The sequence below is a fragment of the Mustela nivalis genome, assembly GCF_964662115.1.
Source record: "Mustela nivalis genome assembly, contig: HAP1_SCAFFOLD_692, whole genome shotgun sequence".
Classification (NCBI taxonomy): domain Eukaryota; kingdom Metazoa; phylum Chordata; class Mammalia; order Carnivora; family Mustelidae; genus Mustela; species Mustela nivalis.
In genome coordinates this window covers 191034-261315 of record NW_028135971.1, presented here as the reverse complement: position 1 = coordinate 261315, position 70282 = coordinate 191034, and the positions used below count along the sequence as shown (strand labels likewise).

Here is a 70282-nt window from a genome sequence, read left to right as displayed (position 1 = left end):
AACAACCATACTAACTTCCTCTTTCTCCATAAAACGTTTCTCTCCTTTGTTGGTTACACTTGCCTATGGTTCTTCTGTTTTGCTATTCCCTGCTGTTCCCAGAAAAAAACCATTTTGCTGGTAAAAGAACTTCTATATTTTCAAGTTAACAGATGTTGCCGTGCCTCAGTTTCCTTAAAGAATGATCCCTAGATTATGGGGTCGCTATGAGGGTTAAATGAGTACACAGTTCTTAGAGCAGAGCCTGCTTTACAGAAAGTACTTGATAAACAGTAACCCATGAGCCTGGCATATGGAAAATATTCCAAAAATAGTAACTCTCCTGGATACTGACTGCTTTTCTCCATCCGTCTAGTCCAAGCGTTTAAGAATTGCAGATGTGAAGGAGGACAGGTCCGGCCTGACATCTCTGATTACTCTGAGTCATATGGCAAATGATTCCAGTTTCCCATCTGTAAGATAGGAATAATTGTAGGAGCCCCTTCATGGAGTTGTCCTGAGGATTAAGTGAGTCCGAGAATGGAAACTGGAGCAGCACAGTGGCTGGTACACAGGAAGCCCATGATACTTTTGTTGTTGTTGTTGTTGTTGTTACACGTTATTTTTTCTGGAATGACTCAGCGATCCACATTCAGTCATCAAACACTTTTGTTGCAGACATCAGCTCTCTGAGAAGAATCAAACATGCAATGAGCCTCCACAGGCTCATTAATTCTAAGGATCTGTGTGTCCCCTTGAAAAAAGGGATTTGTTTCCAGAAGAGAGAGGAGAATGGGCAGGCAGAAGGAACCATGTCCACTCAGGCTCCCGGATCATCAGGTACAAGTGTGGGGATGAGCTGTGTACTTAAAATGGGCATATTAACGATGCCAGGAAGCAGGGCTCAAACCCATTCTTTCTGATCCTGAGTCCCTACTGTGCTGCCTGGGAAGCCAGAGGCAGCTGCACATTCTACAGAGAGGCAGAGCCTACTTCCCTTCTTGTCATTGTGGGCTGGGTTTTCCGGACCCTCCCTGCAGTACTAACTGGGACAAGCAGCACCCCACAAGCGAATGGTGGACGGCGATCTACGAGACCATCCAGGAAAACAGGTGCACTCTGATTAAGTAAACTTGGGAAACCTGCCACCTCGTGTCACCCCCCAAAGGAGCTGGTTTTTGAAGGTCCTGAGAAATCCCCCATAAGGAAGACTCTCCTCTGAATTTAACCCCTAGTTACTTATAACACAGTTGGAATATCTGCCCCTGTAACTTACTAACACTTCCGGGAATGACCTCACAGATCAGTGCATCGGAGATCTTTGGGGGGGGGGGGGTAGAGGCATTGCACAGCTTGGAGAAAAAGCCCTCCTTTCCACCCAAAGCCTTTCGGAAACCCCCTTGCCTTGGTCTCTGCGTGGGCAGGTGAAGCCTTGCAAAGCAGCTCCTGCAGCTGGTTCGCCTGAATAAAGTGGCAACATTCAAGAAAAGTCCTGCTGTTGGTCTTTGCAAATTATGGGACTCTCAGGAGAAACCAGCTGGGGAGAAGGGGGCAGGAGGGGGCGGTGATGAGGCCCAGAAATTGGGGGAATGCAATGCATCACAATGACAACTGGGGGAAAAATAAAACAACGGAGAAAAATAATTTGGAGAATTATTGAATGCCAGAACCCCAGAGCTATAAACAGGATGTTTGAAAAGATTTCAAGCATAAAGGTCACAATCTGCAATATAAATGGATAGTTTGTTGCCTTTTTTCTTGGTTCTTGTTGGTTGCCACCAATTAGTTGAAGTGTGTATGTGTGTGTGTGTGTGCGCGCGCGCGTGCCCTGCCGCACACAGGTTTTTCAAAGAGTGCTTCTCAATCAGGCTGGGATGGTTGAGAGCCCCTAAGCCCACACAGGGGTGGGCACATCCTTTACAGCATGAGAACGAGCAGAACTCATGCCACACAGCAAGGGCCTTCTTCCTCTTTCTGGGGAAAAAAATAAAACTAATAACACAGCATAAATGCCTGCTCACTCCCAGCTCTCTGCAGTGGTTTTACCCTGAAGAAAATCATCCCTAGGGTGGTATTTCCCCTAGGGTCCCACCTCGTCCAGGGGTCCTAGTTTACCGGAATCCTATTTACCAACTAGGTGGGTGCCCAACTGTCCACTTTGTGAGAGCTGAATTTGTGGCTGGCGGGGAGGTCAGTCGGCTGAAAGACAGATTGGGACCCTCCTCTGCTGCTCACGGGAGGGTGTGTGTGACAGCGTCAGGCAGAGGGGCTAAACTCAGAGCGGCTCTTAGGATGGCGTTTCTTTGGATAATGCACATGTGAATCGCCTGGGCATCTGTGTTGAGCACTTCTCTCAACTACTCCACAGTTTTTGGCTCTCAGCATCTGCTCTGTGTGGCCCAGCAGCCTTCAGGGGCCTTGAACTGATGCCGACTCTTCCATGGCCACATGTCCTAAATGAACAACCTGTGGTCATAAGTAAATGTAAGTTCCTCACATGGACCAACCAAGGGCCCTTGTGATGAGCGTTCTCTCCTGCCACCCAGGGCCACGAGGCTTACAAGAATCCCACCCTTTTTGTTTAGAACTGACCAATCTAGCCTCAGACTGGGAACCCATGGACCATAATGAAGGCCTGGGCCCCCAGCACTCTGCCTGGCCCTTCCTGCTCAGACCCCTTCAGGCAGCTGAGTACCCCTTGCCTGCCTGACAGGTGAGTAACCAATGAACTCTATTTCACACCACTGCTGTCTTGGGTAACTGTGGCTCAACACCCTCCTCCCCCATGCTCCATTAACAAATGTTAATTTAACGAAGTCACAACAATCTCTTTGAAATGCAGATTCCAACTCACTAAATCTGTGATGGTATTTGAGATTCTGCATTTCCAGTGAGCCTGATGGGGCTGGTTTCAAGAACACTTTGGATGGGCAGGGCTCTAGACCAGCTTGGGCCAGTGAAAAGTTCTGTGCTGAGGGTGAGGTTTTGTGTCCATGCTGCCTAATATGGTAGCCACCAGCACCATGGGACTGCTGAGTACCTGAAAGGTAGTACATGAGTCTAATGAACTGAACTTCAAATTTTATTTAATTTTAACTATTTTAAATTTCAATAACTAAGTGAGGGTAATGGGACTGAGCTCTGTGTGGTCAGGGACCATACTTTTCTCTCCCTCTGGGATCCCCCTTAGCAGAGTGCCTAGTCAATACCGGGTCTTTAATAAATATTTATTGACTGTATTATCACCTAATGTAATTGAAGAATGAGTTTTAATTGTTTGTTAGAACCCTGTAGTTGTTAAGTGACCAAAATTCACCCTATGGTTTTAAGATCAGAACCCATCTTGAACTTGAACTCCTACTAAAGACTTCATGGGCCCCCGAGACCCATTTGCAGAAAGATCAGGGGTGAAAGCAATCTCCAGGAGTGTTGGAAGCCAGAAACTAATTCAGCAACATCCTCTCTGTGTAGTCTGGTTCATTCCCTCAAGCTAGTCATCCTCACTGGTCTCATACCAGTATCACCGGTGGCTCTGGACATCTAAACATTAGAACCTTCCGACCACACAAAATAGCATTGTTCCCCACCAACTAGTCAGAAAACTCCCAGGGAAGTTCGTTGATTGGCTGGGCTTGGGTCATGTGCCAATTCTTGGACCAATCACTGTGGTCGGGGCCTTGGGATTCTGAGATTGGCCAAGTTACATTCCAAGGTGTCCCTACCACATTCAGGGATGGCTTCCTCCAAGACAGACAAGATTGGAATGGAAAGAAACAGTTTTCCCCAAGATGGATTATGCTATTTCTGGGCAAACAAAACAATCAGTGGGGGGAAAAGGGGATGGAGGGAGGCTTCCAGCTTCTGTAAATGGTTTTGGGGAGCCATTTCTTTTTTTGGGGAGGCTCGATCAAGGGTATGGAATTGCCTTCTCTGATTGTGTCCTAAGGCATAAAGAGAAGAAGATTCCATTGGCCCAACTGGTTTCACTCTACTCTCCCATCCTTGATATGTTAGTGAAGTCACAGGTTTCTAGAAACCAAGACCTCTCAAAAGAAGGTACCATTTGAAATCGAACGACGAGCAGGAGTTCACTGGGTGGAGAATTAGAAGGAGAGAAAGAACACTCCAGGGAGGAGAGAGAGCGTCTTCGAAGGCAAGGTGGAGAACAAGCATGCGGTGTGGGGGAGCAGGGGAGCGTCTGCTACAGAGGGTAGGCTGGAACTGTGGGAAAGGAGGCAGGAAGTGGATTTCAGGCCCGGTTGCAGAAGGCCTTGGGTGCCAAGTGAAGGAGTCTGGGTTTCAGCTGTGGGAAACAGGAAGCCATTTGGAGGTCTTGAGCAGGGGGTGGTGTAGTCAGAGCTGTGTATGTTCTAAGAGATTGCTGTGGATGACTTTGGAGTGGTGATGGGAGGCAGGGTGCCAAGGACAAGGCTGTCCCAATATGTCTTTAAGGAATGGCTGCCTCCAGGGCTCTCCCAGTTCAGGCTGCTGGTGTCCTTTCTCCCTGTCTTATGCTCAGACCTTGACCTGGCTGTATCCAGGTCTTCTCTGTGCCACTTTCCAGCAGTGGGCAGGTTACTTCATTTCCCTGAGCCTGTTTGCTCACCTCAAAAATGGAAGTAGGAATACCCACGGTGCACGGCGGCTGTGGGTTTGCAAGGCCGACGTGGATGTGATGGGTCCCAGACCAGCAGACCCCAGACTCACCCCTAGTAGGAGATCAGCAAAAATTGCTGTTGTGATTCGCACAGTTGTGGCTCCTGAGTTTATTTACATGGAAAAAGGTTGAACACGGAAGACACGGGAAAGAAATAACATTCAAAACACAAGCTTCTTGGACCAGCTCTGTAACCAGGACGGGCTGACATCCCCTGACCTTCATGGTAAAAACCTTTCAGCCCACAAGCCCCGGGCTCTCTCTCTTCCTAGGATACTCATGGGTTTCAATTGGAACACGCCAGAAGAGGTTGGTTTCCAAGAGTATTTCCCTGGAGGCTGGGCGGGCATCTCCAGGGAGAATGAGGACATCAGGCTGCATCTTGGACTGACCTGTTTGCCGGGCCTGACAGCCACATGTCCCGCCGGAAAAACCCCAGCATGGAGCCTGGACGACCCCAGCCTGAAACCTCCCAGTGCATGATTTCCGGAAGGTTGTCTCACCCTGGTGGGCCTCAGTTTCTCCATTGGGAAGATGGCAACAGTACTGTCCACATGGGGCTGTGGTGGGGACTGATGGAGGAAAAGCGTTAAGGTTCAAAGCCCATGGCCAAAAACAAATTCTTTCTTTCTTTTTTTTTTTTTTCTTTCCTTTTCTCTTCTCCTTTTTTAAAAGTTTCTTCTCAGTGTACCAAAAAGAATTCTTGAGACATCTTTAGTACAAAAAGGTGGTTTCATTAAAGCACAGAGACAGGACCTCTTGGGAGTAAGAGCTGCCCTGGGGTCGTGAGGAGTGGCCCATTATGCACTTTCAAGTTGGGAAGGGGATAGGTTAGAGTAAACCTTTTAAGGAATTTGGGAACAAGGTTTCTAGGACCTTGAAGAGGCTAGCTATTGTTGGAAAAGGTCATTTATTATTGTCTAATAAAACCTTAGCCATGAGACCATGTTTATCAGTCGACCACAGGCTTGTGGGGTGATTGCCAAGACCTATCTTGGGGGGGTTAAGAGATACAGGAAACTTCCAAAGGAATTTTTATATGTTAAAGTTGACTTACAGGATCCTAGGCAGTGTGTGTGTGGGGGGGGGGGGTGGAGCTAGGATTGCCTTTTGCCCTTAGCAAAGTGTCAACATCAAGGCAGTTGAGTTCCTAGAGGAAGTTCTTGTTTCAAGGGCTTGTCAATGGGCTGTAGGTAGTAAGGAAAATTAATAATTTTTCCTCTGCCTTTGTTTCCCACATCAGGAATTAAATCAACTAATGCATGTGGCACGTGGTCCCACAGCTATGCCTCCAGTTCAGGCTCAGAAATGTGCATTTATTAGTCCTTATAATATGTGAACGCCTTGCTCTGTGCTGGTGAAGGACCCCAGGTCAGAACTATAGTATAGCCTATAAGTTTTAACATTCTTTTTATAACCAGCTTATGCTAACTAAGAAACTGTGGCCAGCTGACCATAGATAAAGGAGTCAGCAAGCAGCATAACAGGATAACGAATAGCAAAAATCTGTGTTTAACCCAGCTGTTTCTGGCTTCTGTATAATAATGCTTCTAATGCTTTGCTAAGAAATGAAAAATTGCTTAAACCCTCGTTCGCTGTGTAATCAAATAAAGTTATACCCTTCCCCTGTTAAGAATTTCCCCTACTACTAAGTAAAATTGATAAGGGTTGCCTCCCGTACCAAGGCCGGAGACGTACGGTTCAGCACGTACGCTAGCTGGAGATGTGCGGTTCAGCACGTATACAGATAAAGGTTAGAAACGTGCAATTCAACACGTACCCTCTACTGTACACTACCTGAACGGTGACTGGCCAGAATGTATGGTTGGTTTTAAAGGATTGGCTACCTATGTGTAGGCCTTACTGTAATGCTCTGAAATTACTGGCTAGAAAAGTGAGGGCTCTGATGTAATGGACTGTAAAATTCTATATTAAGGGACTCCCGAAACAGATCGGGGCTCTCGGACACTGACCCATCCCTCGCGGATTTCGTGGTCAAGTGTCCCTGGGAGTCCGAGCATGCCCGAATAAAATCCTCTTGCTTATTGCATCCAGTGGTCTGTGAGTGCGTCCTTGGGTGTGGGTCCTCTAGGGTCTTTCACTGGTACCACCTGACAAATAAGGCAGGGCTTTTGGCTCCATGGGTAGGCTTGGGGCACAGATAACTGGATACATAAGCAACAGTGTTTTAAGACAGTCTTTACTCTGGGCACCTGGTTGGCTCAGTTGGTAGAATGTGCAACTCTTGATCTCGGGGTTATGGGTTCAAGTCCCACATTAGATATAGAGATTACTTCAAATAATATCTTTAAAAAAAAAATCCATCCAGGGGCACCTGGGTGGCCCAGTTGATTAAGAGTCTGCCTTCGGCTCAGATCATGATTCCAGGTCCTAGCATCGAGCCCCACATTGGGCTCTCTGCTGAACGGGGATTCTGATTCTCTCTCCCTCTGCCCCTTCTCCCTACTCATGCATGTGTGCGCTCTCGATCTCGCTCTCTCTCTCTCATAAATAAAATCAAAAAAATAAAAGTCTCTGCTCGGTACTGCTCCTGTCGGTGAGAGGTGTGTCAGTATATAATTGAATATGACTTTCCCATGGAAGTCAAGGTACACACAGGATAATGTTCTTGCCTCTGAGCTGAGCTGTGGTATGGGGATCCCCCGGCACAGACCGCCTTCCTTCCCGTGGCCTTTCCCAGAGGGCAGACCTGTATTCAGTTTGAAGGCTCTTCCTGTCCGACCTTGCTTTCTCTGTCTTTTACCTCTGCAGCAGTTTCCGCCATGGAACCCCTGCACTTTGAATTGCACCTGTGAGCCTGCATGGCGGGGGACCTGAACTCCTTGAGCATCCAGTGGAAGTGAAGCTCATAGGGATGCCAGATGGGCCAGTAACTTGGATAAGAAATGGGGAATAGCGCCCCTGGTGTTCACTCCTGGGAGACTCATTCAACCTCTCACAGCTTGTTTCCTCCACCCAAAATGGGAGTTGTGATGCTACTTCTTTCCTAGGGCTGCTAGATTGAATGAGATCATCTTTGCCCAAAGGCTCAGAGCTGGGTCCTTGGAGGGGACAGGCCTGGAGCGCCGCTGGGACCAGATCGGCCTTACCTTTCTGGCGCCTCTGCAGATTCTGGAAGAGCTCCTTTGGCTCCTCTTGCAGAAAGGAAACCCCGGGGTGGCACAGGCCTCTCTCTGCGCTCCGCCCACAATTAGGGCTCCAGGAGAAGGGTCCACCTGGTGGGTATTTTGGCTGGGATGTGTGGTGTCTCCATGGCAGTTTGACCATTATCTGGGGCATCTGATCCCAGGAAACTGCCAAATCAGATAATTTTCCTGTCTCTCTGGACCAGATGTCCTGAGTAATGGCCCTTGTCTCCACCTGGCTGGGTCCTCAGTAGACAATCCCCCCTTTCAGTGAGCCTGAAACGAAAGCTGGTTTCAGCTGGTACCGTTCAAGGTCAAGGCTTCGGAGAAGTTGCTAACTGAGAGGCCCACAATTGCCCTCTATATCATATGACTCCATCCGTGATGTCGCATAAACAATCAGTAACTAATAGTGGTTAAAATACTGCAATTGGCAAGTTTTTTTTATATTAAACAATATTTTAATTGAAGTGTAATATATGGCCATAAGTGTACAAGCAATAAGAGTATAGCTTATGCATTCTCACGAAGAACACACCCTGGGAACCAAGACCCAGACCAACCAACGCAACACTATCCATTCCCGGATGGTCCCCCAGCCCACTTCCAACCTCTCACTGAAGCACAACCACTACTCTGACATCTAGCCTCCTGGTTAGTTTTGCCAGTGCTGAACTTCATGTAAATATCAGCAAGTAAAAGCTTTGGGTCTGGTTTGTTTCATCCACACTGTTTGGGACATTCGTCTGTGTGGTCCTGATAGCAGTAGTGTGTTCATTCTCTGCCGGAGAGTATTATCCTGCAGAAAGAGTGCAACGCTGTCCATTCTCCCACGGATAGACATTTGTGTTGTCTCCAGTTTGGGGCTATTAACAAACTGCATTTGAATTTGTGTATTTTTGTGAAGATATATGCCTCTGTGTGTTAGGCATCAGATTTTTACTAAAAAAATACAAAATAGGGGGCAACTGGGTGGCTCAGTGGGTTGGGCCTCTGCCTTTGGCTTGGGTCGTGATCTCAGGATCCTGGGGTGGAGCCCCGAATCAGGCTCTCTGCTCAGTGGGGAGCCTGCTTCCCCCTTTCTTTCTGCCTGCCTCTCTGCCTACTTGTGATATCTCTGTGACAAATAAATAATTAAAATATTAAAAAATATAGTTATATAAAATACAAAGGGATGCCCTTGTGACATTATTCTTCTCCATCTCTTTCATGGTGACATAAATAGGCCTTGGGATTAGGAAGCCACATTAGAACCTGTCCAGGTACCTGTTTTAGTAGGTCCTACTGTTTTAGTAGGTCCCCATGTGACCATTGTTGGTTCCCTAGAAGGAAGTGAGGTTTTGAGGGAAGCACTTTGGAACAGACACCTGCTCAGCACCTTACCCAGAGGGGGGTCCTCTGCACACCTCCCATCCTCAATGCTGCCTCCCATGCCCCCCATGACCTCAGACAACTTCCCAACCTCTCAAGACTTAGGGTGTCATCTGTGAAGACAGGTTAGAAGTGGTTGATCTTGGATGTACATGGCTGGCTCAGTCGGTGCAGCATGTGACTCTTGATCTCAGGGTTTTAAGTTCAAGCCCCATGTTGGGTGTAGAGATTACTCAACAATAAAATCTTTTTTAAAATGGCTGATCTTCTTGGATGTCTCCAGTTTTCAAATAATTTGAAAATAACTGCTGTTGATAATTAATTATGATATGAATAGTTACCATTTGTTGAATACTTCACTGCTTTAAGCAATTTACACCCATGATGTCACTTAATTCTTCCAAGATTTATTATCCCTATTGTAATGTTGAGGAAACCGAAGCTCAGAGATTAAATCCCTTGTTCGAGACACATAGCGAATATCTGAATGGAGATAGGAATTAGGCCTTCACTCTCAACAGCTAGCTTGGGTTTTTTTTCTTTAATAAAATATTTCAGGCATACAGGGGCACCTAGGTGACTCAGTGGGTTAAGGCTCTGCCTTCAGCTCAGGTCATGATCTCAGGGTCCTGGGATCGAGCCCCGCATGGGCCTCTCTTCTCGGCAGGGAGCCTGCTCCTTCCCCCCACCCCCTGCCTGCCTCCTCACCTACTTGTGATCTCTCCATCAAATAAATAAATAAAATCTTAAAAAATAATAAAAATAAAAAATAAAATAAAATATTTCAGGCATACAATAGAAAATCCAAAAAAACAATAAAACTTCTACGTATCCACCAAACGGCATCAGAAGTAGAACATTAAAGACACAATGAAAGTGCTCTGGGATTTTTGCTGCCCCCTTTCTCCCCCCACAGCCATAAACTCTCTCCTGAACTTGGTATTCACAGTTTCTCTGCTTTTACTGTACATGTAGGTGCTCATAAAAATATACTGAATTGTTTTCCATAGTTCTGAATTTTATTAACTAGTATTATGTATGTGTCCTTTTGCAATTAGCTTATTTATTATCTTGCAGCCAGCTTTTTGGCTTTTTTACTCAATGCTCTAATTTCTGAGATTTATCCAAGCTGATGCATAGAGTTCTAGTTCATTACTTTTCACGGCCGTGTGGTACCTTCCCTTTAAGAATATACTGGAATTGGTCCCTCTGTTCTCTCGCTTGTTGGGCATTTGGATTCTTTCTGGCGTTCTGCCATTAAAAGGTACTGCAGTACACATTCTTCTACTTTTACATAGCTTTGCCTCTTTTACTGAATTTTTAATGAGTGAACTCTCCGGATCACACCAGATATTCTTTTCATCTGTATATATCTGTGGCAATACTGGACGGTTTTATTAATTCATTCATTTCTTTCAGAGCACCTGTGCTCTAGACCGAATGTGTCCCTCCAGAATTCGTACATTAAAACCTCACCCCTAAGGTGATAGTAGGAGGAGGTGAGGCCTTTGTAAGGTGAATAGGTTACCTGGGTGGAAGTCCTATGAATAGGATCCTTGCCCTTACAAATGAGACCTGAAGAGAAATCCCTCAGCTCCGTCCACCCTAAGAGGACACAGAAAGAAAATGGCTGTCTGGAAACCAGGAGGTGCGCTCTCACCAGACACCGAATCCATTGGCACCTTGGTCTTGCACTTCCCGGCCCCCTATACTGTGGGAAATAAATTTCCGTTGCTTATAGGCCACCCAGTCTTCAGTGTTTTTGTTACAGAAGCCCAAGCAAACTAACACAGCCTACTGTGTGCAGAGCACTGTGTTCAGTGAGTGCCAGGGACAGAGGAATGGTTGAAAGACACAGCCCTTGGACTCTGGGATTCTGCATGGCAGACCAGCCCCCATCAGAAGGGTGGGGCTGGGGCGGGGGAGGGGGGACATGGCGGAAATCATAGGAGGATTCTGAATGGAGGGGCTGGGGAGCAGAGAGAGATTCCTGGCAGACTCCTTTGGCTCAGGTCATGAGCCAAGACTCCCCACACCAAGCCCCAGTGTTGGGCTTCCGGCTTCTCAGGGAGCCTGCTTTTCCCTCTCACTCTGATGCTCCCCCTGCTTGTGTTCTCTCTGTGTCAAATAAAAAAAATAAACGACATCCTAAAAAAGAAAAAGAAAACTACCATCAAAGGGGAGTTAGTTACCACCCAACACAGCTCACTCACTACTCTAACACTCTTTCCATTTATACCAGCTACTCAGGAAATTACAGCAAATACTATTTTAGGACGCTGTGGTTCAAAGACAGGGATGTATTGGTTAGTGACTTGTTCTATGAACGTAGCTTGGAGGTGTTACATCATTTTACTCACAGAAGCTCTCTTACATCATTGTTTTGGTCTTTATAATTGATTTCAAAGATGGCTTTGTTTCTTCACTCTCCTCCATGAGTCCTGCAGCAGACTTGGGCCAAGAAACAGTAAGATTCTGTGCTGAAGTAGCAAGAGCAGAGAGAGGAAGAGGCTCAGAAACCTGATACCCAAAAGAGGGCCAGGCCAAGGACCCGCTCAGAGCAGGACCTTAGCAAAAATTAGTTTGTCCAATGTCTCATTCTGCCCGAACTGACTGTGTGTGCGGTTTAGACAAAAATCCTAAAACTTTACTCCTTACTTTTTTTTTTTTTTAAGATTTTATGTATTTATTTCAGGACACCTATGTGTCTCAGTTGGTTAAGCCACTGCCTTCGGCTCAGGTCATGATCCCAAGGTCCTGGGATCGAGTCCCGCATCGGGCTCCTTGCTCGGCAGGGAGCCTGCTTCTCTCTCTGCCTCTGCCTGCTTGTGTGCTCTCCCTCTCTCTCTGACAAATAAATAAATAAAATCTTTAAAAAAATTTATTTATTTGACAGACAGATCACAAGAAGGCAGAGAGGCAGGCAGAGAGAGGGGGAAGCAGGCTCCCTGGCCAGCAGTGAGCCCAATCCCAGGACCTTGAGATCATGACATGAGCTGAAGGCAGAGGCTTAACCCACTGAGCCACCCAGGAGCCCCTACTCCTTACTCTCTATAGCGAATCTCAATCTCTTGGTTTCAGAGACCAGCAAGGGGGTTACACAGTGTTTGGATGGTGCCCTGGCAACCCCAAGAATTAGGCAAGGGAAGAAAAGGCAGAATCAGCCCCCTCCCTCCACATGGTGGATATTATATGGGGGAAAACAATTCTGTCTCCAGAGCCCCCAGTTTCCACGGCTACAGAATGTCATGATGCTCTGTTGTACTGCTTGTATGGTGATGCCTGTGATGACTCTAAGATCACAGCTGTGTATTTATACATGGTTCTACCCTCAAGGTGTTTTCCAATCCATAATTTTCCCAACAACCCTAGGAAGTAGGCAGGGAAAACATTATTCGTCCTTTTGTGGCTGATGAAAATGGGGAGTGACCAATCCAGGACACTTGCCTAACATTTGAACTTCACCTGCTTGAGTCCCAGCCTGGGGCTTTTTCCATTTCTCCATGAGCCCAGTGCCTATGCCTGAGGGGGCGCTGGGGATTGGCGTTGGCTGCTGGAGATTAATAGCTCTGTTCTCAGATCCCCAGCACCTTGCAGGGGGCTCCATAGCCAGGTGTCAGTCCCTAGATCACTCAGATCACTCCCAGGAGGAGGTTTGTCCCCCAGACAGAGCAAGAGGGTTCTGAGCTGGGGAGGGACAAGGAGGACATGGGAAAGGTACCAAGTCTGCCATTTGGAATTGTGCTGGTGATTGGGCCGCAGGGGCCAGAAAAGCTGGGATCTAACCCAACCTCTACTGTGAGCTTACTATGTACCCTCTGACAGAGGATTTCATCTCTCTGAGCCTCAGTTTCCCCATCTCTCAATGGACTAAGTCCTAATACCGATCACCTGAAGTTGTTGTTAGGAATTAATGGGAATTGTGCCTGCACTTTGCAAGGACTCAACAGTTGTTGACAATCAGTATTAGTGTTATTCAGATCACTTCTCCTCGCTAATGAAAAGCAATAGCTGCTATGAGTTGAGTATTTACTGGTCTTCGTCTTGTGTAAATCTTAAAAAAAAAAAAAAAAAGAGAGAGAGAGAAAGAGAGCAAGCTATACTTCATTTAGTATTTATTTATTTATTTTAAATTTTTAAATTTTTTTTAAAAAAGATTTTATTTATTTATTTGACAGACAGAGATCACAAGTAGGCAGAGAGGCAGGCAGAGAGAGAGGAGGAAGCAGAGCAGGGAGGAAGCTCCCTGCTGAGCAGAGAGACCGATTCGGGGCTTGATCCCAGGACTCTGGGATCATGACCTGAGCCGAAAGCAGAGGCTTTAACCCACTGAACCACCCAAGTGCCCCTTATTTATCCTTTTTAAAAGATTTTATTTTTAAGTCCTCTCCATACCCAACATGGGGCTCGAACTCACAATCCTGAGATCAAGAGTCACACATTCCACTGACCTAGTCAGCCAGACGTCCCACCTCAGTTTATATCTATTGAGTATCTACTATTTACCATTTTTGTTGAACAAAAAAACCCACAACTTTTTAAAGCTGTGATGATCATTTATATAACTTATTTTTTAAAACGATGATATTGGTAGGGGTACCTGGGTGGTTCAGGTGGTTAAGCATCTGACTCTTGACTTTGGCTCAGGTCACGATCTAGAGGTCACGAGATTGAGCCCCTTGTCAGGCTCCGCACTGGGCGTGGGACCTACTTAACATCCTTTTTTTCTCCCTCTGCCCAACCCTCCCCAAACTATGATATTGGTTTTATCAAGGGGCTGATTAAAACATTTAAGTTAGTTGGGGTGTCAGGGTGGATCAGTCAGTTAAGTGTCTGACTCATGTTTTCAGCTCAGATCCTGATCTCAGGGTCCTGGGATCAAGCCCCAGTGAGAAGTCTGCTTGGGATTTCCCCGTGCCCCTCCCCCTGCTTGCACACGCTCTCTCCCTCTCTCTCTAAAATAAATAAATGAATAAAATCTTAAACTGAAAATACCAAAAAGTTAGGTTAATTAGGTTAAGTAACATTAGGTTACTTTACATTAGGTTATTGAACATTTACTGAGCAACCACTATGGTAAAATTTTAATATATCCTTACAAAAATGATCACTGATTCCTTATTCATGCAGAAATAGCAACACATACTGATGCCCTAGGACCCAGTGTTCCTGACACCTGTACCCAACAGGGGCATCCTTTGGGTCTCAGGTGGCTGGAATTGTATATGACGTACTTTGAAGGCACTATCACTAAGTGTTTTTAGAAAACAAGCATGGCTTTAATTTACCCTTCTTAGCAGGTAAAACTTTAACATAACAAACTATTTTTTTAAAAAATATTTTATTTATTTATTTGATAGAGACACAGTGCGAGAGGGAGCACAGGCAGGGGGAGTGGGAGAGGGAGAAGCAGGCTTCCCACCTAGCAGGGAGCCTGATGCAGGGCTCGAACCCAGGACCCCGGGATCATGACCTGAGCTGAAGGCAGACAGATGCTTAACGACTGAGCCACCTAGGCCCCCACACATAACAAACTATTAATTTAGGACAAGTGTAGACCTTCTGGGCAGGCAGTACAGAGGAATCTAGTTTACCCCAGACCCAGTTTTCCCTATTATTAACACGAGTAGGGGACATTTGGGGCGATTAACAAACCAGCACTGTCACACTATCGTTAAAGTCCATACTTACTTTATTGTTCAGAGTGCCTCAGCTGTCCCCTAATGTCTTTCTCATCCAGGGTCCCATCCACTTGGATGGTGAAGGCACAGCGTCTGCCCTCCCTGACTCACTCTCCCTGCCTCCCCTCCCCCAAAGATGGCTTTGCATTTATCCATTCTAGTCTCTTGGTTCCTTGCTCAGGGAGAATCTAAGCATTTCCATTAAGTTGGAACCAGCTGATGAGGGCTGGCTGGGTCTCCCCTTTCCTGGCTAACACTTGCATGTTAAGTGTGATTTCCAGATCTGAGGAGTTTAAAATAGCTCTGAATCTACTGTGCAAGGGTTGATTAGTGATGTCTGCCTGGGGCACGGGTTGAGACAGGTGGCACGCGTGCTGTTTGTTATCACTGGATTGGATTTTTACGTTCTAGATGTACGCTCCCTTGGTTCAAGATCTTAGGAATGAGAAAGAATCAGAAGTGTGGTTGGAGGAATTGAGGTGGCCAGGTGGGAGTGGCCAGCACCCTGCTTATGGCTGTGTGTGTGCCTACAGAGTTCACCCACGCAGGGCAAGGTGGGCTGATTGAAGAGCCCATAGGTGACGAGCTGCCAACCAAGAAGGGGCGGAGGAACCGTTTCAAGTGGGGTCTGGCCTCCCAGCAGATCCTGTTCCAGGCCTACGAGAGGCAAAAGAACCCCAGCAAGGAGGAGAGAGAGGCATTGGTGGAGGAGTGCAACAGGTAGGATGTCTGGTGGGTCGGCAGGGCTGGCTCGGTTTGGGCTGGGGCAGGGCGGGGAGAGATTGGGGGAGGGTGGCTCTGAGTTCTGAGGCTCCCCAGTCCTTGAGCGCTCTTGCTGTTGGCCCAGGAGCACTCAGATCCCGCTCAGTGTCTGGAACCTAGCTCCATTCCTAGCACCCACTCCCCACCCATCCTAGCAGTCCTTGAGGGGCTGCTATTTCATTCACCCTCATTATGACCCTATGGCTATTTTGCTCACTTATGAATGGAGATACTAAGAGAGGTTAAGACCCTTGCTCAGGGTCACATAGCAGCCCTGGGATTAGAACCCAGATCTGCCAGCTCTCAATACTAAGGGAGAAGCCTACATCTTGGGACTCTCTCCCCTACCTCCAGCCTCAGGAGAGGAGGGTTCCTCTGAGCCTAGCCTGGAGGCTCACGAGTGGCCATTTCTGCAGGGCGGAGTGCATCCAGAGGGGGGTGTCCCCGTCGCAGGCCCAGGGACTGGGCTCCAACCTCGTCACGGAGGTGCGCGTCTACAACTGGTTTGCCAATCGGCGCAAGGAAGAAGCTTTCCGTCACAAGCTGGCCATGGACACATACAGTGGGCCGCCCCCAGGGCCAGGCCCGGGCCCCACACTGCCTGCCCACAGTTCCCCGGGCTTGCCCCCACCTGCCCTCTCCCCCAGTAAGGTCCACGGTGAGTGCTTTGTGTGCGGGGGCATGAAATAGTGGGTAGAGGGGACAGATGGCAGGCTGGTGAGCTAGGGAGCACCACACCAGCGGCAATAGCCACCCAAACCCCTTCGCACTTCAACTTGGTTCCTTATCACCCCCCTCTACTCGTTACCCTCCATCCTCTATCTGGTCCCCTCCTACCCACCCCAGTGACCAGACCATGCCATTCGATCTGGCTGAACTTGACTCGGATCACTTTCATTCAGGTCATTCATTTAAGATCAACTCAACTCAATTCCTTTCAGTTCAGTTCAATTCGATTCAATTCCGTTCTGTTTAACTCCCTATAATCCAACTGAGTTCCCTTCTATTCCACTCCGTCCAGCTAAATATAATCCAGGGAAATTAAGTTAATTTTGTACAGCTCAGTTCAGTTCAATCCAATTTGATTTGATCTGGTTCGGTTCAACTCCAACATACTCAATCTACTTCAATTCATTTTGGGTTCAGTTCAACCAGATTCCAGTTCATTGAACTAATTCCAGTTCCTTCTATTAAACTCCATTCACCACAGTTTCAGTTCATCAATTTCCGTTCATTTTGACCCAAATGTCTTTCATTGCACACCTCCTGCCTATCACGCATAGCTCCGGCCCACAGGGGCCATAGAGCTAGTGAGATGCAGGTCTTGCCTTCGGGGAGTTGGAAGCAGCCAGCCCAGGACCTGGCAGGGGGAGGTTCAAGTGAGGTTTGTTGGCCGCACACAGAAAGATGGGGGGAGTCAGTAATTAGGGCAGTTTGGAGCAATGAAGGCCACGGAGGTGGGGTGCTGATGCTGGCTGCGGCTCCAGTTCCAGGTGTGCGCTATGGACAGCCAGCAACCAGCGAGGGGGCGGAAGTGCCCTCAAGCAGCGGTGGTCCCTTGGTGACAGTGTCTGCTTCCCTGCACCAAGTGTCCCCCACGGGCCTGGAGCCCAGCCACAGCCTGCTGAGCACCGATGCCAAACTGGTGAGTGTCCCCACACCCCACGGGGAGGAAGACCCGTCCAGACCCATCTTCCACCTTCCCCTGGCTGGGAGATTCTGCAGTGGTCCCCAGGGAGACAGTGTGGGGCCTCACTCAGGCTCAGCTTGGTTTCCCCTCTAAGGTCTCAGCTACTGGGGGTCCCCTGCCCCCTGTCAGCACCCTGACAGCCCTGCACAGCTTGGAGCAGACCTCCCCAGGCCTCAACCAACAGCCCCAGAATCTCATCATGGCGTCACTTCCTGGGGTCATGGCCATTGGGCCTGGTGAGCCTGCCTCCCTGGCCCCCACATTCACCAACACGGGTGCCTCCACCCTGGTTATTGGTAAGTTGGTGGGCATGGGGGGGCACCTGGGTGGGAGGGCTCACAGGGACCCCACAGGATCCAGAAGATGGAGGAGCCACTGGGACTCATTCATTCATTCATAGACTTACTGAGTACATGTGCTGGGCCAGGCACAGTGCCACCTGAGTGACACATAAGGGAGCCAAACAGACCAAAATCGCAATGACTCCGGGTGGGGAGGCAGACAGCACACTCAGTACAACATTATATAGTGTCTCGGAAAGCAAAATGTCTTTGGGAAAACTGGGCACAGAAAAGGAGATCAAAATCTTGTAGGTTTTGGGGTGTTTTTTGTTTGGTTAGTTTTCTTAAGCCCAGAAAGACTTTCTTTGCAAGAACCATAATACAGAGGCTGAATATATTTGACAGATAGGGAGCTACCGGGAGAGGGGGACAGAGTTAAGCTGCAGGGCCTATGCACTGCTGTGGAACCCCAGGTCTCCGGGGAACCTAACTGGTCACACCCCCTGCCCATAAGATGAATTAGAGGCTCAGAGGCAGGGAGTAGCTTGCTAAGACCATGTAATTTCGTGCCAGGTCCTAGTGAAGCTGTCTCCTGGTCGCCTTTCCCCTTCCTCCCCCCGCCCCACTGGCTCTGGAGGGAGGGGCAGTGTCCGGGGGTCAGTGCTGGGCCAGTGGAGGCAGTGAAGGCCATGGAGGCAGTAGGAGGCCAGGCTAACTCCTGTTCCTCCCGCTGCAGGCCTGGCCTCCACTCAGGCACAGAGTGTACCAGTCATCAACAGCATGGGCAGCAGTCTCACCACCCTGCAGCCCGTCCAGTTCTCCCAGCCGCTGCACCCTTCCTACCAGCAGCCACTCATGCCCCCCATGCAGAGCCACGTGGCCCAGAGCCCCTTCATGGCCACTATGGCCCAGCTGCAGAGCCCCCACGGTAAGCACCCCGAGACCCATGCTGGGGGAAGTGGTGGGAGAGGCCAGGTGTCTACGAGCAGATGAGGCGACAGGGCAGCTTAGCAGCTTGTGTGTGTGTGTATGTTGGGGGGCACATGCTTTGGTGTGTGTTTTGGTAACGAGGCGGTCTGCCGGGGTTCAGATGCGTGTCTGGGGGCCTGAATATATGTCAGGGTGTGAATGAGCATTGGTCGTGTGTGCACACGAGTTTCTGTGAGTGGGTATGCATGTGGGTGTCTATTGGTGTTTGTGGATGCACACCCATGTGTAGGAGAAAGGTCTGAGTCCTCTCTCTGAAACGCGCAGGGCCACATGTATCTCAGAACTCAGTACTTCTCTGACTTTAGAAAGGAGACACAGAGTGTCCACCATACATACCACCACACTCCCGGGAGGCCTTGGGGCAATGTCCTGTCTTCTAAGCCCTGTGACTTCTGCAGAAGGGAGAAAGCCACCAACGGGTTAACAAAGACTTAACAGAACCTCCCATTGGATTCCAGTCAGAGTTTGCCACCAGATGAGCTCAACTGATGGCTTTACAAAAACCTGTTGGTTTTCAGAACTTTCTGGAATTTGGAACTAGGGATAAGGGCCTGTGGGCCTGTGTCTCTGTGTGGGTTTGGTTGAGGGCACATACTCGTGTGTGTATGGTTTCATCTGAGTCAATGTGAGAATATGTAGTTCAAGTGCTTTTCTGCTGGTGTCTGTGTGCCTAGTCATGGGGCCAGGCTGTAGGCGGAACTCTGGGTTACATTTTGGAGAGGTGTCCTGGAGGTGGAGTGATGCTGCCCCCCGCTCTGCTGACCCCCTAAGGGGGCTGCCAGCCTTCCCCACCACGGCCTGTACTTAGTACAGCTGCACTGTGCCTCCTACTGCCCTTCACACTTGTCGTCCCTGGGTGGTGGGTGTGGGTTGAGGGTTCTGAGCCTCCCCAGCCTTCCACCAAGCCAGTCTCTGCAGGGTCTTGTAGTTGGGGAAAGGATCTAGCCCCTCAGTTTTGGAAATCTTTCCTGAGTCCTTAACCACTGCTCCATTGGGCCATTTACCAGGCCCCGTGCCCCACTTCCCCCAGAGCTCCCAGCTTTGAGGCCCCCTTCAGAGGGGTCTAGTGTGGCCCAGGGTGCCACGTATTTATCCTCCTCTCTCTTCTCCCTCCTGGCCAGCACTCTACAGCCACAAGCCTGAGGTGGCCCAGTACACCCACACAGGCCTGCTTCCGCAGACCATGCTCATCACCGACACCACCAACCTAAGCGCCCTGGCCAGCCTCACGCCCACCAAGCAGGTAAGGCTCAGGCCCTCCTGGCCCCTTGCTCAGGCCCCTCCCAGAGGGCACCTCTGCGGGGCTCAGGAGGCTGCTGTGTTCCCCCAGGTCTTCGCCTCGGACACCGAGGCCTCCAGTGAGTCCGGGCTGCATACGCCAGCGTCTCAGACCACCACCATCCACATCCCCAGCCAGGACCCCGCTGGCATCCAGCACCTGCAGCCAGCCCACCGGCTCAGTGCCAGCCCCACCGGTGAGCAGCCTTTCCCTGCTCCCTCAGCTGGGGAGGAAGGTGTATGCAGCAAAGGGGAGGGCACCCTGTGCTCCCCTGAAGTGAGCCAAGAGGGGTATGAAACCACAGGAAAATGGGCGTATCTTACGTGACTATCACACTGACTCAGTTGAGGAAAGAGATTAAGTAATCGCAAGAGACAGTAGAGGGTACTAAGGAGCAGAACGCTGGGCGTGCCGTGGACCAGAAGCAGCTCATGGGCGTGCTGGTTGGGCTCAGGGGTTGGCACTGTTTGAGTATGTTGCCCACTTTTTAAAAATTAGCTTTCACAAAGAAATCGTGGTTTCTGGCTTTTCTTGGAAAATTGGGAGACTCGTGTTCCCACGTAGCAACGATAGAGTGTGGGCTCTCCAGGTCATCACATCCCCCTTGACCCATTCACTTCCATCTCCGATGCCTGACGTCTGCAATAATGAACAGTGGGCACTTGGGAGTCAGGCTGCTGGGCTCTGGGGCCATGGGTCATCACTTGCTAAGTGTGTGACTGTGGGCAGCCGCTCCTCCTCGGGGGGCCTCAGGTTCCCCCATCCAGTCCTTGTGGCTGCACTGACAGGTACTCAGGGCTCCATGGGTCAGGCTCCATGCTTTATCCACCGGACACGAGTCGTCATCCCCATTTTACAAATGAGAAGCACCGCTCAGGAGGTGAAGGACTTGGCCTTGCCTCTGACACTGCCTAGGTGGTAGGGCCAGGATTTGCATCCGGGTCCAAAATCAAAGCCCATTCTCTTAGCCACCGGATTTAGTCAGGGTTCTGGTGAGACACAACCAAGAGGAATACAGCTGGGCCCTGAACGACCCGGGGTTTGAACAGCACGGGTCCACTTATATACCAGTTTTTTTCAGTATAGCACAGGATGGTAAATGTCCAATGTTCTTGATAACTTTTTCTTTTCTCTAGTTTACTTTAAGAATACGGTATATAATATCTAGAGGGTACAAGATATGTGCTGATGGTTGTTCAGGTTATTGGTACAGCTCTGGGTCAACAGTAGGCTGTCAGTAATTCAGTTTTTGGGGAGTCAAAGGTCAGTTGCATATCTATGACTGTGCAGGTGGTCAGTGGCCCTAGCTCCCTCCACACTATTTGAGGGTCAAAGACATATGTACACATATATTTAAGTAACTGGTTCACATGCCTGTGGGACTGGCAGTTGGGAAGCTGTAGGGCAGGCCAGCAGGCTGGCAAGAGAGACAGGAGTCCGTGCTGCAGTCTTGAGGCAGGATTCCTTTTTCTCTAGGAAACCTCAGCTTTGGCTCCTAAAGCTTTCAACTGATTACATGAGACCCACTCATGTCATCAAGAGAAATCTCCGTCACTTCCACGCAATGGATCATAGGTGTTAGCCACAGTTACAGAACATCACCACTGCAACACTTCAATGTTTGGCTCGGTGACTGTATCGTAGCCTAGCAACTAACCACACCATCTCACCAGGGCTTCTCAAATGTTTCCACTAAAATGTCCTGAGGTGGCCACTCCCTGGGGGGCCCCAGAGACTGGCTGGGGGTTGATGAGACCCAAGCACAGAGGTTTAGTTTTGGGGTCTGGTTATCTGCAGCAGTTCAGAAGGTGGTGAGGCCCCATGTCCTCTGTGCCAAGTGCCCCTTGGGATGGGGAATGGGTGGGTGAGGTGGGTTCAGGAAGGGCTTGGCCGGCAGCCAGCTGTCTCACTTGCCCCTGCAGTGTCCTCCAGCAGCCTGGTGCTGTACCAGAGCTCCGACTCCAACAATGGCCACAGCCACCTGCTGCCATCCAACCACAGTGTCATCGAGACCTTCATTTCCACGCAGATGGCTCCGTCCTCCCAGTAACCATGGCGACCGCCTCCCAAGGGGCTGGGCCCTGCCTGGAGCCTGCAAGGCCTGCTTGGGGGGTGATAGGGACATCTGTGCCTGTGAAACTTTCACTGCCACAGGACAGCAGTGTGCCCTGGAAAACTGTGCCTTGGTCCCTACTTTGCTCTGTCAGCGTCAGAAGGGGTTCCAGGGTTCCCTGACCCCAGGAGGGCTAATTCTGTCCACAAGAGGGGACTGTGGAGAGCTGGGAAGCAGAGCAAGACACAGGAGGGACTGTTCCTGATGCTCAGGGTCAAATCTGTCAGTTGGAACAGAAGGGGGCAGCCTTTGGACTCTGGTGCCCCCGGCCTGTACCTGTGGAGAGCCCTGGAACTCCCAAGGGAACCACACTTCTCAGAACATGAGGCTGTGCAGCTGTGACTCACTGAGCTCCGAGAAGCTTAGGGTCAATGTGGCCCCACTCTGTCTTCTGTGTCCCGATCAGTCCCCTCACCCTGCTCCCCTTCCAGCTGTAGGCTCACATGCCCATTTGTACCAACCCAGTCCCCCAATCACATGAGCTTTCCCCAAGTGGCTACTCTGATGTCCACCGCCGGGAGAGCTCAAGCTAGCAGTGAAAGCATGCACAGCTCTCCAGCTTCTCTTCTCCTGGACCATCCCTCTCCCTGGCCTCCAAGATAGCCAGTTTTCTTGGCTGTTCTTTCCCTTGGGTATTACACCTTCTAATGCCAGCCTGGCATCTTGCCTCTATGGGAAAGTCCCCCTCTGGGTTGGGAAGTCATCCCTGCCCCATGGGAGCCTTGCGATTGCGCCTGGTGCTGTCAGGATTCTGGTCTGTGGGGCCCTGCAGCACCTCCCTGGTTTGCGGGAGAAGCCGCTAAGCTCGGAGGGCACCAACGCCTGAGCACATGGCAGAGCTGAGGTGCCCAGAGGGAGGAGGGGAAGGTCTAGGCAGTTCACAGCCACACTCAGGAGCCTGAGGTCCCGAGTGCCACCAGGAGAGGCAAGGCAGCTGTGTAAACACAGGGTCCCATGGCCCCCTCCCCCTGGGGCTGCCACCCCTCACCTGGCCTTGCAGATAGCTCCCACCCTGGGACTGAGGACAGGGCCAGGGAAGAACCAGTGCCCCCTGCAGCTTGCAGCTAGCTAAGGGCAAACCTGTACATTTATTTAACTTTTAGTAAAGGAAATGAGGAACGGAGTAGAGGAAATGAGTACCGGAAACTTCTTGCTTGTCCACACATTGCCCACATGGGGTTGGGCGGGCAGAGGGAGGTGGAGGTGGGCCAGGGGCCTGAGGGGAGATGGGTCAGCGCACACACTCTCATGTCCCACCTCTGTCTCGCTCTGCGGAAGCTTAAAGGCAAGGCCAGAATTTCACCTTAACCCTGGGCTGCTCCTCTTCCCTGTGGAACACTCCTGGTGTGTGAAATCCCACTTGCGAGTGCTGTGATACTTCCTGAAGTCTTGAGGCTAGGGTGCGGGGACACATCTTGGGGTATAGGCAGGAGGATTCTACCTGAGTGATGTTTATTGAAACTGTCTCATCAAGATTCAGCATCAATACACAGGCAGAACCCCAACTATTTTGTTAAGTTTGGGGGTCTCTTGACAATTTATTTTCAATCATCTGGTTGGCTCAGACACATGATCATGCATGGTACATTCACAAACGTGGAGTAAAAAAATTCTGGAAGCCTAGTGGGGGAGAAAATCCCTCAGACAATGTTGTATAAAGTCTGTGTGGCCTGGAGGCAGAAAAAACTCCTTCTGGGCCGAGCCGCCCTTCCCTCAGTTTCTTATGGTTTTCTGCCACACCAGGTTGAGAAGGTGGAAGGAAAGGAAAAGCTCTCCCTTCACTCACTCTCCTCAGACAGTACAGGGAAGACAAGCTTTACCACCTGGTCAACAATCTTGAATAGGTGGATGGCTCCTTTTTCCTGAAGCCATGGAATGTTCTGGTACCACAGGTCTGCCCCAGCCCCCAGGGCGAGCACCAATGGGCAGGCCTTAATTAGGCTTCTCACTCTACAGCTGTCTTTGTCCCGACCCTTGGGCAAGCCCCAATCATGGTCCAGGTATGGACTTCCTATCCAAGTTCTTGGACTTGGAAAGGGAGATGGGGCTTGGAAATGACTTGTCCCCAAAGGGCACCTTGTCCTCCAGACTGGCTGAGCCTTGGGTCCATATGCCAAGGTCAGTTTGCAGGCGTGGCCACTGTACTCTTTGTTGATGGGAATGGGGAAGCCTCACTGGTCTTCTTGGCTTTTTTCTTCCTTCTCTTCTTTTTGGTCCCAAGTGATGGCTGGTCTCCATTGAGCTTGGGTAACTGCTTTTCCTGCTTCCTAACTGCAGTTCCGCTTATGACGGTGGCAGCAGCGTCCAAGTTGGCACTGGCCTCCTTCTTGGCTTTCTTTTTAAACTTCTTTTTCTTTTTCTTTGCCTCTCCGTCCACTCTTATAGGGCTATGGAAGCAGATTCCTGGAGGATGTCGGAGGCCGACACAGCTGCCTCCCGGCACCGCTGCCATTCCTCCTCGCTGTCCTCACTGCTACAAGGGAAGAGCACAGAGTGGGCACAGGGCCCGGAGCTGCCCCTTACAGCCCTCCGTTTCAGCCACAGGGAAGAGGTCACAGTGGGAGGTGGCTAGAGAGCTCCGGCCTCAGAGTGAGGCTTACCTAGGTTCCAGCCCTGGCTTTTCTGCTTCCCAGCTGTGTAACCTCAATAAGTGACTTCACCTCTCCGACCCTCAGTGTCTTCATCTACAAAATGAGGATCTTACCAGAGCCCAGGCCTCACAGGGATGCCCCAGGAGTGAGGTGTCTGGCAGTTGATGATGCCCAAGAAGCAGTAAAACTCCAAAGCCAATGCCCAACAGAACCTCTTCCCCCTCGCCCTGGGAGGGGGGCACCATTTCTCTAGCTACCTGACAGGTTCCTTCTTGGCCTGGATCTGATCAGATTCTGCTTGGCTATTCTAGAGGACTGGCAAACACAGACAATGGGCAGAAAGAGGGGAACACGAGGAGAGGGTATGAGACCTCACCTGGAGCCGGAATGTAATCGCTTTCGGCCAGGCTGGGGAGCAGCTTTCTTCTCGGAGCCTCCCGGGATGGATGTGAAGAAGAGGCGGAAGCCTAAAATCCAAAGGGGTGGGGTCAGCACTGCCAGGGGCCCTCCTCCTAGGGGCCAACGCTGCCCCGCCCAGCCCTCAGGGAGCTCCGAGTCCAGAGGCAGAGACCCAGGAATCAGTGTTGGTTGGTGACAAAAAGGTGTCTTGTGTGTGGAGAGGCACGCATGATGCCTGCCAGAGTCAGGGGACGCCAGCTGCCCCAACAGGTCAGCAAGCCCTAAGGGGAACTGGAAACCTGCAGGTGAACCTTCTGCGTCAGGAAGCTTCCGCAGTGGCAAGTGGGCTGGGCACAGGACAGACAGACTCGGCCAGGGACAGCTGGGGAGTGCGGTTGGTAAGAGGCCCCCGCTTGGGCTTTGACACCTTCATCTCTCAGAACCTCAGCTTCCCCTATGGCTTCCCCTGTAAGCAGGGAAAGCATCAACGAGCCTATTTCAGAGAGGGCTGTGTGGATCAGAGAGTGTATGGAAACAGTTTGCCAGCTGGGACACACATCGGGGGTGTGTAAGGAAACAACACCAGGTGCTAACAGTATGACTACTCACCGTCGTCCTCTGCGGGGACTTGCTGCACCTTAGGCTTTGCTGGCTCCTCCACTACTTCTGAGATGGTAATCGAACTATGGAAGGAGGAAATGGTTGATTTAGGATGAGGTCTGGAGTAATAGGGAAAAAATTAAAAAAAAAAAAACTAAAACAATTTTTTTTTTTAAGTAGAAGGGACAGGGGAATATGATGTTAAATGCTACAGCAGCAAGCATGCGGGCCTGATTAAGGGCAGTAACACCTATAGACGTAACATGATGAACGCTCCCCTTTCGGGGCAAATGGCAGCCCTTCCTTTGTTTGAATCCCACTCTATTCCAGAAAGTGCTGAAGAAGTTTTAAAGATACCCACAGTATAACAAAATTCAATTTCAAATAGAACAAAGCTAAAACAGGCCAGGAGGGACAGACAATGCTGGAGAGAGGGGGCATGGTTTGTTTTGAGCTTCCTGGAAGCAAGCATGAAAAGGGAAATAAGACCAATCTGGAGAATGGTTCAGAGGTCAGCCTCTAGAACAGGGCAGCCCTGTTTTTTCTTTTCTTAATTTTTAATTTTTTAAAAAAATTTGAGTTAATCATGGGTTGACATACAGCTGTTGAAATAAAACAGAGATCCCATATACCCTTCCCTTTCCTCCCTATGGTAACATGTGCATAACTAGAATACAGGTTCCAACCAGGAAACGGACACTGATACAACCCACTGACTCTATTTACACTTCAGAGACCTGGCTTTGAATCCTGGCTTCGTTGCTTTCCTGTGGTGTCCCCTCCGGCAACTGACTTCATCTCTCTGAGCCTCTGTTACTTACCTGCCACACGGAGAATAGTAACCCTACATCTTAGAGTTGTCATGGGATGAAATAATAGTGGATATCAAGCACTTAGCATAGAGCTTGGCCACAAGTAGGTGCTCAGTAAATAGTAGCTCTGATGATGATGAAGATGGTCCCTGACATCAAGATGAGCAGGAAGAAGTACTGAGATCAGGAAGCATCGATCTGGTGAGTGCTGATGAGGTCACCGTGCACGGCAGAGAACAACGCTCGCACAATGTCTTGGCGGCGAACACAGGAACGTACTGGGTACATTCTCCTGACTGTTTCTTCCCTATATGCCAAAGGCATCCCTTGGAGCACCATGCAGGAAAGCAGGGAGCAGGCACAGAGCCGCTGCTGCCCAGGTGCCTAACTCTGACCCAAGCATCTGACACAGTGGTTCAATGTCAGTCTGCAGGGGACATGAGAATGCTACTAGGACATAGTAGGTCAAGGCCAGGGATGCTGCTCACTGCTCTACGAGGCACAGGGTGGCTCCCCACAGGCAAGAAAGATCCAGTCCAGGAGTCTAAAATGTCAGGAGTGACAAGGCTGAGGAACCTCGATCTAACACAAGGAACCAATTAGAGTATCATTCAAGTCTCTTTTCAGAGAGACGCAGAAACACCACAGGGAGCATGTTGACTGTGGTTGACCTGTATCCTGCGTGATTTCCACCTGGGGAAACATCCGATGTGAATCACCATAATGCCAGCCAGGCCTTGTTCACCCCAAAGCCAAAGGGTCATGAAGAAAAACTGCTCCCATGTGTTGAAATGCCACTGGACCTCCCCACACGTGTTCACCACATTCTCGAGTTGTGGGACTGGTACTGACGCTGCGGTGGCTCAGGCTGCGAAGGTCTGGCCCAACATTCTGTCAGTCTCAGAAGAGCAGCTGGTTTATACTTTGGGAGGACACATTTGTCTTTTTGATAAATTGAAGGACGATGGCCTGAACATCTTCATCTCCCTTTGAAAAATCTGGTGGGGCTCTGCCAATCAGGAACAGATGTAGACCAGCTTATCCGGAAATGTGTTCCATGCTACACTTATCAGTCTTCCCTGAAACAAAGTCACTGTGGCCAGATGAGTTTGGGGAAACTGCCAGGCCAAGCAAAACCACACAAGTCTCTTGACTGCAGGATTCTCAAAGCCTTGAATATCCCATTATGAATCTTAAGTCTCCAAGGGCATAAGGAGGTACACAGATTGCAGTGTTTCCCAACTTCTTTGCTGTTGGACCCCTTCTTTTGAGAGCCATGCTTTGGACCTGGCACTGACTTGAGGAACACTGACTGGGATCTGTATAGATCATATTCTCAAATGCAAGACAGAGAACCAGCACGGCACAGGGCATAAAGAAAGTACCCCCAAAATAGTAGTTTTGGCTGTCTCTACCCTCTTGTGGTGAGAATGAGCTCTCGCTTCTTGCGTTCCTCTGACTTTCATGGTAGCCGGATAATGCAGTGCTTAAGAGTATGGCCTTTACGGCCAAACACACTTGGGTTTGAGTCCCAGCCTGGGCCTTACAGTCTGTGCCTTCAAGCAAATGCTCCTTCTCCCAGAGAGCCTGCTTCCTCATCTACAGAATAAGGACAATGATAGGACCTGGTTACGAATGTCACAAGGGGACATATGCCACATGCTTGCCCAGCTCCTGTTTGCACACCCTGAGGTCCTAGCCGATGTGAGCCATCCCTGTTTGTATTAAAGGATGCAGAAGAGAAGGGCCATCTTTGGTTACCTGTCCAGCAGGGCTCCCAGTTTCTTGGCTACGTGGGCTTGGAATTCGGGGGTGGTCTGAAGTTCATTGCCATCTTGTTCGTGGTCGTCCACTCTATGCCTACAACACACATGAAAGGACCTCATTTCCCACCAGCTCAGCAGCTGCTCCCTGTCCACGAGGGCAGGGATTCCATGTGTCTTGTTCACCCTGACATCCCAGGGTCTAACCTCACGTCTGGTACATGGCAGGGGACCACTACTTGTTAAAAGGGTAGATTAAATTTGAATACAGTGTGCACAGTACCTGAGGCTCGGCTGGGTGGCTGGCCCCTGATTATTTCCAGCACCTATAGAAATAAGGAAAATTGAGGCATTTATAGAGGAAATGACAATAATACCCATTGGGCATGACTTACATGTATAACACACTGAATGCTCCCAACAACCTTGTTTTTTTTTTTTTTTAAAGATTTTATTTATTTATTTGACAGAGAGAGATCACAAGTAGGCAGAGAGGCAGGCAGAGAGAGAGGAGGAAGCAGGCTCCCTGCTGAGCAGAGAGCCCGATGTGGGACTCGATCCCACAACCCTGAGATCATGACCTGAGCCAAAGGCAGCGGCTTAACCCACTGAGCCACCCAGGCGCCCCCCCAACAACCTTGTTAAAGGAGTTATTATCCATTTGGCAGAAGAGGAAGCAGAGGCAAGGAGATGTAAACTAACTTGGCCAGAGTCAGGCAGCTAGTAAGCAACAGAGTTGGGACAGGATTCAGGTCATCTGACTCCAGAGCCCCCTCTGAACCACCATGCTGAACAATAAAGTCTAAGTGTGTTTGATTCCAGTGTTTACTGCACACCTACTGTGGGCCTGGCTGTGTGCTAAGTGCTGTGGAGGAGAGAGAAGGTAGCTCGGTTACATAGGCTGCGTTTTTCAAGCCAAGATGCTGGGGATGCCTGGTGGTCATTCGCTCAACCAGATCCTGAAGCTCTAATATCACCCAGGTGGTGATGCAGCTGATCAACAATTTAGACACAGATCCCAGCCCTCATGGAACTTCCGTTCTAGTTGGTGGATATGGATGACAAAAACCACACAATTAAAATATGAAATTAGATAATGATAAATCTAGGGGAAAAAACAAAGCAGGGGAAGGATATGGGGGAGGGACAAGTTGGGGGATCATTTTGTAAAGGTGGTCAGGGAGGACTTCATGATAGGTGACACACGAACAGAGTTTTCAGAGACATGAGGGAGTGAGTCAAGTGCATAACTGGGGAAGAGTCTTCCAGGTAGAGGGAAGAGCACCTGCAAAGGCCCTGAGGCAATACTTCAGAACCAGCCAAGAAGCTGGTGTGGCTGCAGCCCAGTGAGTTGGTGGAGCAGCAGAAATGGGGACCTTGTGGGGGTCAGAGCAGGAAGGGCCTGGTGGGCCAGTGTGAGGACCTGGGCTTTGAGGAAGGTAAGGAGCCCCTGGAGGATTCTGCACAGAGGAAGGACATAAACGGATTTGGAATTTTCCAGCATGTCTCTGGCTGTGGTGTGGACACAGGCCGTGGTGGGGTGAGGGCAGGAGGGGGCCGCGGCAATCAGGGAGAAGGGTTAGGGCTCCGGAATGCATGTATTTTGAAGAAGTCAGCAGGATTTTGCTGACAGACTAGATGGTGTGAGAGATGAATGAAAGATGGTTCTCAGGTCTCTGACTTGAATAATGGAACAAAATGTGCTTGTGTCTTTAGGAAGCCAATTGGACAAAATGATCACTTGGTAATTCTGGGCCCCAAGCAAGGCCTCATGGTCTTGAATCAATCCAGGGCATGCAGTTCACGTGTGTTCTGTGTCAAACAAGTTCTGAAGAACAGCCCAGAATGCAGAGTGCCTGATGCTCCTGCAGTTGGGGAACCTGCAAGCCTGGGATGGACCCAGTCCTGCCTTCTGAGCACACACTCACAAGGAGGAGGAGTTTTTCATCCTGCATGACTACAGAGCAAGGGCAGTGATGGCTAATGTCCTGGAACAGCAACAGTATGAGGCCCCAGAAGACAGGGTTCAGTTCTGGTTCTTCCAATGTGACTCCGGACATGTTACTTTATTTCCCTGAGCCTTCGTTTTTGTCATCTATAAAATGGGGAGAAGACCACCAATTTCCCAGAGTTAGTGTGAGGACATAGTAAAGTTTTACACTGTTTCAGAAACTATTTTTTTATAAAGATTTTGTTTATTTATTTGACAGACAGATCACAAGTAGGCTGAGAGGCAGGCAGAGAGAGAGAGGAGGAAGCAGGCTCCCCGCTGAGCAGAGAGCCAGATGTGGGGCTTGATCCCAGGACCCTGGAATCGTGACCTGAGCCCAAAGCAGAGGTTTTAACCCACTTAGACACCCAGGCACCCCTTGGACACTTTGTTTGCATGTCTATCTCCTCCCTGGATTTGTAAGCCGCTGGAGCACATGGTCTGCCTCTTGTTATCTTTACATCTCCAGCTCTGGGTGTAGTGCCTTGGTGTGAAAAAAGGTTGCATAAAGTAATCAAAGTGTATGCTGCCCCAAATGTGGTATGTGTGATCATTACTGGGTTAAAGAGCTCATTACTGGATTAAAAAGCTGTATCAGGGGTCACATTAATAACAGTCACTTTGGGGTGCCTGGGTGGCTCAGTCAGTTAAGTATCTGACTCTATTTCTGCTCATCACAATCTCAGTGTTGTGGAATTGAGCCTGGTGTCAGGCTCTGGGCTGGGCATAGAGCCCATTTAAGATTCTCTCTCTCCCTTTATCTCCCCACCAACTTGTGCGCACACACTCTCTCTTTCTCTTTCAAAAAAAAAAAAAAATCTTAATACTACAGTGACCTACATTTCCACATGGTCATGGACCAAAGGGTGGGAGTTTTGCCCACAAGAGGCACTTGTCTGTGGCAGGGAGTGACAAGAACAGCAGTTAATAGCACAGGCTTAGAGTCACAAAGACTCTGCCACCTACGAGCTGGATGACCTTTCTGAGCATTCACTTTCTCATCTGTAAAATGGGGCTAATAATTGCTAGAATGGATTACTGGAAGAATTAAACTAGACAATGAACATGAAGTGTTTAGAACAGGGCACACGGGGCACCTGGGTGGCTCAGTGGGTTAAGTGTTCAACTCTTGATTTTGGCTCAGGTCATGATCTCAGTGTTGTGAGATGTTGGCTTAGCGCGGAGGCTTGCTTGAGTTTCTCTCTTCCTCTGCTCCTTTCCCTCCCCCGTCCCCACACAAGTGCCCTCCTTCCCGCTCTCTCTCAAATAAATAAATAAATAAAATCTTTAAAAATAAAAATGAAAAAAGAACAGGGCACACAGTAAACTCTCAACTCATGGTGGCTACTATTAGAATGGCCCCAGAATGTATGTTAAATGTTCAGTATTCTTCCTGGCACACAGAAGGCGCTCAAAAAGTAACAGGGCTTATTATCAGCAGCTACATCTACTTTGGTTAGCAGAAGGTTTACAATTTCACAAAAACAGTGAGTCATAAAGCAGATATCTTAGATGCCTCTTTTCCCATGTACACCTCTTCACTAGCTGGTCAAAGCTGTTCATGTTTGAGACTCCCAACAATCCTAGGACTTAGGCATTTCTTTTTTTTTTTTTTAAGATTTTGTTTATTTATTTGATAGACAGAGATCACAAGTAGGCAGAGAGGCAGGCAGAGAGAGAGGAGGAGGAAGCAGGCTCCCTGCTGAGCAGAGAGCCCGATGTGGGGCTCGATCCCAAGAGCTCGAGATCATGACCTAAGCCGAAGGCAGAGGCTTAACCCTCTGAGCCACCCAGGCGCCCCGACTTAGGCATTTCACACATGAGGAAACTGTGGCTCTCAGAAATTATTTTACTTGTCTGGGGTCAGCTTCACAGCTTCACAAAGAAATCCATTCTGTCAAGGCAGAAACAACTGGACTGGAAGTCTGGTTGGATGTCAGTCCCTCACTCATCAGAGAAGTGCCTCTCTGGCAAGTTCATTCATGTAAGAACTATTTTCCTGAATGCTGTGCTAAGCCCTGGGGATACCATGGTGAGGGACAGGCCAGATCCCAGCCTTTCTTAAGTTCACGTCACATAACCTCTCACTAAACTATTTGTGGAGCAAGTCGGGCCAGGGTTAACTCACCCACAAATGCTAGGGATGCAGGGATGGAAGGAAAAAGAGTTAAGTGGCAAGAGTAGGGGAAAAGGAAGCACCATTTATGAAGGGAATCACACAAGGTATGATGGTGACACTGTGAAGACATATAACCAGCTTTTCTGAAGAGGTGGTTAACTCAGCTATATCACAGGGTAAGCAAGAGTTAAGTAGGAGAGGGAAAGCAGTCCATGTAGAGAAAGCAATCACAAAACTACTACCACTGATTGGGTCTTTAATATGTGCCAAGCATTGTAGAGGTATCATCTCCTTGGGGAGGGGAGGGACCACCATTACCCTTACAAGTGCCTTACAAGTGCCTTGCCCATAGTCTCACTGCTAGTGAATGATGGAGTTGGCAAGGCAGACCTGTATGCAGAGCTGAAGAGAAAAGTGCTGAGTTATGGTGTCCAGAGATGAGAGGATATAATATGGTTTGGAGTCTACCTATGGGAAATGCAATGTGGCAGGACAGGAGGAAGAGAGAGGCAGGCAGGGAATGGACTGAAGACTACCAAAGGGCTTGTAAGTCCTTTTAAACAAATGTGGGGGTTCTTAACCTTGCTTTGCTATGGCCTGCTTTGGCAGTCTGGTAAAGCCTTGATCCTCCTCAGAATAATGTTTGAAATGCATAAAACACAACACATATGATTACAAAGAAAACCAATGATATAGAAATCCAGTTACCATTATTAGTTAAAAAAATTAGTTAAAAAAATTAGTTAAAAAAAAAATTATGGAGTAAGGGACAGGTGAGGCTAGGTAGGGAGAGACAGGTAGAGGGGCTATGTGACCAGGCTCATGCAGGGGACTATGCAGCCAGGCTCACAGAAATCCCAGACGTGGAGAAATGTTATAGATAAGATATTAACCAGAGAGCAGGGAACAAAACAAACCCACCTTGTTTGTAAATATAGACAAGATATTTTCAAAATATTTACAAATCCATCGTTTCCCTTAAATGTTCTACACAAAATATTTACCAATAAAAGCCCTCAGTGGCAACCCATTCCAGATCCCTCTCACTCTAGAAAGATTTCCCCCCTGTTCTCACCTTCCCTTAATAATTCTTCACTTCGGGATGCCTGGGTGGCTCAGGTCGTGATCCCAGCGTCCTGGGATCGAGTCCCACATCGGGCTCCTTGCTCCGCAGGGAGCCTGCTTCTCCCTCTGACTCTGCCTGCCACTCTCTCTGCCTGTGCTTGCGCGCGCTCTCTCTCTCTGACAAATAAATAAAATCTTAAAAAAATAAATAAATAATTCTTCACTTCATTTCACCCTTTGTCTGCCAGATCCATTTTTTGACTTTGTGAGAAAAGAACCCGGCAACATTACTACATGTGCTTCTTTATTAATGCACTGTCTTTATTAAGGCATTAAGTAAGATCTACAGATGGGTCTAAAAATGACTGCAATTTTAAAGCAGGGACGAGTGTAAATTATCTTTTCCTAATATTTTCTTGTGAATACAATGGTGTTTTGATACATATGCAGACTGCAATGGGATATGAAAATCTGTGATTTTGTCAGGACAAAGTAACAGGTGTTGCCCAAACGACTGTAGTTGTTTTGCTCACATGCACGACAGAAAGGGATGCTAAATTTCAAATGCAGGTTAATGAAAGTAAAGGTAAAATATTTTTCCGATTCCAACGTCACGGATCTTCTAGATTCTACCCATGACTAGGAATCCCTAAGTTGAAGGGCTTTGGATTTATTCTCAGGGTCGTAGTCACGGTCAGACACGTGTAGGACTAAGCTCGCTGGCAGCGCCAAGGTCTGAGAATGAGCTGGACGCGGGGTTAAGGCTGGAGACCGGTTTACAGAAAGGGGACTGTTGCAGTCATCTTGGAAGAGGTGGCGGGCTACCAGAGTGCAGCAGTGACGATAGACCAAAGGAAACAGAGTCAAGAGACATTCAGGTGCTTCAGTTTCCCTGACTGGGATAATGAAACAACCCTCCCTCGTGCTGCCCACTCTTTGAATAGGGGTTCCACCCAGTCCCTGAAGCTTTCTCAGGGAGAGAGTGGAGTCCGGATAACACCCTCCTAACCATCTATCCTCTGAGACCCCGGGATAAGATCCCACGCCTTTCCGCCAGACTCCCAGAGCACAGTGTCCTACCGGCTCTTGACTTCTCCGGCCCTCTCTGGTGCTGCTCCAAGCCCCAGGCTGGCATCGCCGCCTCCCGGCACCGTGCCAGCTCCTCCGCATCGCTGCCGCTGCCGCTGCTGTTGCTGCTCTCCAAATCGCTCAGGTTGGCACGGGGCGCCGCCATCTTGAACTACCGCAAAGGATTGTGGGGAGGGCTTCTACTGGCGAACCTTCTCTGCACCTGCAGGAGGGCGGGGGAACGCAAGGTTTTGTGGGGATTGTAGTTCTTCGACCCCGGCCCCCTGGGACACGAACTACCCTGAGAGTTTTCTCAAACGTGAGAGCTAGAAGGGCTTAAGAGGTGAACTTGTCCATCCTTTTCTTGATGAGGCAAATGAGATCCACAGAAGAGAAGGAATTGCCTAAGGTCCTACAGGGAGTTAATTACAAAACCAGCATTGGTTCTTAGGCTTTGATCCAATGTAATTTCAATATTATCCATTTATTCCAGTAATTCCCAAATTCTTCTAGGCATCAGAAACACCATAGGGAACTTATTAAAACTCAGATTGTTGTGTCCAACAAAAATTAACCAAAGGAGGGCGCCTGGGTGGCTCATTCAGTTAAGCATCTGCCTTTGGCTCAGGTCATGATCCCAGGGTTCTGGAATGGTGGGCATCTGGTTCCTTGCCCCCAGGGATCCTGCTTCTCCCTCTGCTCTTACCCCTGCTTGTGCTCTCTCTCTCTAATAAATAAATAAAATCTTAATATATATGTATATGTATATATATAAAGAAACAAAAAAGGAATCAGGGCAAAGGCGAGGGGGGAAATGAAACATTTTATTGGGTTATTGGAGTAACCTGATCACATGAAGTCCTCTGATGATAGAGATACTGTTCTTTTCCAAAAGCCTTTGGACTATTACAGACCATTTGTGTGTGTGCATCAGGAGTTGAGAGAATTGTTTTACACTTCATCATACTCACTGTCCCAGATGTTAGCATGTGTGGAAAGAGATGAAGAACACCCAAAAAGAGATTAAACAAAGGTTATTTATTTCTAGCTTTCTATTATAAGGGAGCCAGCCACTGTTCCCTGCAAATTGGCAGAGACTCCAAGACAGAGAAAGCTTTATAGTGGAAAAAAGAGGAGGTTTCTCTTCACTTCTTGATTGAAGCTGTTGGCATGGGGAAGCAGTAGGTGGCTAACTAGAAGCAGGCTGTCCTCTGTGATTGGTTAGGGAACTTATTTGCCTTTTTCTGGTTGGCTCTATGTTGGAAGTGCAGTGGAATTAGGCAGTTAGTGACCAAGTCCTGATGACTGGGGTAGATTGCTGCGAAGGTGGTGGTTTGGCTTCCTGGGCTGGGGACTGCAGAGGTTGTGTGGGTCAGAATCCTATCGTCATATGTGGTCTGGCCATTGTCCATTGTATACGAAATGTCTCACATCCCTCCTCATTCCCCCACTTGCAGGGCTAAGCTAACTATTTACAAAGCTGGTGAAGACATGGCATCTCCCCAGGTGAGAGCTGGAGGAAGTGGCTGATATGCTGAGTCCCAGATTAGTGGGGCAGAAATGGAAAGCTTTCAGCTTTCTTCTTGGAGAGGATAAGGCTGTCACCGTCCTGGATCCCATAGCTGCACAAAGATGACCAATCCTGCAGAACTTGACCTTGGAACTGCAGCTGCTGCTTTTTTCTGGGCAGCCCCTGCTGGTTTTCAATCTGGTGCTTCAGGCCTAGGATGAAGCTTTTGGGATCAATGCCATAGGCATGGCTCCCGCCATCAGGATTCTTCACAAATACTTGGATCTCGTGGGAGGTGGCCTCCACCAGACAGAGACGAATGTTGGAGAAGATGCCGTAATAGGCCAAGGAGCACTGGTTACTGAGAAGCTGTCGCTTGCCACCGGGCTCCTGGAAGGACAGACGCTTCAGGGCCAAGGTCCCCTGGCTCTCCCAGATCTTCTCTTGGATCTTCCTTATGGGCTCATAAGGGTTCACCGTAAGAATCAAATCTGAGTAACCCCACTGTCCCACTGTCACTTGGATGTCTCGTGTCCTCTGGAAGGGAGAGAAGAGGGAGAGGGGGTCAGTTCCACGCTCCTCTGCCTGACATGCAGAAGTTCTCCTTACCTGTTCCTAAGTTTCCAACAGCAGCAGTAGTAGCAACACACTTGGGCTGTGCCAACCACCTCCTAGGCCCTGTGCTGGGTGCCTGCACTCTTCTGAATGCGTTTTATTTTCACAGTGATAAGGGAAATCTGTGTTCTAACGTGGCCAACCAATCCAGCAGGAGATCCCAGTCCCAATCCTAGGGCCATTCCGGGTTTTCCCCCTCTCCCACTGGCAGTAGCTGTAAGAGTGGCACAGTACAGAAGTAAAAGTGTATAAAGTGCCCCCTTTGTGCTCCGGGCTCAGACCTTGAGAGATTACTCTCCTCTGAGCCCTCTGGCATTAAATAAACCTTGGATCCTCCAAGGTCTCTGAGTGCCACTGGGTTATTTGGCTAGGATCCAGTCCGGGTCTTGTACAACAGCAGCCTCATGAAGTTGGTTCCTATCATCCCCTTGTACAGATGAGGAAACTGTGGTTGAGTAGGGTTAAGTGACTTAGTGACCATCACAGAGGTAGTGAGGAACATAGCAGGTATTTTAACCAAGGTCAGACTCCAAAGTCTGTTCTTCACCACCACTGGAGGTCATGCTCAAGGTTCTGGGAGTCCCCAGTGGCTGGAGAACAGCACCTGGCAGGCGCTGGGTGGGGCTGGACTGCTAGCTGATCTTTTTAAGAAGGAATATAGGCCCAGAATCCCCACATCCTCTGATTTTCAAGATTAAAGATCTTTGCAAAATGATTTTTATACTCCAGAAAAATCCAGAGGCATATAGATTCAGTCTGTCTGTGGGCCTCACTTGGCTGGTGACCCCCACAAAGACCTGGGCATAAATCCTGGCTCTGCTCCTAGCAGTGTGATGTTGGTTAATTCACTTAACCTCTCTGAGTCTCAGTTTCTTCATCTGTAAAACAGGGATAACAGTGTTCAAGATAGTGATAATAATGTTTGACCTCTCTATTTTACAGATTTGTCCCGGGACAAGTGCTTGGCAAGTTATTAAGTACAAGAGGAATAGAATCAAAGTGATTATTATGATCTTTGCCTATACAGCAGGTTTGCCATTGCATAATAATATTACTTGGCATTTTTTGTTCATTGAGTAACTTCCCTCGCAGTTCTTTTCTTTCCAGCAGTTTTGTGCAAGGTTGTTTTCATGGGCTTGCTTCCCACCCAAATCCAGTGAGTTCTTTGAGAGTAGGAGCCATGTTTGATTTCTACCCCACTGTTGTCCCCACCAGCCCGAAGTGCTGGCACGAAACAGCTGCTGAATTCACTCGCGTGGCCTCAATTCCTGCCCACAGTGATCGGGAGCATGACAGCTTTCTCTTCCGGTTATGGCAAAGAGAAAGAAAAAGAGAACATGAATTTAAAGGAAGCAGTCTGAGGCTCAGCAGGTTGAAAAATGTTCCCAACATCACAGAGCTGCCGGGTGCCAGGCCTGTCTGGTTCTAAAGCCTTGTTGGTGCCATCGACACAGAAAGTAAGTAAATAGGTAAATTCTCCGCAGTTACCTCCTTCTGAGCTTCAAGCCCCTGACAGCCCCACAGAAGAGCCATTACCTTCACATTCCAGCTGGGGACTGGGTTCTCCTTGTTGTCATAGCAACAGTTCTGTTTCAGGCACTGGGAGGCCCTCTCCGCGACTATGTCCCATCTGTATCCTTCTGCCACATTGTGGGTGGGATCGGCTGGATCCAAGATGATGGGCCTGCAGCACAGGGAGAGGGTTCCCAGGCTTTTTCTGGTCTGCAGGCCAGAAAGAAGCCTGTTCAAGGCATCATCTAATCAAAACCACTGAGCATGTGCTGGGTGTGGAGCCTGGGGGGGCCATTGGTCCCAAAGGGTCCGGGAACATCACTGGAGAGGAACAGATCGGGGTTGATTATATTTCCAAGAAGTCCTTTTTAGGGTGTGGAGTGTTGAGATCCCCAAAGGTATGCTGTAGCAAGAACAGAGGCCGGCTCGGGCCGGTGGGCCTCTTAAGATCAGAGCTTTTGTTTTGCTGAGCAAACTTACTACGTAGGTAAGTTTGAGGCTAGGGCTGCTGAATTGCTTTGGATAATAGAAACACCATCAGCAATAACCACTGAGAGTTACTGAGGCACTCAGTCAAGCCCTATGGGAATTAACCTATTTTAATCCTTATAACAGTTCTAGGAGGGAAAGACTATTAGACTATCGGTTTCTTTCTTTCTTTCTTTTTTTTCCTTAAGATTTATTTACTTAAGAGAGAGAGATAGAGAGAGCACGCAAAATGCATGAGCCGGGGGAGGGGCAGAGGGAGAGGAAGACAAGCAGACTCCTGCTGAGTGGGGTGGCCTGGTGTGGGGCTCCATCACAGGACCTTGAGATCATGACCCAAGCTGAAATCAAGAGTCGGCTGCTTACCTAATTGAGTCCCCCGGGGTGAGACTATTTAATTGCTGTTATATATCCCCATTTCACAGATGAGAAAACTGAGGCCCAGACTTCTCTAAGTTCTTACTGTCAGCAGATGGGTGTTCCTATCCCTTTGCTCTGGTTCAACAGAGAAGAGGTTGGGCTGCCCCCAAGCATCTCTCTTCTGTATAAATGGTGAATGAATACTTAGCGAATATTGGCTCAAAGAGGGTCTAACAGTCTCCTTAGGTGGCTTGGGTTGAGCACATGGGTCAGATGCCAAGCCCATGATTAAGTTCTGGCTCTTGCCCTCCAGGAGCTTTTGGCTAAGGAGGGAGCTGTGACTTCATCTATGACAGAATGTGACAGTGTGCTATGGGAGGGTGCTGGACACCACAGGCTCTATGTTTGCTACCCCCAACATCCCTGCACCCCAAAACAGCCCTGCCTGAACTAGGGAGCAGTGCCAGGCTTCCCTACAGGGTAAGATCACCTGACCCAAAGTGATCCACCAGGTGACCTGACATGTAGGGTTTGGGCCCAGTGAATAGACTGGTTCCTTCTGGGGTTTGGACCAAGGATAAGGGAGGTCCCTCATCACATGGAAGTAAGAGGGGAGTAGGGCAGGTATGGGGAAAAAAGCAGAGGTTGTCAGAGGAAGAGACGGCATGTGGACCATGAGAGGGAGTGGCAGAGAAAGAGGGTGTCTGTAGGTTTGCCTCAGGTCCTGATGGTTTCCTAACCTCAAATTTCTGGGCATCCTTAGAATGAATCCTCTTTTCATCAGGAGACTGGGTTTTACTTCCTTGTATTTTTTTTTTTTTTAAAGGGACCCAACATTCACATAAGGGAACAATAAACATTCTTGGGATATTGCTCGCACTGACCTAGAGCTTCTAATATAAAGAGTTGTCTCAGGCTGGGTTTCTCCAAAAGCAGATCCCAGGAGAAGAATGTGAGTGCCCATGGTTGATTTGGAAGGACAGGCCAGGAAGCCCCAGTCGGGAGTGGGAGAGTGATTCAGGAAGGGAAGGACACCGATGAAGGGTTTGTATTGAGGTGATTCCCACTGTGCGCAACTGGAGGTTAGTCCCAGCACAGGGACTCTGGGAAACAATGTAGCACACGTGACCCTAAGAGAGTCCTTCCATCTGGGATGGGAGGGAGCTGGGGTGTTTATCCACCAGCCTCCACCGGCCACTGGGGGAAGCTGAAAGCCCCAGGCAAAGGCTGGAGGCTGAGTCAGCCTTCACATAAACGGTGACAATCCCGGGGTTAGGGATGGGTGCTGGTGCTTTGTAGAGCTACATGCGCCATGAGAGTGAACACCTCTCTGGCATCTACCATAGACCAGACCGCATGGGCCCTTTAGGTATTTCCCCAACCCTTACAGTAGCCTGCATTGTAGATGCCACTTACTCCTGCTTTACAGAGGAGATGCTGAGGCTCACAGCGGTGAGAAAAAGCCAGAACTGGGATGAAACCCGGCTGCCCGCGATTCTTTCCACATTTCCATGCTGTTGCTAGAATGCCCTGAAATGGTCTTTTGGAAGCAAGAGAGCTAAGTAGGGTGGGGTTCCTTGAGGCACAAGGAGAAGGCTTACAGCCCCTCTGCCCACCATTTTGAAAGGTTTGAGATGTCAGTGTGATTTTAGTGCCTGATAAAGCAGCCCTCCCATTCAATGCGACACTGCCTTTGCCTCTCTCCTTTCTGTTCTCTGAGATGTGGCAGACACGCAGGGGCCCAGTACCTGTCTCTTTTGAGCTGTTTTCTGACAAAATCCTTGATGACTGGGTTCTGGAATGTGTAGTACTTGGTCCAGTAGATGCAGAGGAACTTAAACTCCTGGAGTAGTTCCATCACTGAGGTGAAGCCTTTATCCAGCCTGAAATTCTCATTTTCCTGAGTACCCATCTCCCAGGCATAGATGGTCAGCAGCTCGAGGGCATAGTCAGGGGGCAGCGTGGCCCTGGGGCACTTGGCTTTCACGTACTGTTGTTGAAAGAGACAGGAAAGACCCCAAGATCTTGTGTCAGGATCACTCTAGATGGACCAGAAACTGGCAACTCCAACTTCTTGTCTCAGCTTTGCCACCTACTGGCTGTGTAATCTTGGCCAATCGCTTTCCCACTCTGGCCCTAAATGGTTTCCCTGTTTCAGAATTAAGGGGCTCAGTTGGTCCAGTGGATTTCAAACTATTCCTTTTTTTTTTTTTTTTAAGATTTTAGTTTTGGGGCACCTGGGTAGCTCCGTGGGTTAGAGCCACTGTCTTCAGCTCAGGTCATGATCCCAGGGTGCTGGGATGGAGCCCCGCATCAGGCTCTCTGCTCAGCAGGGAGCCTGTGTCCCCCTCTCTCTCTGCCTGTCTCTCTGCCTACTTGTGATCTCTGTCTGTCAAATAGATAAATAAAACCTTAAAAAATATTTTAGTTTTAAGCAATCTCTGCAATCTCTGGCTCCAAGCCTCAACTTCAAGTTCAAGAATTGTATATGACACTGACTGAGCCAGCCAGGTGCCCATGTAACTCCTGGAATGGACTTAGGAAGAGGTGTCCCAAAGAGTGAATGTGTTGGGCTCTAGATCTGAGCCTAAGCAACTGCATTTCTATCTATTTTACTGTACTAGGCTTCTTCTGAAAGATTTCCTTTAAAGAAAAGTCTTTGCTGATAGAAAAAGAGGGGTGGAAATGTAAGATTTTATAGGCGAGATAAATACGACACCAGGAAGGCAAAAGGCAAGATTTATTAAAGGCACTCTGGCAAAGTTTCAGGGCTCAGGAGAAGGGGAGCCAGGAAAGTCGCGCTGGGAGGAGGTGAGCACCCTCGGGAGAGGTTCCGCGACTCTGGAAAGGGGAGTCGGGGAAGTCACACTGGGTCAGAGTTGGTGGAGATCTTTTATCAGGCCAAGGCAGGGCATGGGCTCACATCCATATATGATAGGGTGTTTGGTGATCAGAGGGTATGGGGTGGGGGGTCCTGATACTTCTGTTTCCTGCATAGGTATCAGGTTATCTATGGAGATGTGACCTGGGCATACAGCCTTTTGGTGGGAGAATCAAGGGTTGAGGAAGGTGGGGGAGGGGGCTGGAAGATGGCGGCCCCGGCGGTCATTTCTATTGTTCCTCCTGCATTCCCGGAGCCACCAACCCAACAGGGAAGTTTCTACAGATCTTGGCAATAGCCGAGATTCTGTGGGGGAACACAGAAAGCTCTAGGAAGCATTTCTCTCTTCTCAGTTGTATAGTACCTACACTGTTTGGATGGGATTACCACTCCCCTCAACGCCAGGGTGAATCCTGTTACGAGCTGATAATTGTCCTTATTGTTTAAGTCAGGTTTTTTTTTTTTTTTTAAGATTTTATTTATTTGACAGAGAGATCACAAGTAGGCAGAGAGGCAAGCAGAGAGAGAGCGGGAAGCAGGCTCCCTGCTAAGCAGAGAGCCTAATACAGGGCTCAATCCTAGGACCCTGAGATCATGTCCCAAAGGCAGAGGCTTAACCCACTGAGCCACCCAGGCGCCCCTGTTTAAGTCAGTTTAAGTTGGTTTTTCTCCTACTTGCAAAAGAAAGCATCTTACCTGATACCAGTCACTTCCTGTCTAAAGAATCTTTCTAGGGGCGTCTGTGTAGGTCAGTGGGTTCAGTGGCCGACTCTTGATTTTGGCTCAGGTTGTGACCTCAGGGTCCTGAGGCTGAGCTCCACAGGGGACTCTGCACTCAGCAGGGATCTGTTTGAGATTCTTTCCCTCTGCACCCCCCCCCCCAACCAGGTGCATGCACTCTCTCTCCCTTTCTCTCAAATAAATAAATCTTTTTTAAAAAGAAAGAGAAACCATATGCAATCAAATCCTTGTTTTAAGGAGGAGACTCGAACAAAAACAGAAGGGAGGCTTCTAGAAGCAAAGCTGATATACTCTCTGGACATTACCAGAAAAAAGGGCATATCATATGTAGGAAGAAAGCACTTTGCATTCTTAGACAGCAAGAAAATGAATCTTTCTGCGGAGTTCTAGTTCTCCAAAGCCACAAAACCTTGCGTTTCCTGTAAGTGACTGACTAAACAGCAAACCAACTTTGTTCTTGGCTTTGGGCATTCTGATGACGGAAGATGTACCACAACCTTGGTTGACTTGATAATCGTGTAAGAAGAAAATGGCTTCACCATCCCTCACCCCCACCCCCAATAAACAGAGTAACTGTAAACTTACTAACCTTGGAAATTTTCTGATTCTGTTTTTTTATTTATTTTAGAGAGACAGAAAGCGAGTGAGTGGGGGGAGGAGCAGAGGGAGAGCGTGAGAGAGAAAATCCTCAAGCAGACTCCCCACTGAGTGTGGGGCTCTATGTGGGGCTTAACCCCAGGACCCTGAATGATTGGGTTACCCAGGGGTGTGTGTATGTGTGTGTGTGTTTGCGTGTGTGTATTTTAATATATACAAGAAAGCATCTTTCTTCCACCCTTTCTAACTTTGGGTTTGTTTCTGAGTCTTCCTTTCACAAGTTTAGTTGACTTTATTCATGGAGATATTTTGAAATGTACCTGGTACCATGCAAGCCAGCATCTGTGAAATCTAAAAATTGGCTGTTGCAGATATATTCACTCGGTAATGACCATGACAGGAACACGGGTATTTGTGGGGGAAACTGGTGCAATTAACAGAAACTTTCCTTCTGTTCGTCCTTAACTAGCTGAGATTAACTAACATCTGGAGAACTCAAAGTAGTCAGTGTTAGCCAGTATCGACTGAAACTGGGGTGTCGCAAACACTTGTGTCCTGGAAAATATTGTATATTCCTTGCTTTTCTCCTTCCTTCTGTTCCTCCTCCTCCTCCTCCACCTTCATCACTATTTCAACTTACAGTTTAAAAGATTAGCATTTCCCCCCCTTCCCCACTACTACCCCCCACCTTGATGCAGGCCCCGCCTCCTCTTCCCTGCCCTCTACAGGCTCCCCCTATTGTGCCCCCATCCTGGCAGCCTCCTCACCTGCAGGTACCAGTGCTTTACTAGCCGGAGGAGGCTCTTCAGCTTGGTTGGCCGATATTTCACGAAGTTTCTCTGCAGCTCGCTGAAGGATGGGGAGAAATATCCAGGGTAACCCTGGGCCTCAATCAGACTCACATAGACCTCAGGATGTGGCTGAGTGTTGGAAACAGAAGGCCCTGGGGTGAGAGGGAGCAAAGGTAGAGAGCCGGGATTTAGGAAACCCCAGGTTGTTAAGTGGGGAGGAAAGGGTTGAGCCTGCTAATTTCCCTGGAGTGTCTCCCCAGGGAAACTGGACTCCTCAAGGCCCAAGAGAATCAAGGTTTGCCTTGCTTGATTGTCCTTCTGGAGAACCAAAAGTGGGCTTGCCATTCTTCAGACCACTCAAAGACTGTTATTCTCTCTCGAGGTCCCAACCCGCCAGGTCCCCTTGATGTCTGCTTGGGATTTCTTTCTCAGTGACTGATTCCAACCTCCTGACACCAGAATCAAGAACCAGGGTCAGATAAGAGAGCTGGCGGCCTCAAGGGCATTTGCAGAAGGGTGTGCTTCCGCGGCAGCCATCACTAATGCATCCCGGCACTCTTGTTCTTGCCCAGGTGGGACCCCATTTCTGACACCGTCCCTACAAGGTGGATCCTAGCAGCCACCCATCTGGATGAAACCTGATTCACCTGGGGTTGTAGCTGATACTGTTTACTCCAACCCCAGGACTCTTCGCCTGAGGACAAACGCAGACAAGGGTGATGGTAAGTTGGGGAATAAACATCCCACACTGTATTTGGTTGAGGGGTACTCTGTGCTGTCCCCTAGAGTTCTCCAGGGGCACGAAGCCAGAGGCTCATTTGGTGACTTTGTGATGCTTCCTCCCTTCCCTATCCCTCTCCCCTACTTCCCTCTCAGCAGTTCCCAGGACTGCTTATCCTCACATCTTTGTCTTAGGGTCTGCTTCGGGAAAAGCCCAAACAAGGACAAGCCCTGGCACCCGTGATAAATGCTACAGGAGGACCCCAGCTTCTGCTTCTAACACCTTCCCCTCTGCCGCTCTCATCTCCTCTTGCAATCATGTATTTATCCATAGGATTCTTTGGTAATTGTTTCCCAAGCTGATCAACACAATGGCCTGAGTTGGGCCAGCCCCAACTGAGCCCCCAGCTCAGGATGTAGGTTGAACAGATGATTGCAGGTGTCTGCAGCTGGCTGTGAATGAGAGGTGTGAGAGTTCAGGTCTCCCTGAGATGGCAGGTGTGTGCATCTGATGGGCTTCCCCTCCCCCTTACCCAGGGCCCTATAGGCAGGCACGATGGTGACAGTGATGGGCTCTGCCGTCCTCCTGGTCTCAATGGTGAAGACAAGAGCATCGGGGTCTCCCTGGGTGATTTCCACGTCCTTGAGCCCAAGGGCCAGCAGATCCTGGCAACACAACAGCTTCTTCCATATCAGACTCAGAATGTCTTGGTGGTGCTTGGCCTCTTGCTGGAAGCTGTGGAAACAGCTCAGGAACACCACCAGTTCTACCTCCAAGTTGTTCCTGACTGCTGTGCTATTCCCGAAGGAGCCTACCTGCGGAACACAGAACCCTGTCATCTGCCACTGCCTGTGCCAGGCAGTCCCTGGTGCTCCTTACGTGAATTATCCCATATCCAAGGCTCCCCACAGCCCAGAAGTGTGGGCGGGTAGTACCAACATCCCCTCTTACAGGCGAGAAAACTGAGATTTCAAGAGAAGTCACTCGCTCAGGGTCACAGAGTACACAGCAGAGCCAGGGTTTGAACCCAGGCAGCCTGACTCCAGAGCCCAGACATTGTTTTGCTGCTGAGATGGGGTGTTCTAAGCTGCAGAGTGGTGCCTCCTCCAAGAGACCACTGAGGCCTACTCCCCAGGGTATTCTGAGCATTTGGGCATCTGAGCCTTTCATGATATTAAAAAGTTGGGAGCAGGATTGCCTGGTGGGTAAGAGCCAAGGGGCAGCCTGACTTTGACCTTGACTCCTGCACTTGTTTCTCATCTCTGGTCCCTAAATGTGAACCCTAATTCATCGTCTGCAAAATGAGAGTAATCGTGGAATGTGAGTCATGGGTTCCTGGGAGGATTAGATAAGAGAAGGTGTGTGTGTGTGTGGGGCTTGCCATGGGCCCGGCATGCAGGAAGTCAGCCGTATAGCCCTCATCCTCTTCTTTGTCTCGTTTTGACTCAGATCATCCCTTCTCTACCTGGGATTCAGTTTCCCCATCTGGATGGAAGGAGCCTGAGCCGGATGATTTGGAAGCAATCTATTTGATGTTCTGAGAGTCTAGACCTGCTCTCCAGCCCCTCCTGCCTCTGGTATACAAAGCCCTACAAATATCTGGCCTCCTGTCTTTCTCACCACAGGCTGGGAGATCCCTCAGACCTGAGGGTGATTACCTCTTCTGGCAAGTGGAATCACGACAGATTGATTGTAATGCAACTGTCATGGGTTGAACCTTCACGGTGTCTGGCACCATGGAAGGTCCTTTATGCCCATGGTATCTTTTATTTAATCTTAACACCCACTGACTGGGGTGGGGACTAGTCACCCCAGTAATTGTCCATTGTCCCCAGTGTACAGATGAGAAAGCTGAGACAGTGGATTCATGGCCAGGAGTCATAGTCATGGTCAGTTAAAGGGTCAGAAGACAAGGTGTTCTGACAAGGTGTTCTACTTCTTTCTTCCCTGTGCCCCAAGTCTCTGTGCCCCAAGGCCCTAGTTCTGAGGAGAAGTCTGCCATCTTTTCTTCCTCCTTTTTTTTTTTTTTTTTTTTTTTGCATTCTCTTTCTGCACCTTCATTGAGATCCAACATTTCTGCTGGGGATGGAACCCTGTGTGCGGATGAAGGGCACATTCCCTTGAAAGCTATGCCCAGACTTCCTGCCTTTTGCAATGAAGACCCAGGTGGAGACTAAAGGACATTCTTGAACAAGCTTCGTGACTTACTCCAGTCCGAGTCTTCTTAAACCCAACTCATTCGAGCATTCATTCATGTGAACCAACCAAGCTCCAGATTTTTGTGGGGGTGGGAAGAGGGTTTAGAACGTGCATAAAGCATTATTTCTCCTCTACCATTGCTTTGGGGGTATCACTCTTATTTTATGGTTTTGGTGGGAGGGGGAAGTGGCTCGGGTCTCCAGGGAGAATTTGAGGGCTGGGTAAATTCCACTTCATGTCATCAAAACTCATTCAGTTGGTCTCCAGACTACCCCCCCCTTTCATCCACTTCACCCTCAAGATTGTCAGGGGTGGGGCAGGCTGGGGGTGTCTGCCTGACTCAGAGCAAGAATTTATAACGGCGCTTTTGTTTTGGTGCATTTACCATGTGCTTATCTCTTAGTTTACATTGATGAGGCTTTTGCTGGACAAGGAGGAAACTGGTGATGATGATGATGAGACAGTAGGTATGAGAGATAAGAGGAGTCTAAGAAGGAAAGGAAAGGAAGCCAAGAGTCAAACCGTGGTCTGTCTAAATCCTGTGGCCTCAGGCTCTAGGTGCTGGAGATGGGTGTAAGGAAGGGCTGGGGACCCAAGATTTCTAAATCCTTTACTGAGGTGAGAACTAGAGCCCTAGGCTGGGGTCAGGCACCCTAATTCTAGTCCTGCCTTTGCCACTAGCTCACTGTGTGAACCTGAGACATCTCTCACCATCTCTGTGCTTCAGTTTCCTTAATGTTTAAACAAAGGGTTGGCTGAGACTGATTCTCCAGGGCCTTTCCAGGTTTGACCCCCTTGAATTTTGATTCTAGCTAGGACAAGAAGCAGCTGAAGGAAGGGCATGGGGAGAAAAATCAGTGGGGTTGGCCTAGAGCACCGGCTGTGGAATAGATAGATCCTGGTTCAAATCCCAGTTCCCCCATGAGCTGTGTGACCTTGGACAAGTCACCTTACCTCTCTGAGCTTCCACTAAAGAAAACGTCTAATCAAAAACTTACAACAGAAAAGTAGGAAGAGACTCCAATAAGCACTCACATATCCAGGCAGTTAGTTCTAGCAATCTAAACTCCTTGCCACATTTGCTGCATTAAAACCTTGTTAGAGCAATTACAAATACTGAGGAACTTTGTCTCTGAATACTTTAGCATTTTTAAAAAAAGATTTTATTTATTCATTTGAGTGTAAGAGAGAGAGAGAGAGAGCACAAGCAAGGGTAGAGGCAGAAGCAGATTCTCCACTGGCAGGGAGCCCGATAAAGGCCTCAAATCCCAGGACCCCGATATCATAACCTGAGCTTTTTTTTTTTTTTAAAGATTATTTATTTATTGTCAGAGAGAGAGCGAGCACAGGCAGACAGAGTGGAAGGCAGAGTCAGAGGGAGAAGCAGGCTCCCTGCGGAGCAAGGAGCCCAATGTGGGACTCGATCCCAGGACGCTGGGATCATGACCTGAGCTGAAGGCAGCCGCTTAACCAACTGAGCCACCCAGGCGTCCCATAACCTGAGCTTTTAAACACAGATGCTTAACCATCTGAGCCACCCAGGCACTCCTGCTTTAGCATTTGTATCCAACCAAAAAGAGCACTTCCTCCTGGCCCATAACCACAAAAGGATTATACCTAAACAATCAACAATGCCTCTATTATCTAATATTCAGGCCATATTAAAATTTCCCTACTTGTCCCCAAACTGTATTTTATGGATGGTCTATTCACACCAGGATCCAATCAGAGACCTTGCATTGCATTTAGTCATTATGAATCTTAAGGGTCCGAACCTCCATTTTGCTCATCTGTAAAATGGGAAAAGAATCGTGTATACCTCAAAGGGTGCATGAATTAGAGCTCGTGTATTGTAAGGGATTAGGCTAGTGCATTCCAGAAAAGTGAACTATTGTCATGAGTTTCCTTACCAGACCTGTTCTGCTCAAGACAGAAGCAGGGTAGGGTGCAGGCAGCTCAGTGGGATGCCCTGACATGTCAGCCGCGTGGGCTAAGGATAATGAGGCAAGAGGCTCCCAGCATCCTCTGGGATGAGGACCCTCATGCTGCCTTTGCCAGGCCCTAGCTTTATGGATGGAGGGGACCAATCTCACCTTGAGCACCTTCAGCACCCGCACCTTCTCATCCAGTCCGCAGTCGCCCTCAAAGTGCTCTTCTCTCAGGAATTGTTGCACAGTCTGCACAGCCTCCAGAACCTCCACTTTCTGCTCCTGGTAGGGCTGCAGCCATTGAGCCACAAAGGAGTCCAGCCTGGAGGCAGGGGTGGCATACAGCTCCCTGGTCAGTGCCATCTCTGAGCCAGAGGACCACCGCTGCACAGATATATAGCCACACAGCTATCCGGCTCCCTGCACGCCCACTTCTTTAAGGGGGCTCCTCCTCAGTTGACTGCCAGCACCCTGCGGGGTAGAGGGGCCAGAGTGGAGAGGAAACCAGGAGGTGACTGGGCTGACCTGAGTTTCTCTTCTTGGAGACCCTTTGCTGCAGCAGGGGCCCTCCCGCTGGGAGTTCTGGGGCCACCTTAACAAGCTTGACTTCCAGCCTAATCTTTTTGCTATCAGTTTCGATTCTCAGCTGCTTTGGTTTCCCTTTGATGACATTTGGAAACTGAAATTGGCTGAGTTTAGCCCTGGAGGAGCCAATGCTCCCAGTAGGTCAGAGTGGGATGTTCTCTATCAGCCAGTCACCCCACATTGTCATATGAACCCGAGGCTCAGAAAGATGGGGACTTGCTCATGGTTGGTCAGGGTGAGCTGGGGGAAGCCCAAAGATCCAGAGTCTGGCAGAACAGACTTTCAGTTCTGGTCTGCCCTTTGCCACACTCTACTTCTCTGACCCTCCCATAACTGACCCATAAAAAAGGGGTTAGTAATCATACCCTCCCCCATAGGTTGTTGTCCAGATTAAGTGTGAGAACACTGAGCACAGAAAGCACTCAGTAAATGCAAATATTATTATTCACTCATTAAGTACCTGTTGGGCACCTGCTAGCTGCCAACAGTGTTAAAAAGACAAAATAAGATAGGATTCCTGTCCCCAGGGGCTCTCAGAGCTGTAGGGGAGAGGGGCAAGAGATTCTGAGAGTCCAGTGTGACCCTTAAAAGATTACGGATCTGGCCAGGAGGAAGAGGAGGGCAGACCACAGGCAAAGTAGAAGTCCGAATGGTCCTGGTGTGTGCCAGGGATTGAGTTGTCAAATATGCCTTGGCACAGAGGGTAAGGAGGAGAGAGGTGAGAGATGTTCCTGGACAGGTGGGCAGGGTTGAATAATTGGAATGCCATCATTCATTCATTCAATAAATATTGAGTAGTTACTATATGCCAAGCCAGTGCTGGGGATACAGCAGGGACTAGACAAAAATCCGTGCCTGCAGAGGGTTTACGTTCTGATGGTGGAGACTGACCATAAACAGGAAAAATAAGTCAAATCGTAGTAAATAAGACAATGAGAAGTGCTAAGCAGAAAAAGTAAAGCAGGGCAAGAGGTTAAGATATATGGGGTGTGTGTGCGTGCGTGTGTGTGTGTGTGTGTGTGTAGGATTGTTTAGATGTTCAGTCTCAAATAAGGTGGTTGGAAAGGCCTGAAAGGGAGATATTTGAGCAAAGACATGAAGGAGGCAGAGTGAGCCATGTGTATGCCCGAGGGAAGAGGATGGTTCATGGCAGAATGAGCAGCAAGCGCAAAGGTCCTGTGGCATCAGTGTGCCTGGTGGGTTTGAGGAATAACAGCATGACTAGAATGGGATGACCAAAGGGAGAGACTGTGAGGAGATGAGGTATAAGTGGTAAAATGTTCGGGTGCAAATAGTGTAAGATCTTGAAGACCATTCATTAAGGCTGACTTTTACCCTGAATGAAATGGGGAGCCATTGGAAAGTTTCAAGCAGAAGAGTGAAATGGTCTGACTTTCTTATTAATGAGATCACACTGGCTGCTAGGGGAAGTTTAGATTAAAAGCAGAGGGTAGCTGTGAAGGTGAGAGGGGAAGCAGGGGCTCAGTTAAAAAGCTACTGCGATAGTCCCAACAGGAGGGCACCTGGGTGGTTCAGTCTGTTAAGTGTCTGCCTTCCACTCAGGTCATGATCTCGGAGCCTAAGATCGAACCCCATGTCAGGCTTGCTGCTCAGTGGGGGGAATCTGTTTCTCTGCTCCTTCCCCTACCTGTCTCCTCATGCTCGTTCTCTCTCAAATAAATAAATCAAAATCTTAAAAAAAAAAAAAAAGTCCCAACAGGGGAATCTGGCTGCTTGGATCAGAATGGTAGCAGTGAAGGTAGGGAAAAGTTGCATGATTTTTTAAAAAGATTTTATTTATTTATTTGAGAGAGAGAGAGGGAGAGAGAGAGAGAAAGAGCATGAGCTGGGAGGAGGGGCAGTGATAGAAGGAGAAGCAGACTCCCCACTGAGTAGGACTTGATCCCAGGACGCTGGGATCATGACCAGAGAGGAAGGCAGACACCTAACTGACTGAGCCACCCAGGTGCCCCTGATTTAATTTTTTTATTACGGAAAATTTCAAACATAAACAAAAGTGGAAATAACAAAAGGAACCTCTGTGAACCATCATTCAGCTTCCACAATGATCAAACTGAGGAAGGAAAGGGTTAAGGTGTAGGGAGGGAGGGATAGGGAGCCCCTGACTAGGCTCTGAAACTATTCCTGGCAGGCAGAGGCTCTAAGAGAGGCTGGACAAGAGATAAGGGAACACACCAGACCACCGGCCCCGGATGTTAGGGAGTCATTTTCTTTGGTGGCTACAGTGTAATCACAGAAAAATTACCAGACCTCAAAGAAATGAGTCATTAAGGGTGTTACCAATAACACCTGCTCAAACCAAGATGGCACGAGAATCTCAAGGTCACAAGCTTCCTGGTTGAGTTTTCAATAAAGGACCCACCCTGAAAACCCTCAGTGGAAACCCATGAGGGACCCCTCTCACTCTAGAGAGCATTTTTCTTGCCTTTCTGCTCTCACCTTCACTTAATAAACTTTCACTTCCCTTGACCCTTTTGTGTCTGGCAAGATTCATTCTTCAACCCGGTGAGACAAGAACCCTCCGATCCTGCAACAAAATGGCATTCGGTGATTCTTGCATCCACGTATCCTCTCCTGTGTTATTTAAGCATGAACCCCAGATGTTGCATCATGTTCCTGCAACTATTTTGAATATAAACAGATCTTGCTAATGGATAGAATATGGTGTGAGACCAAGACTGGACCAAAGGACCATTCCGAGGCTTTGGTTTGGCAACTGGAAGGATGGAATTGTCCTTAAGTGAGATGGTTAAGACAGGGAAGGGCCAGCGTAGAATACTTCCTAACTTCAGTATTCCTATCTGTAAAAAGAGAGAGAAGGTATTATGCATACTCCTCCACCTAAGTTCCCGGGCAGCCGTGAGGACAGGAATCTAATGACATCATGTCCATAAAGACTCCTGGTGTCAATGCCAGGCAAAGGCACAGAGTTATTAAGTTACTAAGTATTAGAAAATAAATAATTTTATTGAGCTGCAGAAGCAGATATTAGTCAAGGCTTTGGGGGCAAAAAAGATACCCTACCTAGTCGCATTCACTCAATGAGTAGGAGTTCATTCAATTTAGGTTAATGATGGGGGGATTTGATTTTTTTTTTTTTAAACAGGCTGGTCTAACAGCACCCTGCAGCATCTCTCCCTGGGGCTGTGAGTGCTTTTGATTCTCTCTTGCTATTCATGGCTCCATTCTTTGTGCAGAGGGAAGACTTTTTACTCATACGTAGACTTGACCTTGGGAAGTTCTGCTCTGATTGCATTTCTGCTTAGACATTCACGCTCATTTAGCTATACTGGGAACTGCTGTACTTGGTCCCACCCCCCAGGGCTCAAAATCAGGCTAAGTAAAACCAATAGATGGGAGTCTATGCTAGGTCAGCTGATCACTCTGGGTCCAATTAGGTTTGGACAGATGAGCGAAGCTATTGGGTCGGAGCTTGTTATGGTTTACACTATGGCATGGAGCGCATATGGGTGATTGGGCAATTTCAAGGAATGAGACAGCAGTTACCATGTGGTTTCTAAAATAGCATTGGGCTGAGACCCTCAGGAAGATAAGAGGGAAGAATTCAAAGTCATTCTTTGGTTCATTCGTTTATTGAGCAAGCACATGCTGAACATGTGTGCCAGGTAGACAGCATTCTAGACCATGGGGACACAGGAATAAGGCCCTTGTCAAGTCTCATTAGATCAGAGAGACGAATGATCCAACAACAGAACACAACAAGGGTTCCAAGTGTTTTCATGGAATTCTAAATTGGGTGTGGGGGCAGGAAGTGACCCAGTTGGCTGTGGGGGGCTTCTAGCAATGGTTCTCAACTGGAGCATGCATCAGAATTACTTGGAAGACTTGTTTGGACACAGACTGCTGAACCCCATCACCAGAGGACCTGACTCAGGTAAATCTGGGATAGCTGCTGAGAATTTTCATTTCTAAGACATTCCCAGGTGGTGTGCTGATTCTGCTGGTCTGGGGTACATACTTGGAGAATGATGACTTAGAGCTTTGAGTGTTGACAGATAGAAACACGAGGGAAAAGGGATAGTTGATTCGGTCACGGTGTCATGATCCAGAATTTGGTGCTCTGGAGCTTCGAGAGTTTGGGCTCACCTGGTGTGTTTTGAGAGTGATGAGGAGAGAGTGAGAAGCAAGCAATCACTTAATTGTCAAAGACCTTGAATGCCAAGACAAAGAACTTAAACTTTATTCAATAGGTAATAGGAGCCATTGGAGGACTTCCTGCAGGGAAGGGTACATTCATACTTATGCTTCTGAAAATCACAATGGTCTGGGTGGAAAGGGGTAGGTGAGGGAACAGAACCATAGAAATCTACATCATGTGCAGCCTGACCTGGGGACCTGTGGCTTTGAATCGAGGAGCTAGGTTCTTATCTCACCAAGTCGAAGAATGACTCTCACTAACAAAGGAGGGTGAGTAAAGCAATAGAGTTTTATTAGGAAAGGTACAGAAAAAGCTCTCAGGAGTGAGGGCTCCCAATGTGGTTGCCACTGAGGGCTTGTAGTCTGTCTTTTTTTTTTTAATATATACTTTTAAAAAATTTTAAATAAACATATAATGTATTATTAGCCCCAGGGGTACAGGTCTGTGAATCGCCAGGTTTACACACTTCACAGCACTCACCATAGCACATACCCTCCCCAGTGTCTATAACCCCACCCCCTTCCCTCCCCCTCCCTCCCCTCGCCCACCCTCAGTTTGTCTTGTGAGATTAAGAGTCTCTTATGGTTTGTCTCCCTCCGGATCCCACCTTGTTTCATTTATTCTTTTCCTACCCCCAAGTCCCCAATGTTGCATCTCCACTTCCTCATATCAGGGAGATCATATGATAGTTGTCTTTCTCTGATTTGTAGTCTGTCCTTTTATTGAGAAGTGACTGGGTGACTTATAGCCTTGAGTTTCTGGTGCCATCTTGGCTTGAGCATGGGCTATTGATAACACCTTTAATGACATACTTCTTTGAGGTTTGTTCATTTTCTATGATACATTGTAGCCACCAAAGAAAAATACTGCCGACCATCGGCCATCTGAGGTCAGGGGGCTGTTCCCTTATCTCTTGTTCACTCTGTCTTGGTGCTTCTGCAAGTCTCAGAGCCTAGCCAGGGACCCCCATCTCTCCCTGCCTATACCTTAATCCTGTCCTCACTCAGGTTCTCCTCGTGAGTAGGATGGTGTCACAGTCTTTAATCTGCAGGTCTGAGAGGCTGCGGTGATTCCGCAGAGTCCGACTCTGGAATTTTAGTATCTGATCCACCACAGAAAGTCCCCCAGCTTCCTCAATCTTCTCTTTCAAGTCACGGATGGAGTCCTCAGGGTGGATGGCGTAAGGTTTGCTGTGGCCTTTAGAGTCCTTCACGAAGACCTGAATCTCACCAGGGAAGGTCTCCAGTACCCGGATGTTCACTTTAGAGAAGATCCCATAATCTGCTAGTGTCTTCCGGCTGCTGAGCATTTGTCTCTCCCCACCTGGCTCCTGGAAGGAGAGACGCTGCTGCCCGTAGAAGCCCCATATCCTCCTGATCTCTATTTTCATCTTCCAGATGGGACTGTAGGGGTTCACTGAGAATGTCCAGGCCTCCTCTCCTGCCTTTTTCACCGTCACCTGGACATCCCTTGCTGGCTGGAAGGGAAGGAGGACAGATAAGGACATCTCACCGTCATGGCTGTTGTCTCCAAATCCTCTCCTTCCTGCCCACTGACAATATGACTGATTGCCTACGAAGATACTTACAGTAGGAGAAAGTGCTATTGGTAATTTTCTCAGCCAACAGGTATAAACTGGAACTGTCCCAGGCAGAGCAGAACACCTGATCATCCTAGGCTTACCTGACCATTGAGTCGCCTGACTTGCCTTCTGACTCACCCTGATCAGAGTAACAACCGGCAGCAGTCCTTGAAGTAACCATTCCTCCTATGCGGAACTGTTCAGAGTCCCTATCTGTCCCATGGGGATAACATTAACACCTACACAGGTGTTTGGGCTACTCTAGGTTAAATCATTTAACAGATGGAGGTGGTCAAGGATATTCACTGTAACAGCAAAAGTCTGGAAGTAGCTTAAAAATCTTTCAGTGGGGCAGTGGTCACAAAAGAGAAGGTACTTTCCTCCATTGGATCAAGATATAGCTGTTAATCCAGGGGGACTCGAAGTCTAGTCCAAGTGTGTGTCCCTTGTCCTGGCATAATTAGCATCACCCCATTTCATGCTCAAAAATATCCTGCTTTGGACATTGTGTTACATGGTCAAGCCCTTTTAGGTCTACAGGTGTGGATATGGAATTGCCTTTCTGATAATTTAATTGAGTAACATAAATAGCCGAATAGTCTAAGTAAATAAAAGCAAAAACACAAAAAATTTAGATTACGGTCAGACAGGAGCGTGCTAGTGTGTGGGCGGCGTATCTATCTACAGAAGGAGATGCAGGACATCGATAAATGGATGTTGGGGAGAAGGCGGTACCTAGAGCCTGGGAAGGCAACTTACTTTAGTTGTGTGTTCTTTTCAACAGTGTGATTTTTAAAATTCTTTGCTAAACATGTGTGTTACTTTTTCACAAAACGATAATATTAAAAAAGGTGGTGGGGAGGGTTCTTAGCAAGACCTGGAGGACAGTCCCATGAATCTTGCCTCGCGGGAGCCTCCTGGTCCACTGGACATGCCTGTCAGTGGGCCAGGGCTGGGTGGCAGGTCCTTCTCAGGCGCGAGGAACTGCTGCAGATCTGCCTTCGAGGCCAGCCACAGGATTTCCCTGCAGGCTACGAGATGTGGGACTGGCAATGAGATCTCTAGGGGAGTAGCAGGTTAGGGAAATAAGGTCTCTCTCAGTTGAGCTGATAGCCACCTCCTGGTCTTTGAACCCTGGATTCCTATAGTGTTCAGACCCAGGACTGCCATGGTCATGTGGGGGAAACCTGTGAATGGGGAAGGGAGGGTCGCACACTAGGGGTGTTGCTGTCTGCAGTGGAATCCAGCGCTCCTAACTGATCGTTTCTGGATACATCTCTGAAATCTCTCTCTTTTTCAAAATAAAACTTATTTTTAAATATTTTTAGTAATCTCTACATCCAACATGGGGCTCAAATCCACAACCCTGAGATCAAGAGTTGCATGCTTTTTGACTGAGCCAGTGAGGTGTCCCTTAAATCATTTTTGACAGCAAGAAGTTGAGCTTTCAACAATGCATAATAGGGAAAATGTTACCCCACAGAGGGTATGTATGTGAAAGGCTTTGATTATATTTTTCCAGTGGCTACAGAGCAGGGAAGAAACTGCCCATTTTGCAGATGAAAGAACTGAGGCCAGACACTTAGAGCAGAAGGGGAAGACTTGCTGGTTGCCTGGGATATCTCCATGGTGTGGGGGGGTGCTACCTGTCCTGGGTTCTTAGAGGTGCTGTGGCCAGAAGCTGAGAGGGTTCACTGGGGGGGGGGGGTGCTGAAGTGAGGTCAGTACTGGGTCATGACTGAGGCATGGGCTGGCATGGGGATGATCATACCTGTATGTACCAGGCCTGGTTGGGGTCTTCAGTCCTGAAGCAAGCCTGTTCCAGTTCACGAACAGCCTCCCTGGCCACCAGGTCCCATCTCTTTTTGCTTCCCAGGTTGTTAGTAGGATCAGCTGGGTCCAGGATAACTGGCCTGAGAGAGAGAAAGGGAAGTAGATCTCCATCACACTTAGGACTCTGGCCTCTGTCACTGAAGTCTGTAGGACGTGCAAGGCCTCCTTGTAGGGAGGCCTCCCTGCAAGCTAAACCTAAGTTGGCCTGGTCAGAGTGAATCTCGGGGATTCTGCTTAGAACGATAGGGCAAAGGCACTCTCTCTTGTAGTGAAAGGGATGAGGGCAGATGAGGAGACTGGAACTGATGGTCGCCTGAATTCAAAGGCAAAACACAGGGAAGGGCAGGGCTGAGTGATTTCACAGACTGCAACCCTAATGAAATAGCAAACATCTGGATCACACCATACCTGAAGCTTCATTTATCCTTGGGCTTCTCAGTTACAGAAACCAATAAATTCCCTTTGTTTAAAAAAGCGTGTGAGTTGGGTTTCCTGTTCCTTGAAGCTGAAAATAATGCCAATATACTCACCTGCGTTCCTTCAAACATTGTTTGACATACATTCTGACAGTCTCATTTTGGAAATCATAGTACTTGGTCCAATATATGCAGATGTTTTGATAATTGATGAGGAGTTCCATCACAGCTCTATACCCTTCATCCAGGCTGAAGTTATCGCTTTGGTTTGTGCCTATTTCCCAGGCATAGATGGTCAATAGCTCCAGTGCATATTTTGGGGGGCAATGCTGCATTTCGATATTTAGGTTTCAATTTCTGTGGGTTTGGGGGAAAGGGAGACAGAGAGAGAGAGAGAGAGAGAGAGAGAGAGAGAGAAAATAAATATGAGATGCTACCCTGGGAATTGAGAATTTCTAGTTCTCTCTGTTTCTAGATCCCAGTAATATTTTGTCAACTTCAGGAATGCCAGGCTGGCTCAATAGATAGAGCATGGTACTCTTGATCTCAGGGTTGTAAGTTCAAGACCCTGTCATGTATAGAGCTTGCTTAAAAATAAATAAATAAAAATAATACAGAAAAGAACTACTTTGTCAACTCCATTTTGTATCTGGACTATGTAGCAAGTCCATGAAATTTGAAGTGGGTCTAGAAGCTTGGTCTCTAGAAGAATTACGTCCCATGGCCAGCAAAATTTCCATGAAAGGGGAAATTGAAGCCTCTCATGGACATTTTAGGCCCCACAAGTCTATGTTCTTGAGTTGGGATGGGGGAGACAATGCAGTATGGTGAATATAGGGTCTAATTAAAGAAAACAAAGCATATAGACATACTGAAAACATAACACAAAAACCAGAACAAATGGAAAGATGGAAAAAGAGTTAAGAGTGTGAAATTTTTAGTTCCTCAAAAATTCATTTAGAAATTTATTGCAATTACGATTTGAATCCCACCAGTTTTTTCTTCTTCTTTTTTTTAAAAGATTTTATTTATTTATTTGACAGACAGAGATCACAAGTAGGCAGAGAGGCAGGCAGAGATAGATAGAGAGAGTGGAGCAGGGAGCCCAATGCGGGGCTCGATCCCAGGACCCTGACATCATGACCCGAGCTGAAGGCAGCAGCCCAAACCACTGAGCCACCCAGGCGCCCCTCCCACCAGTTTTTTAGTGGGAGAAAAATGATCTTAAGATTCAAATATAGGAATAAATGCTTAGGAAATCCAAGAAAATTGTGAGAAAGAAAAATAGAGAGGTTGGGATTTGTTTTCTCAGATATGTCTCATAAAAAGTATGTTTTTGGTGTCAGAATAAGCAATAGCCAAGTGTAACAGAATGGATAGCCCAGAACTAGTTCCCAGTAGATTAAAAAAACTTAACAAAGACTGACAAGGGTGATGGAAGATGGGAAAAAATGCACAACCCAACAAATGATGCTAGCACAATTTTCCCACCATTTGGAAGAAAATAATGATGATCCCACTGTGGCAACAAATACCAAAATAGTTTATAAATGGAGTGAAAGTATTTGTGAAACATAGTAAAAGAAAATTAGAAGACCACCTACACATGGTGGGCAAGACAGAAAACCTACAACCCAGAAAAGTCAGACCCATTTTTGTGTCTGGTTTTTTTTTTAAGGATTTTATTTATTTATTTATTTGACAGAGAGATCACAAGTAGACAGAGAGGCAGGCAGAGAGAGAGGGAAGCAGGCTCCCCGCTGAGCAGAGAGCCCGACGCGGGCCTGGATCCCAGGACCCTGAGATCATGACCTGAGCCGAAGGCAGCGGCTTAACCCACTGAGCCACCCAGGCGCCCTTTGTGTCTGTTTTTAAGTAATCTCTACAATCATGTGTGGCTTTGAACCCATGACCCTAAGATCGAGGGTTGCACACTCCTCCAAACGAGCCAACCAGACATCTTTCTTTGTGTATTTTATTTTATTTAATGATTTTTTAATTCATTTTAGAAAGAGAGAGATTGCCTGAGCATGGGGAAGAGTAGCGGTGGGGGTGTGAGGGGGGACAGAATCCTCCAGCAGACTCCCCGCTGAGCCCGGAGTCCCACTGGGGGCTGGATCCCAGGAGCCAAGATGGTGATGTGAGCTGAAACCAGGAGTCTGTCCTTCAACTGACTGAGCCACCCAGGTGCCCCCCCCAACTTTGTATATTTTAAACATTAGAAAAATTATATTGTCAGAGATACTTTAATTAAGGGCCATAGTGGAGTGCTCTATTGGTGAAAACATTGTAATACATGAGAAATAGCAGTAAATATCTACATAATTTACAAAAAGCTCTCACAACTTATTAAAAAAACCCCAAAATACCCAATGGAAAACGATGCAAAATACATCAACACGTTAACTCCCCTAAGTTCAACTCCAAATGTCAGTAAGCAAATGCATTTTTGCAAAGAGTGGACTACAGAAAGAGTAAGGCATCATGTGGGTCCACTTACGTGAGCTCTGGGCATAGCAGTGTGAACAAAGAGAGAGGAATGAAGGGACAGTCTCCAAAAACATTTTTGGTATCATTTCAGGCATTTCATCTGAATTTTACCTTCCTTTTTATACTTCTTTTTGTGCATTACTTGAATTTTTCACAAGCCCAATGTAATGCTCAAATAATCAGAAAAAGTGATTATTATTATAAAAACTATTATTATTATGAAATGTTATTATTATAAAAACCAGCCTAGCATAGTCAGGCACCTTAGTGTTTAAATCTCAGCCTAACTTTAGCCCTTGAGCCTCAGTTTTCTCATCCCTGAAATGGGGCTAATGTAGAATGCCTACATGACAGGGTTGCTGGAAAGACAGAAAAAATATGCAGAGCACTCAGAAGACAATTAATGCTCAGTAAACAGCAGCTTTCTTCCCATTGCTGTTACATGAAATGCCTGAGGTCTGAAGTCTGTGGAAAATCACATTGGCGGAACACTTGGGTGGCTCAGTCAGTTGAACCTCTGTCTTCAGCTCAGGTCATGATCCTGGAGTCCCAGGATTGAGCCCAAGTCAGGCTCCCTGCTCAGTCTATTTCTCCCTCTGCTTTTCACCCAGCTCTCTCTTTCCACCTCCCCCAATAAATAAACAAATCTTAAAAAAAAAAAAAAAAGAGTTAGCATACGCCTGCCCTCCCTCTTGTCTCTGCATCTCCCAGTCCAGCACCTCCCAGGCCCGAGCCGCCCAGCCCTGGCACCCAAGCCCCACACCCAACCCCGCTCTGAGCCCCATACCTGCTGGTGCCAATACTTCACCATCCACAAGAGGTTCTTTAGCTTAACAGGGCGACTTTTCACAAAGTGCCGCTGCAACTCTGTGAAGCTGGGCGAGAATTCCCCGGGGGGGCACCACTGGTTATTAAGTCTTCATAGATTTCCGGTGATGGTTTAGAGTCTCGGCAAAAATTTTCTGGGAGAGAAAAGAAACTGGTTTAAGAAAATCCACCATCTGAGGACAAGAAGATGGGAAAAAACTGCTAGGTAGAGAGGACTCATAAATGATTTCACAGAATCCCCACTCCTGTATTCTTTCCCCTATTTTACATCAAAACAGGTAGAGGCTTACTGAGTTTGGTAGCCCCCTCAAAAGTCACAGAGATTTTAAATGACTCACAATGCCCAAAGACTTTACCCTCTGTTGGGCACTGGGCTAAGCTCACGGAGCCTTAGAACAGCTCCATGAAGTAGGTAAAATTAAGTGGAACCATAAAGAGCACCATCTTTGTGGATCAAACATGGTCAAATATTGTCAATTTCCTATGGTTCAACCTGATACTATCCCATTTAACAGGTTGGTACATTGAGTCTTAGAGGTGTTAGATACCTTGCCCAAGATCACAGTTAGTAAGTCTTAAGCTAAAATTAAAAGACATTAAGAGTTCGGTTTTTAAAATGATTCCAATCTAATCCTAACTCCAAAGACCTTGAAGTGCTTTCTTATCCTGGTGTTTCCCAGAGGGTCACAGAGGAGTCTCTCCTTGAGCTGGGTGGGAAAAGTCCCCTCTCTCTCCAGCATGGGGCATGGTAGCACATACGTTTATGGAACGACTTAACTTCAAGATACAGCTCGAGTTGCAGCCCCCCCAGATAAAGTGAACTCTACTCTCTCTCCCCTGGTTTCTACTTTCCTATACCTCCCCCAACACCAGTTTGGTGAAGACTCCCTACTAGTTTCTTGGGCCCCAAACCATTATTGTCTTTACTCAGAGCATCATAGGCTGGAAGCACATCCACTCCAATGGCTTTACTGTTCTTCCTGAGCTGGACCTGGAAGGACAGCGAGCGGGGGACCCTGGTGGTCTCTTTCCGTGGGACCATGGTGATGCTGTAGGCTAGGCTCCTGCTGTACTTGGTCAGTCTCTTCTTAATGAAGTTGATGACACATTCGCGGTGGTCTGCCTGGTCTTGGAAGCTGGAGAAGCAGCTCAAGAACAAGACCAAGTCCACATCAGAGCTGTAGTTCAGCGTTGTCCCCTTCCCAGAGGAGCCGCCCTGGGGAGGAAATTAATGTTGAAGCTTCGCCTATCTTGGGGCCTGAAGCTTTGAGGTCAGGGTGAAGCCAGAGGCACCCATGTTAGGCTGTTTACATAGGTGCCAAAAGGAGACCTTGGTCTCTTCCATATGTGGTGGACTTTGCTGACCACATCTCTTTGTTAGTTTAGACAAATTAAGTGCATGATTAACTATTCAAAGATATAAATGAAAGGTAAAACTCCACTGTACCTCAGGCCCTAAGCTCCTTCTGCAGAGGCACCCACAGCTTCTTCTGTATTATTCCAGAGATGCTTGATGCCTAAACCCATGCTGTCCAATATGGTAGCCAAGAGCCACATGTGGCTAATTACATTTGAATGAAACGAAATTTATAAATACAGTCTTTCAGCCATACTAGCTTCCGTCCAAGTGTTCAATAGCCACCCACAGAGAGTGATGGGGGGTACATGTAGAGAACATTTCCATCACTAGGTAAGTTCTATTGGACATCTCTGGCCTAGCCAGACAGACTTTAACATATATATTTTGTATATACATTTTGTGTGTGTAGGCACAAACATATTTTTTGGACATTGTGTCTGTGCATGTGCGTATATGAAGGATGCTGGAAATCCTAGTGCATTGGTAGCATACGTGTTCATAGAATGAGGCCCAGCTGTAGCCTTGAAAGGTACATCGTAAATCTTTCCTCCTGGATAAGAAAAAAGCTGGAAAAGGAATTTAGGTGTCACGGACAAGCACCCAAATTCATGGGCAAGGTGATGATGGAGTTTCTCCATTAGAGGGGGACTGAGAATGATGGAAAGTCCTGCCTGCCTTTATTTACTTCACTTGCAAATGATCTTCTTCTTGCCTGGTCCTTTCCCCCACTTACTGCTGATGCACTTGCAGAGAATGAACTAGAAAACTACATGTTCCTAATATTTGGTCAAAAGAAATCTCAACAAGAAAAGCAGAAATTGTTTCCTCTTTCTCAAAAGTGTAGAAATGCATCCACTGTCCTGAGGCCTGATTTGTGGCCCAGGATGTGATCTACTCTGGAGAATGTTCCATATGCACCTGAGAAGAATGTGTATCCTGTTGCTTTAGGGTGGAATGTTCTCAATATATCTGTGAAGTCCATCAGGTCCAGTGTGCCACTCAAGGCCCTTGTTTCCTGGTTGATCTTCTGCTTGGATGATCTGTCCATTTCAGTGGTGGGGGGGGGGTTGTTAAAGTCCTCTACTATTACTGTATCATCAATGTGCTTCTTTAACTTTGTTATGAATTGGTTTATATACCAGTCTGCTCCCAGGATAAGGGGCATAGATATTTACAATCGCTAGGTCTTCTTGTAGGGTGGACCCTTTAATTATGTTATAGGGTCCTTCCTCATCTCTTTTTATAGTCTTTGGTTTAAAATCTAAACTGTCTGTTATAAGGATTGCCACCCCAGATTTCTTCTAACGTCCATTAGCATGGTAAATGGTTTTCCACCTCCTCACTTTATGTCTGAAGTGTCTTTGGTCTAAAATGAGTCTGTTGAGGTACTTGGGTGGCTCATTCGGTTAAGTGTCTGCCTTTGGCTCAGGTCATGATCCCAGAGCTCTGGGATTGAGCCCTGGGTTGGGCTCCCTGCTCTGTGGGGAGTCTGCTTCTCCCTCTCCCTCTGCCTGCTGCTCCCCCTTGTGCTGTCAAAGAAATAAATAAAACCCTTTAAAAACAATAAAATGTCTCTTTTGCAGACAGCCTATCAATGGGTCTTACTTCTTTATCCAATCTGATACCCTGTGTCTTTTGGTTGGGTTATTTGGCCCATTTATATTCAGAGTAACTATTGAAAGATACAAATTTAGGGCCATTGTATTATCTGTAAAGTTACTGTTTCTTTCTGGTCTGTGTTACTTTTGTGCTCTCTCATCACTTAAAGGATCCCTTTTAATATTTCTTGTAGGGCTGGTTTGGTGATCACAATTTCTTTTAGTTTCTGTTTATCCTGGAAGCTTTTGATCTCTCCTTCCACTCTGAATGACATCCTAGCTGGAAAAAGGACTCTTGGCTGCATGTTTTTGTTTTTGTTTTTGTTTTTTAATTTTCCAATTAGTATTCTGAATGTATCATGCCAGTCCTTTCTGGCCTGTCAGATCTTTGTGGATGGGTCTGCTGCCCATTTTTTAACATTTCATGAAATCTTTAATAAAATTAAGGAGGGATCACTGTTATATTAAAACAAGACAAACTGGGATGGCCTGGCTGGCTCAGTCAGTGGGGTTGTGAGTTCGAGCCCCACACTGGGTGTGGAGGTGACTTAAACATGAAATCTTAAAAAAAAAAGACGAGTAAAAAAGGACAAAAAAGTGCATACTATATTATTGCATTTATACAAAATTCAAGAACAGTTGAGACTAATCTATGTTGTTAAAACTTGGGCTATGATCAGTTGTCTCTGGTAAGAAAGAGAGGGGAACATTCATCTTTTGATCTGCATGCTGGTTACACTTGGGAATTCATTAGGAAAATTCATCAGGCTGTACCTTTATGATTTGTACACATTTTTTCATATGTTAAACTTCATTAGGAAAGTATTCAGGAAGGGTACAAAATTATTTTTAGGTAATCCCTAAGCAAAATAAATACTTTTTTGAAGATTTTATTTATTTATTTGACAGAGAGAGTGAAAGAGGGAACACAAGCAGGGGGAGTGGAAGAGGGAGAAGCAAGCTTCCCACCAAGCAGGGAGCCTGATGTGCGGCTCGATCCTAGCAACCTCGGATCATGGCCCAAGCCAAAGGCATACTCTTAAGGACCGAGCCACCCAGGCACCCTAACCCTTTTAAGTAGGCTCCATACCCAGTGTGGAGCCCAATGCAGGACCTGAACTCACAACCCTGAGTTCAAGACCTGAGCTGAGATCAAGAGTCAGATGCTCAACTGAGCCACCCAGGTTCCCTTAGCACAGTGCTTTTGACATCCAACCATGCTGTTCCATATATTACCAGTTTGCTCCACTATTATCCCCATTGTTATAGGTTGTTCCTTGAGTTTTGACTTCCATCCCCCATCTGTCTGCTTATTGTTTACTGTACAGAGTTCTCAAATCCTTTTTGATGTCTGTCTAGTGTTTCAGCTATAATTTGTGAGGCAGTTTGTAAGAGCCTTACTTCCTCTTGGCTGGCACCAGAAATTACTAGTGTAATTTTCAAAAATCATGAGGCAATTTGGACCCCAGATTCCTATGTAATCTTAACTTTGGTACCAGGTTCCTTGACCTGGGGAAAAACAATAGTAGAAAAAGAAAGCATATGGATGTCAGTGGGGTGGCAGTGATCAGACATGGCCAGATGTCTTTGCAAAAGTTACTTCTGGTCCTAGAAGACTCTCCAGGCCACTCATGGTAGGAAATCTGTGAAATCAGTACATCGAACTCAAGAATTAATTCCAGAACTCTCACCGCAATAGTGATAAATGAAACAAGGGAAATTAGATGCAACTTAGAAAATCTAGCACTTAACAAGTTCCAGAAAGGCAGAGAGAAAGAATTGTTACGTACAACGCACAATGTAATCTCTTCCTTCCTCCTCATATAGAAACAGAAACGTTCATTACAAATGTGTCCTTTATGCCATTGCTGGTTTACCAATATTTATCCAAATATGGTGTTTAAATATTTGGCTTGGGACACCTGCGTGGCTCAGTTGGTTGGGCAGCTGCCTTTGGCTCAGGTCATGGCCCTGGAGTCTCAGGATTGAGCCCCGCATCAGGCTCCCTGCTCCACAGGGAGTCTGCTTCTCCCTCTGACCTTCTCCCTTCTCATGTTCTCTCATACTCTCTCTCTCAAATAAATAAATGAAATTTAAAAAAATTAAAAAAAATTGGCTCTAGGCATTGTTGATCTTGCTCATAATAGTTGGACATAGCTACTGCAGGAGTATTTAAGCTTCTAGAAATAAAGATCATTGAGAGAACAAGAGAAAAGGAGAAGTGATTTTTTTTTTCTTCTTCTCCAGTCTTCACTTGACATTACCCATAAAGGAGAGAATGGGAACTTCAAGTCATGGGTATTTGAAGTAACACAAATGGCAGGTCTCCAATGGAAACACAACACTTTTAAATCCACAGAATAAATTTAACATACGTTCCTTTTTTGGTGTTAGGTCCTGAAATCAAAGAAGCTCAAGGAGGCCTACAGCAGAAAGCATGCATCACAATCACTCCAGGGAGTTCAGATATTAGGAAGAATCAGAGCCCAGAAGTGCAAAGTTTGTATTTTTTAAGCAACTACAGTAGCCTTTATTTCTTGAAATTCCATTTGGAAGCTCATGCTTTGCTGATCGCACTCTTGAATCTTTGGCTTCAACTCTGTATTTAAAGATTCTTTGGGGGCGCCTGGGTGACTTAGTCAGTTGGGTAACTGACTGTTGATTTTGGCTCGGGTCATCTCAGGGTCATGGTATTGAGCCCTGCTGCTCTCTCTAAAAAACAAACAACAACAACAACAACAACAAAACAACACTCTAAAGATCTTTAAGGCTGCACATCCTTCTTTTGGCAGCCACAGTGTTAGAGGATTTTTGTCCCCCTAGTCCTGCGGTTCTTGGTCCTGCTGCTTGGAAGAATGAAGAGGTAGACCTGACAGAGTGGTGGGCAGCAAAGCAAAGTTTATTGAGTGTTAGAATAAAGCTCCTGGCAATGGAGGGGACTCCAGAGGGTTGCCATTTTGGCTTTCCTATCCAGGGGTTTTTATTAACTCTTTTGCAGGACTATCTTGAACAGCTGGAGTGTGGGCCCCCTGTGGATTGGCTATGGAGGTGTACCAGTCCAAGCTTTGATCATGCCCCCGTCTACCTGATGAAGTCCCAGAACCTAAGTCAGGTTCGGTGGGGTGAGGAGGTTCGGAGCCGATGACTAAAGAAAGAATTCTTAAGATGTCGTTGGTGCAAAAGGTGATTTATTAAAGCACGGGGACAGGGCCCGTGGGCAGGCAGAGATGCAGCTGCCCCGGGTTGTGAGGAGTGGTTGGTTATATACACGGGAGTTGGGTAGGTGAGGACAAAGGGGTGTTCAGAAGGGCTATTGGGGCAAAGAATACTATCAGGATATTGAAGGCTTAGTTGCTATCAAGTAAAGACAATTGGAAGTCTGGTGGAATGTTACATTCCTGCTATCAAGCATCCTTGTTAATGAGATTTAGGTTTAGAAGAAATTTAACTTTATTTACTTTTCCTTCTACTTCCACCTCCTTCGGTTTCTTATGGAGGGGAGGGTGACATTAGGGCTTGAGGAACTGAGTTCTGTGTCTTTAGAAATTGGGCTATTGATAAGGTAACTTCTTTGTTGTAATCTCAAGGATATTTGCAAACCAAGGGAGACTCCTGTCTTGCAGGATTGTGATCTCAGCAAGTTAACTATTTATCATTTTATGGCAGTCAGGGGTGCCTGAGGAATGCTACACCTATGGAGGGGAGCGGATGAAAGGGGGGGGGCAAGGCGCCAGCTCTTGCTTTGTCCTCAGCCAGCCTCCTGCTCCCTCATCATACCTATCGGGTTATTGTTCCCGTGTTGCTGCTCATTTGGGCTGACATTTGGAAAACCAACTGTCTCAGCTTGTGATAGTGACCCACGTTTTGTGGTTAATTGTTTTGTTTCAGGATATTCTGTAAGAGTCACTCCTACAGAGGCTGCTAGACAGGATGTCACTGTGGTCTTGTCTATGCTGTGAAACAGGATGCTGGTGGGGTTTTGTCTTAGCTGTCCCCGCTCCCTGTTTTCTTGTTGGGGACCCTGGCCCTGATTACCTAAGTGTCCAATCAGCTCCTCCTAACAATACCACCCCCAGGTGAAGCTTGATTTAGATTAAGCTTGATTAGATTCATGGGATGCCTGGGTGGTTCAGTCAGTTGGGCGTCTGCATTCAGCTCAGGTCATGATTCCCAGGGTCTGGGAATTGAGTCCCGAATAGGGCTCCCTGCTCTGCAGGGAGCCTGCTTCTCCCTCTGCCTGCTGTTCCCCCTGCTTGTATGTGCTCTCTCTCTGACAAATAAATGACAAAACGTTTTTTTAAAAAGTAATTAAATACATGAAAATTAAGGGAAGCTTCACAAAACGGAGTCTGAGGCCAGAGGGGGAGGTCACCAGGGGGAGAGGTACCAACGCCAATTATAGGAATTATCCATGCAGACCACCACAGAACTGTAAACAGGAAAGAAACATCAATTGCAGGCCCCAACAGGAAATCATGTACATTGCATTTTCTATAAGAAATTTACCCTGCAACTCAGCCAATGAGAAAGTCTCATTACTCTGACTGGACTTCCCTTCAAAACAACTCCAGCACCTTCCTCTTCCTTCTCCCTAAATTCCTCTCCTTTGTGTGTTGGACTTGCCTACGGTCATGCCCTAAGGGGCTTGTGCTGAGTTGCCATTCTTTGTTATAAAGTAACTGGTTGTTAAATTTTTTTTGTAGGTTAACAGATATCTTTCATTTAGCAAAATTAGCAAAATCTAGAGGATGATTAAAGCAATTTTGATTTAGGGTGAAGTTGGGTTCTGGCTCCAGAAAAGCAGGAGGAACAATAGAAATGACGCCTGGGCCGTCATCTTCTAGCCCCCCCCCCCTTAACCCTTGACTCTCCCGCCAAAAGGATGTATGCCCAGGTCACTTCTCCATAGGTAACCCAATACCTATGCAGGAAACAGGAGTATCAGGAGCCCCCACCCCATACCCTCCGATCACCAAATACCTTACCATACAGGGATGTGAACCCATGCCCAGCCTTGGCCCGATAAAGGATACCCACCGATTTTCCCGACTCCCCTATCCAGAGTAGCGGAACCTCGCCCGAGGGTGCCCACCTCCTCCCAGAGCGACTTTCCTGGCTGCCCTTCTCCTGAGCCTTGAAACTTCCCTGGAGAGTGCCTTTAATAAATCTTGCCTTGTGCCTTCCTGGCCTGGTGTTGTATTTACCTCGCCTGCAAAACTTTACAGGTGATTTGTTAAACGTTGAATTATGTGGTCAGCTCCTAAAAATCCCTTTTAACCCATGAAGTACTCACAATTGCTAGGTATATTCTAGCATAACTATGTACATATAGTACCATTTTAGGAGAAAAATACAGATTATAACTTGGAGGGTACAGTTGGTTTAAAATAAGATTTTATTTTAGAGCAAGAGAGCACCAGAGGGAAAGCACCATGAAGGGAGATGGGAGGGGGGAGGGAGGAAGGATTCCACGCTGAGAGTGGATTCCCGGTGGGGCTCTTATCTCCCCATCTCCCCCTTCCTGAGATCATGACCTGAGCAGAAACAGAGAGTCCCATGCTTAACCCTCCGAGCCACCCAGGTACCGCAACAGGTTTTCTTCAACAAGAAACACAAGCGGCCCCTTTATCAGACCTATTATTCGTATTCCACCTGCCCCCCCCCCCCCCCCAATCAGCTGGATCCCAAATAATTTCCTCCTCCTGATCATCCTCCTCCATCAGACTTGTTACAGTTCAAAGGCACTTTCCCAGTTAATCACGTCTCTTCCTTGTAACAAATCCTGATCAAAGAGGGGGCAGCCCAGAGACGAAAAGACCCCTCCCCCAAGGTCACACGGTCTCCAGGTCACACGGGCTGGGAATCAGAGTCAATCTTAAGTCCCCAGGAGCTCACCTTCACCACCTTCAGCACCCTGACTTCCTGGTCTAGAACCAGCTCATCACGGAAGCAGCGTTCCCGAAAGAAACGCTCTATTCTCTGCCAGGCATCCTTCAGTTCCTCCTTCCAGTCCGGGTCGGGCTGAAGGTTCTGCTCCACGAAGACAGACAGCGTGTCTGCAGGGGTGTAAGACGGGACCTCAAAGAACGCCATCTCCACCAGCCCAGGCGGCCGGCCCGGCTGGATTCTCTGGGCTTCTCTAGGCTTTCCCCAGAGGCTGAAGGGCTGGGGAGCTCCTGCTACCCCATCCGCAGGCGTTCGGCCGCCCACAAGGCTGTTCCTTCCGGCTCCTTCCTGCTCAGGTCTTTGGGAAACCGAAACTGAAAACCGAAAGTGACTTCCTGAAAATGCAATTTTCTGGGCACTCGAGGCTGTCAGGGAAAAGGGCTGAGTGTGGTGGGGCCGAGCGCCCTCTGCAGATCACCCGCTGAGTCTCGGTGTGAGCGTTTCCCCCACCCCCGTGCCCCATTTCCTGCTGCTTGCAGAGCAGACCCCCACCCGCTACAGGAGCTGGATTGTGTGGACCCCTGGGGGTAAGGAGGTGCTGAAGCCTGGGCGGGAAGGTGGGGGCTTGGGCTGAGCCCGAGAAGTCCTGGAGCCAGACCCAGAACCAGCGGAGCTCTTTCTTTTCTAAGAGCAATGGGAAACACACCTTCAATTTGCTACTTTGTTCCTAAGGTCCAGGTGAAGTTCCCCTTACCCGCGATGGTGCAAAAAAAATAGCAGAGCTTGGGGTTAGGAATTCAACGCTGCCCTCATCCCAACTCCGTCAA

General features: G+C 47.9%; 3 protein-coding genes across 5 annotated transcripts; 1 reads left to right on the top strand and 2 right to left on the bottom strand.

The window, feature by feature from the left end:
• The first annotated feature begins 15308 nt into the window (after window positions 1-15308).
• Window positions 15309-22886, top strand: LOC309857421 (hepatocyte nuclear factor 1-alpha-like). Of its 3 annotated transcripts, XM_082750138.1 has the most exons (8): window positions 15309-15554; window positions 16013-16254; window positions 17084-17241; window positions 17381-17582; window positions 18304-18495; window positions 19679-19800; window positions 19888-20032; window positions 21759-22787. In XM_082750138.1, the coding sequence occupies exons 1-8, from the start codon at window positions 15346-15348 to the stop codon at window positions 21884-21886; spliced, it is 1398 nt and encodes a 465-aa protein (XP_082606264.1). In that variant the 5' UTR covers window positions 15309-15345; the 3' UTR covers window positions 21887-22787. The 3 variants fall into 3 exon arrangements, with proteins under 3 accessions (XP_082606264.1, XP_082606262.1, XP_082606263.1); XM_082750136.1 differs by having other exon boundaries at window positions 19679-20032; window positions 21759-22886; XM_082750137.1 differs by lacking the exon at window positions 21759-22787 and having other exon boundaries at window positions 19888-20425.
• Window positions 22887-23467: 581 nt separating this feature from the next.
• On the bottom strand, window positions 23468-34563 carry LOC309857422 (protein CUSTOS-like). Its single transcript, XM_082750139.1, is given in 7 exon segments — window positions 23468-24343; window positions 24346-24422; window positions 24917-25007; window positions 25549-25622; window positions 28113-28211; window positions 28398-28440; window positions 34369-34563. Coding segments are annotated over 7 exon segments (813 nt in total). The 5' UTR covers window positions 34523-34563; the 3' UTR covers window positions 23468-24068.
• Window positions 34564-35375: 812 nt separating this feature from the next.
• LOC309857423 (2'-5'-oligoadenylate synthase 2-like) lies at window positions 35376-69829 on the bottom strand. Its single transcript, XM_082750140.1, is given in 14 exon segments — window positions 35376-36403; window positions 38018-38165; window positions 40588-40829; window positions 43826-44001; window positions 45103-45385; window positions 48863-49105; window positions 54475-54939; window positions 56816-56957; window positions 57408-57616; window positions 57618-57650; window positions 60571-60683; window positions 60686-60745; window positions 61539-61827; window positions 69465-69829. Coding segments are annotated over 14 exon segments (3102 nt in total). The 5' UTR covers window positions 69663-69829; the 3' UTR covers window positions 35376-35902.
• Between the last annotated feature and the right edge of the window lie 453 nt (window positions 69830-70282).

Excerpts from the sequence above, each read along its gene's own strand:
- LOC309857421 (XM_082750136.1), top strand. The coding sequence starts at position 15,346 with ATGGCTGTGTGTGTGCCTACAGAGTTCACCCACGCAGGGCAAGGTGGG. Across the intron at positions 16,255-17,083 it reads CTCCCCCAGTAAGGTCCACG|TTCCAGGTGTGCGCTATGGA; the intron begins GTGAGTGCTTTG and ends CTGCGGCTCCAG. Across the intron at positions 17,242-17,380 it reads TGAGCACCGATGCCAAACTG|GTCTCAGCTACTGGGGGTCC; the intron begins GTGAGTGTCCCC and ends TTCCCCTCTAAG.